At 38.6% G+C, this 72,089-nt stretch overlaps 3 protein-coding genes across 5 annotated transcripts; 1 reads left to right on the plus strand and 2 right to left on the minus strand.

Annotated features, from left to right (window-relative positions):
- Positions 1 to 3,357: 3,357 nt before the first annotated feature.
- On the minus strand, positions 3,358 to 18,481 carry LOC124165634 (angiogenic factor with G patch and FHA domains 1). Its single transcript, XM_046543104.1, has 9 exons — positions 17,960 to 18,481; positions 17,568 to 17,846; positions 17,289 to 17,456; positions 17,047 to 17,212; positions 16,805 to 16,965; positions 9,935 to 10,214; positions 7,687 to 7,885; positions 6,935 to 7,034; positions 3,358 to 5,226 (listed from the first exon to the last, which is right to left on the minus strand). The coding sequence occupies exons 1-9, from the start codon at positions 18,230 to 18,232 to the stop codon at positions 5,065 to 5,067; spliced, it is 1,788 nt and encodes a 595-aa protein (XP_046399060.1). The 5' UTR covers positions 18,233 to 18,481; the 3' UTR covers positions 3,358 to 5,064.
- Positions 18,482 to 19,848: 1,367 nt separating this feature from the next.
- On the plus strand, positions 19,849 to 35,621 carry LOC124165802 (Bardet-Biedl syndrome 5 protein homolog). Of its 2 annotated transcripts, none has more exons than XM_046543325.1 (8): positions 19,849 to 20,087; positions 20,170 to 20,318; positions 20,396 to 20,445; positions 20,520 to 20,647; positions 32,685 to 32,820; positions 32,911 to 33,012; positions 34,728 to 34,919; positions 35,137 to 35,621. In XM_046543325.1, exons 1-8 carry the CDS (start codon positions 20,035 to 20,037, stop codon positions 35,377 to 35,379), a joined length of 1,053 nt encoding a protein of 350 aa, XP_046399281.1. In that variant the 5' UTR covers positions 19,849 to 20,034; the 3' UTR covers positions 35,380 to 35,621. The 2 variants fall into 2 exon arrangements, with proteins under 2 accessions (XP_046399281.1, XP_046399282.1); XM_046543326.1 differs by having other exon boundaries at positions 34,728 to 34,913.
- A 2,210-nt stretch (positions 35,622 to 37,831) lies between these two features.
- On the minus strand, positions 37,832 to 53,945 carry LOC124165702. 2 transcript variants are annotated; one of them, XM_046543188.1, is made up of 5 exons: positions 52,964 to 53,945; positions 48,172 to 50,104; positions 45,354 to 45,475; positions 38,574 to 38,767; positions 37,832 to 38,489 (listed from the first exon to the last, which is right to left on the minus strand). In XM_046543188.1, exons 1-5 carry the CDS (start codon positions 53,915 to 53,917, stop codon positions 38,315 to 38,317), a joined length of 3,378 nt encoding a protein of 1,125 aa, XP_046399144.1. In that variant the 5' UTR covers positions 53,918 to 53,945; the 3' UTR covers positions 37,832 to 38,314. The 2 variants fall into 2 exon arrangements, with proteins under 2 accessions (XP_046399144.1, XP_046399145.1); XM_046543189.1 differs by lacking the exon at positions 38,574 to 38,767 and having other exon boundaries at positions 38,392 to 38,489.
- Positions 53,946 to 72,089: the final 18,144 nt, after the last annotated feature.

The raw sequence follows: 72,089 nt of genomic DNA on the forward strand, positions 1-72,089 counted from the left end.
AGAGCTGTCACAGTTTCCTCAAAATTCTGATTTCATTCACCTTTTCCATGCTCAAATCTTACCTACAACTTGAACAATCGCTTGCCCCACCCCTAGTTTTGATCCTGGGTACAGTGGCGCAGCAAGGTGGAGCAGAGCTCAGAGAAATTTTTAAGTTTAATCCATTTTACTTCATTGGATTGATATTACTAATAGAATAGTGTAAGGATTAATAAAATATCCTCAGAAAGCCGTAAAAGCTCACCATTTTCAACCATTTATCTTAAAATTCCGCAAGTTATTAATCTCTCACCTACCGCTTATCCTGGTAGGTATTCCATACCCCCACACACCCCGGTATTAATTGCACTTAAACCCCCCCAGCCTTAATTCCTAGCTTCGCCCCTGCCTGGGTATGCTCTTGAACTGGAACGTCAAGAATTGGACTAATATAATATAGTGTGTATGTAACTTCGGAAAGTTTTCGGGGGGCCTGAAAGCCCCTCGGATACGTGCGGCCTTTAACGCTTATTTCTTCCTCTCCTCCTGCTAATCCTCTCCTTGTGCTCTGGCCTCTTATTCCCTCCTTCCTCTTGTTGTCTTGCCCACGGGCGGTCGTCCTTCGATTTCTTTTGTTCCGTGGGCCGGCCGGCCGCCACCTCGCCCAAAGTTCCGTTTTTGGATTCATTTTCGTCATTTTTTTCTCCATCCCTTTCTTTTTTCTTCTCGGCTCATTTTTTTTTAATTGGGATGCGTTCGGCTTTGAACCCGGGCTCAATTCTTTTTTTTTTTCCTTCTCCCCCACACTACTTCTCTCCCCCCCTGACGAAGCTCCACCTCCGAATCTCTCCCGTAATAAAGCGTTCGTTAACAAGTGGTCTTTTTCGGAACCTTCCCTTCCTCCCCGCAAGAACGCTTCTCTCTCCCTCTCGCCGAGTCTTTTCAATTTCTCTTTTTTTTGTTTTCTTTCATACCAGTTGATGGAACGGGATTCGGAGATTGTCGATTTATGACCTCTGGTGGCGGGCGAGCAAGGTCGGAGTTTTCGAGAGTGGATATCAATGGACGCCAATGCGGTCGGGAGAGAGGAATATGGTTATCCGCAGGTGATCGACCCTTCCTTTCTCTCTCCACCTCTTACCCCTTCTCTCGGTGGGTATTTTTGGATCCGTGCGATTTTTGGGGGGGTTGATTCTGTCCTCTACGGTTGTAATTCTATTCGGCCATTATGGGAGAGGAGTACGCTGGCGTTTACGGCGTTCGAAAGCTGTCCGATTAATTTCGAGATTTATGCAAACGGTCTTTAAATCGGTTCCATAAATTTCGGCGCGAATCCGCTCAGGGAAGCGTAGGTATATTTTTACGCTTAAAGAATGCTATTAACATCTTTTTAAGGACGCATAAAACAGACTTTATCAACATGGCGATGCGATTAAAGTTGATGGGAAAACCTTTTTTTTTACTGTGCATCAGTCGTGTTTATGCAAGGAAAAATTAACTTGCAAGTTAAACAAAGAAGGAATTTTCTCGTTGGGAAAGCAAATTTTTTGGCGTATCGTCCTCATTGACGGGCAATTCCGCATACGAATACGCGCGCAATACGATTGAGGCGCCTTTTTTATTTCGAGGGAAGAAATAATTATGGTTAATTTATGAAATATAGCAAGTAAATTTGGTTTTACTTACATTTATTTATTTAGAAATTTATTACTGACAATTTTTCGGATTTATAAGATTATTTAATTTTTCCAAAAAAATCTAATTATACAAAGAATAATATCCGTAACCTTGTTATTGTTTGCATTAGAAGGGCCAAAAATTAAAATCTCAATCGCCTTTTTTATATTTTGAGGGGTTCCGGACCCCCTGGACCTCCCCCATCACCATGTCACTGGGTTCAGGGCAATGGAACCTTGCTCTGGGGAAAATGTGAACCTTTTTATCTCTAAAAATCACATTTCGTGCTATAATGGAACTTAAAAGTATTGATGGGTCGTTGGGAAGCTGTTTTGCTAAAACGTGTGGGTGGAGTAGAATAAATTCGTTTTATAGTTTAATATTTTTCTGCCCAAATTAAATAGTTTGGGATTTCTTTCTGAGGGGGGGGGGGGCACAAGGATACCTGGCAATACAAAACGAACCCAATAACAATGGGACCGTATTAAAAATCTTGCATATTTTTTAGGGCCCCCCCCCCAGATCCGCCTATGCCCCCCTCCCTTCCCCAGCTATGCCACTGATCCCACCCATGTATTTTAAGTTGCAATAAAAAGGAGATATAAGACCACAATTTACTTGTTCTTCTATCTTTTCTTTTTCTTGGAGCCTCAACTTTCTTGCTGGAATTGTAGTAGGGACATAACCACAAAATAAGCTTTTACTTTCATTGCTTTGAAGTTTCAGTTTTTAGGGTCACATTGGTTTTGTACATTTTCTTCAAGAAGGTCTTTTTGCTGCTCATGCATGTTTTTTCTCGAGCAACAATTTCACTAGCCAAAATATTCAGAAGTTATCAGAATGTAAATGGTGATACATTATATATATTCCCAAGTAGCTCTCTTGCAAATTTATCACCATTATCTTGAATAAAATATGGATATGAACACTTGAAACAGCAGCTTTTGGTTCAAAACAAATATGAGTGGTTTAATTCAACTTGGAAAGGTTATTAGTCAGAATACATACCGTCAAATACCTCTAGAAATTAGCCAGTTAAAGGAAAATAATAATATCTATTGTTGGCCATGTGAATTATTCTAAGTTCTCTTAAATCGACTTCATGGTTGATTCATTGTTTGAGCTTTTATCAATGGTGTAGTAAGATATGCCTCCAGCAAGGTAGAAGAAACAGAGAGTATTCGAAAGATGTTAAAATTACCCAAAAATTCAATTAATGATAATTAAAAATCCACATAGACTAGTTATCAAACCATGGACATCTAGATTTCCTGTGAGATGTAGGCACATACCTCAGTGCTACCCAGGGTCCTTAGTTCTCATGGTAAATTTTCAAGAATTTGAAATCAATATAGGCAATGCAAGTGAATAAGACAATTGAGTACTTACATGGCAGTATTGAAGCTATGGATATAACACTTATATTGTTAATAATGGCTTTAGTGCTTGTATGAGATTTTACACTGTAGATCTCTCAATTACCATGCATTACACATTAGGTCAAATTCAAGTTTCATTTATTGTAGGATATAGAAAAGCCAAAAACCCCTGTTTTGTGTGAATTCAATGAATAAAGCTGAATAGAAGATGTTGATTTCCGGTGATAAGATGCATGGTATAGGTTACGTAATGAAAACTCATTTTTATGACAAATAAAGATTATTTTAATAAGGTACACTTCACTCTTTTTGATTAAATTAAAAATACTTTCCACAATAACTTCTATGCTTTAAAGAGACATACATTAAAACACATAATTGCACAAAAACTCATGATTGCAACAAGTACAACTTTACATTCATTCTATATAAATATAGTACATACATACATACAGGCTTCAGTTCAAGAATGATAACATACTGCAATGTGCTCAAAATATGTCATAGGAACATAATCAATACGCCTTCAACTCTCACAGAGGGTCTTCAGCCTTCATAAGCAACAACTTCATACTGAACACGTACTTGTAGCCTTGTGGATCCCACATTTTATTGCAGAACTGCATAGCTTGGAAGTCTTGCACGTAGGATTCATGAGCATCCATATATTTCTACCTATTTATTTACACTGGTAGGGGAGGAGATTTTGGGGTTAAATGTAGGAATTTGCATGCATGAAATGGTTTAGAATTACTGTATTTACCCGTATAAGCTGCAAACCTTTTTTCCAGAGATGCAATTGAAATAAAATGGGTGTGTGCATCTAACACGAATCCTCCAAATTGTAAAGTAAGCCGCATACAATTTTCCCTCAAATTCTTATCGTTTATTTCTCCAGATTTTAGCACTGAAATCAGGAAACCTTTGTAGGAATCACATTTCTAACATTATTTAACCTCATTAATCATGGAAATGCAAATTTATCGATTTAGCAATGAATCAGGAGTTCCGATGTAAGACTGCACCCAAAAAGCATTATGAAGTTTTTTTTCCTCACGAGCCGGCGTGCGTGGGATACATGTGGGCACAGCTTACACGAGTAAATACAGTATGAATCACTGAAACTGGGAGGTTAGAGAAATACTTTTTTTAGTAAATATGGGTCATACTTGATAGATTTTGATCCAGTATGGAAGCCCCTTTCTTATTCAACAGGTGATTATTAATAATGAAACTGCAGAGCTACAATTTTACGTACGTAATAATCTACAATTTTTATCGGCACAGAAATAGTTAACCTTAACCTTTTGCTCAATCACGCATCATTTACCCACCAGCATATTGAAATTCATTCTCACAAAAACTTTGAGCTCACCTAAATTGTATATTTTATTGTAATTGTATGTACACAGTTGGCAATGATCTTTTAAGTAAAATGTAAGCATATGATTGTCTACGTGCATAGCTGTGTATTTTCTCACCTAAGACAGATTCCTCCCACCTGTTGGCAATTTCACACGGAGCACATCATCAAAGTAAAACCTGCATGATATATTGCTAAAAACGAAAGATGTAGAAGAAGATTTCACATTCATGATTGTAACCTCAATAACAATGAACATATATTTACATCAGTTAAAAATTATTTTTTAAACTAAAAACATAACAAAAATAATTTTTTCAACAATCAGCGTTAGAACAGACATCTCAAAATTTTGTCCGAACTCAACTTTTGCATTAGCTCCAAATAGGCTCAAGTCATAGGTTTCAAACTCATCAAGGAAAATATTCTCTTTGGTAAGTTGAGGGAAACATTCTTTCTTTATATATTACCCACCTTTAAACACTTTCCACAACATCGTTAAGACTGACAAGATGGCTGAATGCGAGGTAATGATAAAAAAATTTGGACAATTATGATATAATTTCATGATGACATTACCAAGCTTTTTTTGTATGATCAATCCATATAACATGGTTGAGCATTACTATGCAGCTGTAAAGAACATTTCCTTATTTGTGCATACATTCACTTCTGAGGAAGGTTGTCGTATCTTTCTTTCGTCTTTTGAAGAGCTTCAAGCCTTTTGCGCTTAGCTGGATCTGCTGCCACAGTTCCGTCAGATGGGAGGTTGAACTCAGCAGACCCTGAGCCGAGGCCTGCCAATGGTCTCCTAGCAATCACTGGCACCTTTAGTACAAAATCGATGAAAAAGTATTAATATACACATGAAATTAATGTTTTAGAACCACCATGCAGAAATTTGCTATGCTTGATTGGCTCAAATTAAAAAAAGCCTATGCCAAGTGAAAAAATAAATACACATGTAGTAAGGTAAAATAAAACTTGCTTCATACCAGCAATAGATGAATTTTACCAAATTATGATTGGAACTTAGATAATCCAAATGTCATGGATGGCAGACGTCTTCACCTGCCACTGCTACTACATTATAGAATTAAAATAATACAACTAGAATCTGTTCACTTTATCTTTGTGGCTGAGCAGATGTGGCTAAAGCAAGTGGGGGAGAGCAAAGAGAAAGTTTCTTGACATGTGACTTTCCCTTTACCAATCAGCAGACAGCAAGTGTGGCCAACCACTTTGGAGATTCAGTTCCTCTCAGACCTGCACAGTGTTCACATCATAAATGAGCTAGCAGTGTTGCCAAACCTCAAGCATTCTCTTAGTAAATGACATTGTCCTGGGATTCTGTTAAGGGATTATCCTCAATACCCTTGAAACAAGTAGGCACATACAGTGGCACAGCAAGGGGGGCTTTGGAGGGGATATAACCCCCCCAGAGCTTAAAGAAATTTTTAAGTGTAATCCGTTTTACATAATTGGATCGATATTACTAAAAGAGTAGGGTATGTAAGGATTATTCAATATCCCTCAGAGAGCCGTAAAACTCACCATTTTGAACCATTTTTCTTAAAATTCCATAATTTATTAATCTCACACCTACCGCTTATCCTGGTAGGTAGTCCTTACCCCCACACACCCCGGTCTTAGTAGCACCCAAACCTCCCCCAGCCTTAATTCCTAGCTGCGCCCCTGGGAATATATATTGTCTCAGCACCCGGCCCTGAAATACCTGTGGCCACCCAGGATTCACACATTTTCAGAGACAAAACAAGTGTGACTATGTACATTTGGCAACGTTAAGTTCGCTAATACTCTCTCTCTTTCTTGGTACTCCCCCTCTCCCATCAGCGAAGCCCTCCGAGTGTGTCCAGTCTCTCACAAAAGACACCCTTCAAAAACTTGCAGTAGCCACAACCACATACATAAAGGGAACACATATTACAGTAGATTCCGTTTAATGGGTCCACCGGTTACTTGGGGCAGCCGCTTAATTGGGGCAGATCTTGAAGAACAGAACCCAATGGAGGAATATCCCAGAGTATTCTCCGCTTAATTGAGACAGCATGCTGCTTTATTGGAGTCTGTGACATAGACTCAATACTCGCGACGAAATTAATTTTTTTTGTTTTCAGAATACTATTTTTTTATATTTTCCTCCTTTGATTTACACTTATTTTTCATAAATAGGACTTATTAAAAGATTCATTCAGCGTCAACCAAGGCTGCAAAATATATTTTTCACTATACATACTGTAATAATTCTTAAAAATGATAATAAATTAACTTAAATCGCTGATTTATTAATCAAATTAATAGTTTGATAAACTTATGTTGCATTGTAAACATTCTTTAGTCTTCTTCCCATCATTTCAACGTTTGTTTATACCCATATACAGGATAGTTCGCCCAATTGAGGCAGCCACTTAATTGGGGCAAAGTGCACAAGTCCTGATGTGTCCCAATCAACCGGAATCTTCTGTAATAGAACTCAAGTCACTCTTAAATTCAGGTCAGCATTTCATTTACTTACCGGCTCGGTAAGTCCTGTACCCTCCTTTCCCAACGATTGTCCTTTGCTCCATCCCATACGAGATAACAGCTCATAGCCCTTATTATCAGGACGGATAGCTCTGAAGGAAAAAAAACAATGAAACATGTATAAATTCTACGCTCATTGTACATGTGTAAAAACCCAATACATACATTATTTCATATCAAGTATAAATTATTAACATGAAATATACAGCGAGTCATCCACATATGAACAAGATGTGTTCCGAGACCTTATTGATAGTTGAAAAACCTGAGTAAGGCAACGAAAAGTGTAGTTATCCTGCCGAACACAACACTGAATAGTAATTTTGTTTTAACTCATGATGGTGCGACACCACTAAAGCTGAAAAAACTTTGCTGCCCTTGGGAAGGGAAAATGCACAAAACATTGAACAGTTCCCAACTTCACAATGGTTTCATTTATACTTCCCATTCCCAAAAAGCAAGTTTCTTTATGCCGCACCGAGTTCCGTTGGCTTTCAAACTTCAAGGGCACCAAATTTGAAAGTTCAGACATGATTCAATTTTTTTTAATGTTCCTACCTCTGAAAGGTCGTGAGTTGAATGTTCATAAGTAGAAGACTCATTGTACCATTCAGGTGGGAGACATTTGACATGATATGCAAGCAGAAAATTTATAGTTGAGCTCATTCATTACATTACATGCTCTATTGGATTTCCTTGCATAGGTGATGGGTTGACACAAAGCAACCGATCAGCACTACTTACTCTTCCATTGAAGCAGTTTCAGTTTTGGCATGGTGGTCCTGCGACCCAACTGTTAGCCTCCGAGATTGGGCACGGTCCTCATAACCAGAAACTGAGATCGCAGACATGTTGGGTTCATTGCTCTCCAATCCAAATTTCTTCTTTAAACGTTTAAGAACTTTTTTATGCTGTTCCTTAGTATTATACAAGCTTATTTCATCTGAAATTTAAATAACATATTATTCCTTATATGAGATATGAGGCAGAAATTTAAGAATTACTTTGTACAAATATACAGCTGAATGGGCATTTAAATAAATTTGGAATAAAATTTAATAAAAACACTGTATATGTATTTCAAAACTATACATATTTTAATTTTGACTAGGAAACTGGTAATGAAATTACCTATTAACATTCCAATCCTACTAGCCATACATACAATAGACATAGGCAGTTATGATTAGAATATTTCTTCTTATAAGGTGTGGAGCAGTAAAGCAGAGCATTACATTGATCCATCGAGAGTAAATTTCTCATTTTTCAGTTTTGTATTCCTTTGAGGCAATATTATATCAAATTGACAGCTTCATATGTAAGTTGGTGGAAATTTCAAACATTCATGATATAATTATTAAACTTTTTAATATCCATTTGACTTTTATCTGGAACTAGTACCTGTTTCACCACATGGTGGCATATGTATTCATGTGCATTACCCCAGTTCAAAGCACAAAGGGGTATGCTACGCTATGCTGAAATATCACTTATTAGTTTATTACAGAACTAAAGTTCCCAGTTTGGCAGCTACTGAGTCTACTGAGAGTATCGCTTTTAATTTAGTTTTATGGCTGGTAAAAGACGTGGTAATACCATGGCATAGATTCAATTGAATAGGAGTGGGAGTGTGGGAAGGGTCAAGGATGGTTTTGGGGACTCCGTGTTTGTTGGAGGGTGATGGGGTGTAATCCCAAATGGAAGTCTGCAATTCATTATTTGTGAAGTGAAAAGATATGGTAAATCGCGTAAGTACATATTTTGGAGTGGTCAATAATGGAATTAATTTTAGATCTCTTCCAACATTTTTATATTATTTATACTTTTATTATTACTAATGAACCATGGAGCACCGATGATTCTTCTAATAATTACATTTCCTGATGCTTGGGGAATACAAATAAATGGAGGGGGGTTAATGGAGTGAGACGGGGAGGGTGGGAAGATGGCTGTTACTTTTAGTGATACATTTCTGCAAAATTTAGTGATTGACCAAGTGCAAAATATGACCCTCTATACCCTCATCAAAAAGATGATAGCGTAGAATAAGAAGCATTACCTACACAATTATTTCATGTTTAAAGCTGAGAAAATGTTAGTTATATATTAATTGAAAGCTTATGAACAACACCCAAATGCCGCAGGATCAAACTGGCACAAGGGATTCTGGAAGAATCAAGACCATGAGAATAAACTAAAATGGTAACCTTCCACACAAATTTATTTACTAAAGTACCGACCCGGTTTGGACACGTAGTGTCATCATCAAGGTACCAATTTGGCTTTCCAAGTTCTTTATATAACATCCAGCAAGAGGAAGGTGGAGTGGAAAGGATAGCAAGGGAGGGGGGACTTCACTGCCTTTACTTAGTCCCTAGTCCCCCCCTCCTTCAAAGACCTTCCCTATTACGCATCTTTTTAGTCAAACTGTCTCACCCCTCCCTTGCTATCCTTTCCACCCCACCTTTCCCTTGCTGGACGGTATATAAAAAACTTGGAAAGCCAAATTGGTACCTTGATAATGACACAATGTGCCGAAACCGGGTCGGTACTTTAGTATATAAAATTGTGTGGAAGGTTACCATTTTAGTTAATTCTCGTGAATATAAAACATTTCCACCAGATATCACCGGACACTGTGAATTAGGATGAAGACCATCAATGAAGGCTGGTGCTCTGGGCACTGTGCGTTCAGTGCCTGATGGCTGACGACTTCAAAGAGCCTACCAAGTCTGGGTGAAGTGCTGAAAATTGTGTTGGGTTGCAAAGAGGTTTATAAAATTCTTAAGAATTTTTTTTACTGAAATAAATCAAAATTAAATTAAATCAGCGAAACAATAACTGATATAAAAAGTGCTCACCTAACCTTTTGGGACAGACCCTGAGTATCATCTCAGATTTTTTACACCAAACTTTTCACATATACAAAAACATGCATGAATAGATCATTTTTTTTTTATTCATTCAATGAAGGAAAAGAATTGAATCTCACCATTGTTGTTTGGTGAATTTGAGAGATTGGCTTCTCGTTGAACCAATCCCGGTTCACAATGGCCACATGTTTCCGAGCCTCTATGAATGTGGCAGAGGAGCTTAGTGGAGCCTACTTGCACTATACTCCCATGTACCACCTCTTGAGGCTCACTCTCCTGCTTAGCAACAGAAAGCCTCTCACCATTCAAGTACGTTCCATTTCTGCTGCCGAAGTCGCTGATAAAATACTTTCCCTCACCTCCATCTTCAGGCACTTCATATGTGAATTTACCATGGTGCTATAAAAAGAAAGAGGGCATATTTTGTAATATACTTATATATATTACATAATTCATACTCATGACACCTTAAGCGCAAACATACAAATAAATTCACAGGTAAGGAAAGAAAGGGATCGGAACATATAATAGAAAAAAGGACGAGGACAAGGGTGCTCTGGTAGATGGATAAAGCCAGAAATCAGAGGGTAAAAATTCAGCCTGACTGGGACTCGAACCTAGAACCTCCCAGTTGCCGGCCGGGTGCTCTACCAATTATGCAATCAGGACCCTTAGATTTACCATGATTTCAGTGGGGGTTTATACACAGAAAACTCCCCATGTATATATATATATAAAAGAGATATCTGTTTGTCTGTCCGCTGTGCGATTCCATAGAGCTGCATGGATTGAGACCAAAGTTAGTACATAGGTGCACCTCATGCTCACAAACCCTGCAATGCTACTTTTGGTTGCATCCGACACGTCCTTTTCTCATTACCATTCGTTACATAACATTATAGACCTTGTACTACTCAAAGGGGGAACTTAACTCCAAGGATTCTAAACCCGCCAATTAACCCTCCCAGTGCATAACTCTTTGTTCTTCCTCTTAATATCGGCCTCCCTCGTCGTTCAGGCGGCTTTTGTGTGATGATATGGATTTTTATTTGCATCCGGATTCATCCCGTGCAACCCATTTTCTCCTCTCCTCATTGCTAAGTGGTGCGATTGATTCCATCGGACCCCGGCTTCGAATCGCAGCATAGAACCACGCCCCTGCTTCCTAAGCTCTCAACCATCCCCGTGTGCGCTTCAACTGCTCTCTTATCTCTATTGGCGATGTTACCTCATTTATCCTCCATAACTCATCACTTCTCCACTCTTCTCCGTCCCTCTCCCGTAAGTGTAGCAGCCTAGGGATTTTGATTAATATTACTTTTGTATAACCATTCCATTCAATCAATATAATAACTCTTATCAATCTCTATGTATAAAAGAGGATGTATATTTCTCTGTCCACCATGCATTTTCATATGGCTGCAGGGATTGTGATCAAAGTTAGTGCATAGATGAAGCTCGTGCTCCCAAACCTTGTAATGCTACTTCTGGTTTTGTCTGATGCATCCTTGGCATCGTTTTCTCATTACCATTTGTTTCATCACGTCGTAAAACTTCTGTGGTTAGACGTCCTCCGTCTCTTGACACGCCCAAAGGGACAACATAACTCAAAGATTCTACACGTAACTATTTATCTTCTCTGTACATAACTTTTTGCTGAGGTACTCATTCTCACAATGTTTTTGGTCTACGCACAAATGGAAGCACATAATGATCAATGTTGTGGAGCAGGATATAAGCTGATCCAGTACTTGGTATATGGAGATCGTTTTATCCATATTTTACTGTTCAGCGTCTTCCGCTCACCGTTTTACTTCAATTTTGAGTCAACCGTGGGATACCTTAGATGGGGTTCCAAGTTTCCCACTTCTCTGGATACAATACTTCCTGAGCAACGCCGAGTCGCCTGCTAGCAACCAATGAAATTCAAAGCGAGTGGTGTTCGATTTTTTTGGTTGGGTATTTTAGGAAGCCAGCAACAGCTGCGACAAATTTTCCATGTAAAATAATGGCAACTAAAGTCCTGCATATCTGCAACAAAAGTTCACTCACAACTGACTGCTTGTCAGTTCGATTAGCTGCATTCACCCTCTAGGCACTGTCCTTTTCAAAAAGTGAATAAAGCTGTCAAATATGGTTGAGAAAAAGGCACTAAATCACTACTAAAGCAATGAATAGATTAGAAGGATCAGATGGAATTTCTAATGCAAAAAGAGAAAAACCAGAAACATGGAAGACAGGAGTAGCTGAGAAATTGTGACCCACTCGGTAGGAGTGTATGATATCATCTACCTATCTGCAAATGGGGTTATAGCTGTCAACTTTTCATGAATTAATGCAACATGCACGTGATTGACCAGAAAATGGAAAAATATAGGTCACCTTATTTTTTAAACTCTATCACAATTGAAAATCTTCAAATATCAGTGAATGAGTAAGCTTTGGGAAGTGTGGAAAATTGTCAGTTGCTTAAACCACGATATGAGCATCCAAAATATTAAAATAAATCATATGAAACAGCTACAAGAGCTTAAGTGAATGCAACTCAACATCATCATTACTGGTCAACAATCCTAAGATTGATTTGACTCAGCACACCACTCAATTCTCCTATTAGCTTATCTTTTCATACCCACGTATTTCTTCTCTTTCACATCCTTCTTCACCTGTTCCATTCATTTTGTGCTGAGTCTTCCGTTTCCATTCTTGCCATCTGCTTGTCCATCGACAATTGTCTTCATCAGACCATCATGTCTCAAGATGTGGCCGATAAGGTTGTTCTGTCATCTTATCAAGGTTTTCATGAGGCTTTTATTCTCTCCTACTCTTTTTAGGTCCTCCTCATTCATGGGCGTACCCAGCGAGGGGCAGGGGGGGGGGGCAGCTGCCCCCCCAGAAGCAAATATACATGGTTTCCATGAGATCTCTCTTCTCCCCTACTCTTATTAGGACTTCCTCATTACTAACTCGGTCGATCTATTTGATACTCATCATTCTTCCGTAGCACCACATTTCGAAGGTCTCTACCTATGGTTTCTCTGCTGCTGTCATTGTCTATGCCTCACTTTCTTAGAGAAGCATACTCCAAAAGAAAGTTCTGATGTTTTGATTCCTTACTTCTTTCTATCTTTAAATTTCCTGCTGTAACTAGATCTTTCTAGTACTTTGCTCACCTTATTGTGTTGATGTTGCAAAATCTCTTGTCAACCACTCCCAATTATGTAGAACCATGAGTAGGACTAAGCAAACAAAAATTTTCTTCCTTTGTATCTGTGGTGCCATAAGTGCAGCTAATTTAATATGCATTAATTGCACAACGTTTCCTTCTCTCCAACGAATTTTTGATTTATTTAAACCAAGTGTTATAAATTCACGGCCTCAAGCCATTTCAAGCAGCCAGCTAAACGATTTGCAACTCCATATTTTACCAAAGAAAAATTGTTTATGATGAGTATGCATTGCTTAAATTTAGTGCATTTCAATTTTATTTGCCTAAAACAGGCAGAAAATACTGGTATCCGCATCTTGTGTAGCCATGCTGACTTTAGCATACTGCCTTTGGATACAAAAATGTGCTAACACCTACTTCTATGCAACAGTTGAACACCAGTTGAACATTGATCACCACATGGCAGCCAAATTCTGCAAACAGCACATCATTGATGGAGCTAAAACAGAGCTGCAAATGATTTTCTCTGCTCCGTGATAGAATGGTGAAGAATCAAATGCAAACTTGCCAGCTAGTAACCCTTGGAGACACCTATTTGTGACCCAAAAAATTCCTCAGAGTTAAAATCTGAATCATGTGGACTTGAGCCAAGACCATTCTAGTACAGAGGATGGCAAAATTACAATCATGTAAGATTTCACTTTTTCCCGGCGTATGATGGCGGTGAATTCTTCTCGGGTTTCCATCCGGGTGAGCTCCATCTCCATCGCTGCCGATGTTTCGATAGAATCCTTTTCTATCGTCATCAGGGCCGATGATGCCAGTAGGAAAGTGCCAGGTTTATATATCCTCGGTCGTTATGTTGGGTCGTTCTGATTGGCGGAGAAAGAGTGCGCTTTTCCCGCCACTTTCAAAATCGGGTTCCATGCCTTACTTAAGTTGAAACCCTCGTCTCTGTTGAAGTTTTTCTTGGAGTCGTATTTCACCTTTTCGTAGAGTCGTATTTCAATTGCCTCACCAAGGAGGCAATTGAAATACGACTCTCCAAGAAAAACTTCAACAGAGACGAGGGTTTCAACTTAAGTAAGGCATGGAACCCGATTTTGAAAGTGGCGGGAAAAGCGCACTCTTTCTCCGCCAATCAGAACGACCCAACATAACGACCGAGGATATATAAACCTGGCACTTTCCTACTGGCATCATCGGCCCTGATGACGATAGAAAAGGATTCTATCGAAACATCGGCAGCGATGGAGATGGAGCTCACCCGGATGGAAACCCGAGAAGAATTCACCGCCAAAATTACAATCAAATTGATTCTGAAGAAATCCAAGTGAAAAAGCAAGTATCTAACACAAAAATTATGATTGATATAGGTTAGCATGATTGATGAAGTCATGAGAGCAAATTGGAACTGAGATATTGACACACGCACACATTTCCAAGTCACATAATTGTTACTTGAACATATTAATTTCACAATGAAATAAGTAACTTGGAAGAAGTACACAAAGTTTACTCTCATGATTAGAGCACAGGAAAAATTTCTTTTGACGTTTGTAAACGTGGGACTTTAGCACTTTTAAATATTATCTTTGCCAATTTCATCAAATAAAATTATTTTTAACAACTTTTGTGAGAGACTTTAAGGGACTTTTTCAGTTTTCTGGGAATTATTCTGATAAAATTACTTCAGGGACTTTTTAATTGATCGTCAAGCCTAAGTTAATACTTGATGTGGTAATCACTCAAGTCAAAATAAAACGTATCTGCAGAACAAAGTGCTCTATGCAAAGTGGTCCTAGACATGATTGTGAGAGCGAAATCCCAAGGAAATGGTCAAAACCCCTCATTTGGCCTCTATTTCCGAACCATTAAGAAATATTCTCCTTTTTCCACAACTAGTTTGGAGGGAATTGGAAGAAGTAGGTAAGAGGAAAATTTTAGTACATTTAGCTTGCACAAGGTCTCTCTGATGAATCACATTAATGCAGTCTCTCTACATTAGTGTGGTTCTTCAGAAAGCTGAGGGTCACAAGAACAAATTTGCGAAAGCAATGAAAATAGGTGAAAATGATGGTTGTGGAGCGAATTACATGACCACAAAGGCATGAATGTTTGATTTAATTATGGAGAGGTAGAAAATTTTCAAATTGCAGCAATTCTTTTACTTCTGTTTCTGTACCAGTATGTGAGAGGGTAGACACATATGAGGCCGTCTGCAAGTCACAGGTGCAGGCATTAGTAGTAGTAACCATAGGTATCAGAACCTGGGGAGCATGTTGGCCTTGTGGGTAAAGGACCTGGATACAAACACAGATACTAAGCCATTGGTTTCAGATTCATATCCCAGGTGAACCCTTGACTGACAAAAATCCTTGCAGTGTGAAGACACCTAAGGAAAGGAACTTTAAACTAAGTCAGGGTTCATACCAACTTTGTGCTTTTAATTTTTCTGACTTAATATCAATAGCAAAGTAGTCATGTTTAGGATTTTTTTTAAACAGCTAGAAATACTGTGAAATAAATTCAAGTAGTTGGAATAGCAGTAAAAATTAATTCATGAAGTGCCATGTCAGTGTTAACCTATGTGGCCCTGACAGGACAGAAAAGAAATGCCCACCGTGTGCAGCAGCACTCGTTCAACCACGACTTTCATCTTTTTGCATTGTCTCAGGTTTTCCCAGGCCATAATCTCATACATCAATTCAAACCAACTTTTGGGCCAAAATACTGGTTGAGTAGGTAGGATTCATATTTGTATTGAAACAACATAATCACCCATTTAAAGGTGAACTCAATTATGGTAATAACACATTCTATAAAATTTCCCTTACCTGATTGCAACTTTATAATAGTCTCCTCAAGAAGTGATACCTGAAAATGTTACTCCTTACCTTTATATGCTAAAACAGGTCAAGGTTATTAAAAATTCGGAAAGTATTTCTGTGACATAAATATCCCCTTGAGTGAACAATTCTGTAGCCATAGTTAAGTACAAAAGTGAGTAAAATGATATTTGAAGTGCCATTATGCATTGCTCACCAACCACGTACTAGGTTTACCGAGTCCTCGACCATTGACTAGCTGATTACATGTGTTTCCTTGTATCTAATAAAGACAAAATGTTGAAGAAAATATTTCCTTTGTCCTCAGAAAAAAATGTTTGCCTCTCCCTCATTAATCGATTACTTGACCAAGGATGAAATTTAGGCTGCAGATGGATTTCTGAATATTACAGAAATGCTCAGGATAACCAATCATCTGAAGTTAGTGAAAAAGTTAGTCATTGAAATGTCAAAGTTCCAAATCCTGGACTGATCGAGGCCCTAGAAAGACTTCACCTACACTGGCATGCTGCCATTTCCCTATGGATTTTAAACTGATATTAGTTGCTCCTACATGAGTGCCTACCTCTTTGACGATACTTGCACAATATTAAAAGTCACCATAATTTCAATTTCTGAAGTCCGCCTGAGTATGAGTAAACTGACTTGCTGTAGGTTTTTCGGCAACTACTTTACAATTTTGGGGCCATATATTACATATATATCACATAATGGCAAAAGTGAAAGAAATATTAATTTAATCTTTATTAATGACCTCGAGAAACACTCTCATTAGTAGTTCCTCAATTCCAAATTTTTTCGGCCTTAAAATAAAATTCATTCATTTTAAATTCAGAAATAAGACATAAAGGTGTAATTGTATTTCACATTACCTTCACCGTATCATCATGAAATCAACTTGTTCAATTTCATTCCTAAAATAGGAAAAACTAAGATAGAGGATAACTCAGACAGCTAATATATCACCTTACCTTACTGATATTGATGTCTGGTATACTAACTGCATGGTCACCTTCTCTTCCCAATGTTCCGCCAGTGCAAGTGACAATAAACAATGTCCCCACTTTGAGGCCTTTTACTTCCGTCTCTTTAACAATTATTCTCATGCAGGGGGGCCATTCCTTAGAAGAAACTGAAACACATAAAATATATTATTATTAAAAGGTAACTTTAATAAACCAACAAGGTTTTGGGCCATCAATTTCTTCCTTACGACTGTCTTCTTCACTCTCAACTTGATCTCCCTCTGAAGTCATGGGAGAATCCTCATCAGCTTCACTTGACTCTGAACATTCACCATCCTCATTAGAATCAGTTTCATTCTGACTCGGTTCTGATGGCTCTTTTGTCTCTGCTTTCTTTTTGGACTTCTTTTTCTTCTGAAAAGGCAATACAAACTAATGAAGAAGTAACTATCATATATATTAGGACAAAGAAGTATTTATTGTAACTTACATTTCCATCCCCAAGTTTGACTCTTTTCTTCTCTTCTGTGTAGCTATCAGCAACTTGTGAAAAACTGACAGGGTCAATTTCAGCTTGAGAATGAAACTGGAAGGTGTGATTACTTTCATCGTAATAGTAATAAATGCCTTTGTTACCGTCATAATACAAACCAAGCTCCTGAAAAGAAAGAAAATTTACAGCTCAATTTCCCTCTAAAACTAGCCATCTATTTCCCCCTCTGTTTACTTCATAGAGTGTTGATAAAAGCAACTTTATTATAATACATACGGCATTGTAATAATATCCAGTGCTATAGTCATAATACATCCCAGAAGTTTCTTCATAAACAAAACCAGTTTGTTGCATAGCATGCTCAGCAGCTTCTTTAACTTGCTCAGCTATAGTTTTTTCGCTCGGTCCTTGAGTTGCACTTCCCTCGGAAGCACTCCACGATGGAGCGGCTGATTTGCTTGGACAAGTACAGTCAGCAGAACAGAATACAACATTATCAGTTTGAGTGGCTTTCTCCTTTTTCTCGTCAATGATTTCCGATGAACCATCATTAATCTGCAATAGTGATGATTGATAGACAGTTTCAGATCTAAATATAAGCAATATTCATGCATAGACGATCGTTTCACGATCAATAGATGCCACACAATTTTTTCAAAAGCACGTACCTTCGTGTTTCGACTATTTTCCACGAGTTGCTCCTTAAATTTTAGGAGCTTATTATGTTGAATCAGGATAAACCTATGTAATAACTCAATGTATTGCTTTACTTCTGGAATATCTTCAATAACAGATAGGAACTTAGGATTGATGTCGTTCACTGACGAACCTATGTCACCGTCATTATCGGCCAAATTTCCATCACCTTCGTCTCCATTTTGCTCTAATAACTGCCTTATAACAGCAAAATCCTTTAGATTCGTATCTGAGTCTTGATCCATCGTTATTTAAAGACAACACAAGGAAAATTCTCGGGCACTCCAGCTTCGTAAACTTCAAAAAGTAGCCAAAAGAATGTTAGAACAAATGAACGGCAAGCCCTGTATATTTTAATTCTTAAATAAGAAACGAGCATTGTTCAAACTAAAGTGCGTCAACTAAAAAATTTCAAATAATTAAATAAGACCGACAAAAATTAAGTTTCAAATAGATACTGCCTGGATTTTTTTCACGTGCGTACATGTTTACAAATTTTCCGAGCGCGAATGTCCTCTATCGGCAGCTACCTGTACTAACTTATGTCCTCAAAGATGTGAAAGAATTCGAAATTTGAAAAATAGGTGTTTATAATGACGCTATTATCCACCAAAACCTTTCCTAAATAATGCCCTTCCATATAAGTAAATGACAATATAAGTATAATCATTAATGAAACACTTAAATCTGCCCTAGCCAAACTAACTCCCGATAAAAATGCGGTAGGTGAAAGGAGAAGAATTTTTCGGTGCGGTTTACTGGCTAAAAATCTTGAGTTTAGCTATCAGTATTGCCTATATTGATGCAATTTTTAATATTAAGCGATTCTGTGTTAATTTTTATTGTATATTAAACGAATACAATTTATGGAATGTGCCTTAAATTATTACATTCTTTTATTGAATCTTTTGTACTCAAGTTACCAGAAATATATCAGCTATTTCGACGTTGTTTACTCTGGTTTACCCTTTTGTGCAGCAATAAATCCGAAATTTGAGCTCACTTTATTTTTTCTCGTCGTCTATCATAGCTTTTGTCATAATTTTTAATGTAGCACAGATTCGATATATTTTCAGCTCTAATGTATATCAATGCATAAAAGTGACCGCTATTTTACAGAGCACGAATGAAACGTTTACGGCGAGTGCTTTAAATATAAATCGATTATATGCCAACACCAAGAAACTCTCTTGACTCGGCTGGTCGCTAATAATGACGTTCCCCGGGCAGCCGGGTACTAGCTTCATATAAGACCCTTTAAGGCAGAGGGAGACGCCTTCTCCCACTACGGGGAATGTCTTAAAGACTTGGCGCATCGATTTTATGAGAACCAGTCCCCGTGATTAAGTTGATGAGCAAAGCAATTTAGACCCTTAAAATGTCACGTAAAATTATTTTCTGAGCGTTTCACAATTGAAATATGCAATTGTATACTTCAGCTTAATGCTTAAGAAAATTTTCAGATTCTAATCTGTCATCAATCACTATGAGATGGTTCTCTTTAATATTGGCAACCATTCCGGTAGAGTTAGTGTAGATCGTAAAGATGGTTATAGGTTTAAAATCGTCGTGCAGGTCCATAAGTATTATCGTTTCTGGATTCCGTTTTTTAAGAATGAAGGCTAGCTGTATATGCCGATAAAATATCTTACGACAAAATTTTAATAACTTCCAAAGAAATTTCTATTCATATGTATGGTAATCGAACACATCGCAGGAAGTAATACGTAGTTTAAAACTATTAACATTTTTTCATTACGTTGACATTGGCGCTTAACGATGTAAACGCCATCTCCTAGCCTGAAAAAGTACCAAAAAATTTCTACTCAAAAAGTTGACAAAGACAGTTGACTTTCGAAAAATTCTTAATGGCGAATTCGCCCGATTTCTGCATCCGCGGCATTTTATGTTTTTTCAGAAGCTTGTCGTACATACGTAATCTATAATTGTCTTCTAGTGACTGAGAATAATTTCCAGTGCCTGCAATATCAGCTAAATTTTAAGCAATAGGCGTCCTCTTCGCTCGGTTTGTGCTGTGCATAAGGAAATGGCTGACTCGTTGTGGGAGGATAGAGATGTTCGATTTGATATCCCCAGCCGGCAAGGACTAATGATAATAATTTATTGAACAAATATGGTTTGATTTTTTATGCATAATGTTTATAATATTCATTTTTAACAGCCACCTTACAATGAGGCTGGGGGAAAAGACTTTGGATGTGATCAATTCAGTAGAAGATACTAAAGGAAATATGGGTGATAATGGGCGCCTAGTCGTTACTAACTTAAGGTTGATCTGGCATTCGTTAACTTCTGCGAAAATAAGTATATGTGAGTTCATCTTTTTTCCAAATCTCGTATAATTGTGTGCTCGATGAGCCTATAATTAAACCATAATTCTATTTTAGCAATAGGATGGAATTGCATTCTCCAAATGATCCAAAAATCTTATAATACGGTAAGTATATGGAAATAGTATGTGTTACAGGGGTAATTAGAATTGATCTGAGTTAATAGGGAAGTTTTCCGCAGAGGCAACACGGAGAGTCAGACGTGGTACAGTTGTTGGCTAAAACTACTGATATGAAATTTGAGTTTATATTCACAAACTTGATGCCAAAGACATTAAAAGATCTCTCATCAGTCGTTTCTGTTCATAAGTGAGTATGTTTTTCTAATTGTGTACATAATAATTTTCATTAGGTGTTCCTTTCAAATCAAGGTAAAACTCAATTGAATTTTCCAGTGATGATGAAATGAAACTCTTGAAGAACCTATTGTTTCATTACAGAGGTCATTCTTTGCACAAGTTAATGGTAAAGGTCTTTGATGCTGTCTGGTGTGCATGGAGTTTCTTATGAATCTCTTCGGCATCTCCCCCCTCTCGATTTGCTCTTAAAAATCTTCAACTCACGTTGAGATCTAGTCTCTTTCATTCTATGCATAAATCATATTTTCGTCGTCCCCCTCCTTATATTTTTCTGTGTGGCAATATATTTATTATACCCTCTTTAAATACTGCACCCTCCGTTCGTCCAATCTGTGGGGAACGTTAAGTCAAGTTTAAATTTCTGCGTGAATCTACAATGGATTTCACTCAAAATTTCCTTAAAAAGTACCTGTCTTGTTCATTATTTCTATTGGCTTGGAAATGTATTGAGGGTCCTAATTCCAAAATAATCTGTGTCGGATTGAATTATTTCTAATCTCAATGGGTGTTTTCAGCTTCTCTTAGCTCAGTAATCGGTTCGTAATGACACCGAGATCACTTGGTGAGAGGATACAGAATGCAATGGTACTCAGCATGGCTGTCACTCGTATTCCTCCCTCATGCTCCATGGTGGTCAGTAGTGAGTATGATGTTTCTATGCTCACTAAACTGGTGACCAAGGGCAGATCCCGGAATATTTTGGGAGGGGTTATACAAAGGTCTGATAGACAGTCTTCTCGTATTTGAGATTAAAAACAATGTACGACAATTAATGTACAAAATATTATCTTTATTAAAGTATGAAATTAATTGATTGAAGTACACAAATTGATAAATCAAAACGAATGTAATAATGGCTGGATTAAAAATTTTCTCTATTTCTCGTATGGAGGGGCGTCTGCTGCCCTGAACCGCATATGCCGGTGACTACTCAGTGCTGTGTGCTCAGTCCCATGACTTCAGAGTGCTCACTTTCTCATTTTTCCAAACTGAGCACTCAGTGTGGCTGAATGCTCCAAAATTGAAACAATGAAAGGCTCTGAAAAAAATTGCTGCTCCCATTGTTTATTTATTTATTTACATATTTCCATTACCCCCCAAAACAGCACAATGAGGCCTTTACATCAGGAGTTTTTAAACAATCAACAGCAGACGCTCACACACACCCATGTCCTGGAAGAGGCAACCTATCCAGACGGGACTCGAACCTGCAACCTTCAGTGTGGTAGGCGAGGAACAATCGCCACCGCGGCCGACATCCGTGTAAATCGAGTTTAACCCATAAATGTTTGTTTTTTTGCAGTTTTGAAAGAATTTACTCACTTTCCACTGCATTTTTTGTAATTCAAAGATAAATCTTTCTGCCCCTGATCAGAAATACTCTCCACAAATTTTATCTTAGGCCTCACCATGGCTAAGTATCAACTGTCTGCCTATTTTTCATCTGAGGACCTTCGCTTGCACATCCTTGATGGATCTTAGTTTTGTCTGTGCTTTGCCAATAATTTCTTCGTGTGTGTTCTCTGCATTAGGCCTAAAGTTATCATTAATCTCTCAGTTTGAAATTTATCTAAAACCTTCATGCCACTTCATCGGTATATGGGGTTATGGTAGTACATAGTCCGATGTTTTACACAATTGTACTGCTATGCATCTGCTGATATTTAATTCTAGACCCCACTCCTGACTCCATTTATGAATATTGTTCAGTCCAATGCGAGGATTTTCTAGCTGAAATTTCACTATTAGATCTCCTAACTTGTGATAGATACCAGTGTCCACAAGTAATCATATTTTACCCAAAATTTAATAACTGAGCTACGTAAATATGTACAAGGTGTCATTTATACCTTTTCCTGAAATCTCTTTTTACCCTCTTTCCTCCAGGCCAGGAATAATTATTGGAAGAATTTTTATGCGTAACTTGTATTTAAAACATTGAACGATCATTTATATACTCCTAGTAATTTCTGCATCAATGTTTAGTATCAGCAATGTCTTCTGCATTGTTTTAAGTCAAAATTTCTGTGGAAGAAAATTATAGAAACTAATATTAAACTTCATTGTGAGATAAATCCTTTTTCCTAAGTCCAGAACATTGTGTGTGCCCCTCTTAAGGCTATTGCTAAACTCATGTGTATTTATAATCCCTAAATTCTGCAAAAATCAATTGAGTTATACCATAATTTTACTGGAAGCAACTATGAGTTTTAAAAATATTTGCATTTGGAAAGCTCACCTCACCAAATTTTCACTATCACAGAAGCCACTTTGCTCATATTATTACTCACTTTTGCATTAATTCTTCTGCACTCAGTTGGTCTTTTAATTTCTTAACTCTCGTGCAGGTAAATAATAGCTAGATTTCTTGCTTTGAGTTTCCTAGAGTATACACTCACTCTATGCACTTTTTGAATGTTACAGGTAGGAGGCAATGTCTCAATTTTTTCTGATCTAAGGAGGAAAACTAATGTGAATGTGTGACATAGTCCATTTATCTTTTTTACATTCTATGAATTAGCAGATGCTTTCAAATTCTGAAGTTTTTCAACTAATTACAGTAAATAGGTAATAGGGTAGTTTCCTTCATCAAAGAAAACGAAAGGCATTGATTGCGATTTGTTACCCACCATAAGTGTATTCATAATATACAAATTATTTGGTTTTAGAAATCCCAGTTTAGACGAATGGCAAGGGTCAATTTTATACTCATTTGAAAAGGGCCAGATTGGCACCCATGTGATGCCACTCCACGTGACGTCACAGGGACCTAGTTTTCTATATGAGTAGATAGGAGTTCTACATCGTCTGAGATTACCAATGCATGCATGGGGCACAGAGCTTAGGGAAACATCTCTTAATAATCACCTTTTAAAACTGGCTAAGGTCGGAAAGTTTTCTTCGTTTGATAAGGTATTAATAATCCTTATTTAAGCCAAGCACTACCAGCTAGCATGGTACTCTGCTACCTGCTAGCATCCTGCGTCATATCAGCACTCAGAGCCTCGCCCCAAGGTCACCTCACTTGCGGCAGCGGGAACCAGAACGACGTCACGCAGAGTTTTCCCGGCATTCATACTAACCCGTCGCGTTTTCGCGCGCTTGAAAATATTCACTTTTCATTTGATCGCAAAAAATTGATATCGTCATTTAAAAATCTAAAAGCATGAAATATGTACTCCAGGAGTAATAATCTTTCGATTGAGGCAGTAAAAAAATAATAGGAAACCACCCTATTGTACAATCTCACTCTCTTGCCCCCGGGCGTTCGACCAATGGGCTCAACCTGTTCACTGTAATCCATCAACGTTCTTTACCTTGCTTAAGATTTCAAACTTCATGAACATTCTCCTTTGAGGAGGCCTGCTTGGCAGAAGAAACACCAGGCGTCGGAGATCATTCTTGGACACTTACAACCCTTCTTCCCTTCCGTAACTCCTGTGTGTTCGACAGTCACTGTCGTAAGCGATATCTTCACAAACCTGTGAGTGTTTGTGTCCCTCGTGGAAATTTGCTCCTTAGAACAATCGTGCGAAAGATCCACAAAGAAAAAATCATCCGCCTTGACCGGGATTTGAACCCGAATCCCCCGATTTCCGGTCGAGTGCTTTAGCCAGTTAAGCTACCGAGGCGTCATTCTTCCCTGTGGATATTTGTGGACACTACCGGACTAGGTGTCACTGGACTGCTGGGCATATGATGCCACAAGCAGTCCAAATCGTGCGCACAGCGCCACAGCCAGAGAGCAGGCCCGGACATAGAAAACAAAGAGGTGTTCGTTCTTGACTAGTTTTTAAAGTATACCGGGACTAGCGCAGTGATAACTTTTACTGTAAAAGTTATCACTGAAGCTATTCCCGGTATACTTTATAAACTCCTTAGAACAAATCCGCGAGGTGTGTGAGTGTGCATTTCCCAGGTTTATATTTTTTGTCTATTTCTTTAGTGTGAGTGGGTCACTGGTGTAAGCGTAAGCTTTTAAACCTGACAATGAGTGTGATTGAGACCTATGCAGAATTTTGTTTCTTTGTGCAAATCTGCTAGGTGAGTGAGTGAGCTTTCGCGCTTGTTTGTTTCATTATGTTTCAGTTTAATTTTTGTGTATCACCCCACTGTCATCCTTACTTCCCACACACACGCACACACCCCCACCTTTTTTGCCCAGCAAAGAGGACAGGGAATTTATTCTCTATCAACTAATCACATTATGAATTCAATAAAGTAAAAGAAGTTGAAATAATACTTACAATGGGTTGATATTTTTGCCAATATTACAGAAATTTTCCAATTTCACTGAGAAAATTGTCTTGCTGCTCTGTTTTCAAAGGTTTACGATAGTATGTATGTAATTTAAATATATATTTCCGATAACTTACTGGTTAGGCTTGCCATATCTCTGTGGAAATGAAGAAATTTGAGTTCAAAGCTAGGACTCCTGAGATCCCAGTTCTTTGAAATACCTTGTTATTGCCGAATCTTGATATACTGTAATACTCTTCCCCATCAAAGAGAGTTCTTGGCATTTATTTAACTGAGTTATGAATTTCGGAGACGATCTGAAACTGTGAGGGAATTTGACCATGCCTTATGCTATTACCATAGGTCTCTATGGGTGTGTTCAAACGAGTCGAATCGTGCCGTTGAGGGCACGGTGCCTATTTCAATCCGGCCTGGCAATGCACCGTCTATGGCGTGAAATACAGACAATGCTACATTGAGGACGCTTTCAGACGGTATGACTTTTTGCCAGCCGCCATTCACTTATTCAGGCGGCTTTTAGAGTTTCAGATGAGACGTCTCTTTGCAATGCCGTGTGCCATGCCGGGAACGGTGGCTGGCAGAATATTTTGTCGTCTGAAAGTGGTCTTACGATTGAATTATGTACATATACAGTAATTCTTCGACATACGAGTAAGATGCATTCCCAGGGCTTGTTTGTAAGTTGATAAACCTATGCAAGGCATTGAAAAGTTTTGTTATCCTGTGGAATGCAACGCCGCATTACAATTTTGCGTTTACTCACGGCCTCTCACTTTATCCATGGTGTCGCTGTACCGGCGTGTTGAGCAGTTTATTGTTGAGGTCATATTAACTGTAACAGTGAAGCATACGAATAAGTTGTCTATTGAAGTAGCAGTTTAAGCTACTTCTCAGGATACAGAATATATTTTGAACTGACTCACAAGTTACAACAAATTAACGGATGATGTTGTTAGAAGTTGGGGGAGTTTCACTGTTGATTCTGGTGCTATGCAGTATGTGAACTGTGCTCCAAGCATATTTTGCCTGGCGCTTCAAAATCGACATCAACCACTACTGTTTTCAGTGAATGTCCGTTCATTACTGCAGGCAATATTTTTGCCACAAAAAGAATAGATTAGACCCAGGTAGGGTAAAATGTTGAATTTTTTAAATTAAAGCCTGGAGGAAGAACCAGTGGCTGGCTGATGTAATGTGACATATTGGTCAATCATGCATGCTTTTACAACATGTTGTTTTACTTGGTAAATAAAATTATGGAGGAACCGGACTGGTACCGAGAACCATAAACAATTAATAACAGACTCATCCTTAGGATATAACATTTAAAATGTGATAGTTATGGCAGATCAAAGTCGACTTCCAACCATGCTTTCAGGATCATCAAAAATCACTCTTAAGTATGTTGCTGGCAGTTATTTGAATTTGCTTCTAAACACGGTAAAAGTACTGGAACCAAAAAAATTTCAAAGCCAACCTAACAACATCATTTGATTTAGTTACAATCTTCTATTTGAAAGATTGTTAAATTAGTGCACCAGAGATAGTAAGAAATGGCATCACCTCCAGTAGCATACATTCTTAAAAATAAAGATTTAGTAGAGATTCCGAAAAGACGATTTCCCATGAATACAGCAGACTGGAACATGCTCTGCTGATGTCATGGTAACATCAGTAATCTATCTGCTGCAATTTTTATAGTTCCAAAGATTCCCCTGTTAGAGTTCAATTGGGGTGAGGAAAATATTACCAAATTTTGGTATCATATCTGACTTTGAAACGAGACTGGCCTGTCTTCCCAGGTGGATTGCAGCCATCTCCTAGTGGTGTGTACAGAATAGGTGGTAAACTATAGGACAGAGTATGGCTACGGAGGACTAAGGCAAGTGCCTATTGGGGCTTTAGCTTAATGTCTTTTTTGCTGAAAACATTGTAGAAGGTAGTTGATAGGCATATCAGAGATGGCCCTCTTCAGGGTCATCCTTTCCATTTCTATGAACATAAATGCTAGAAGGGCAGATCTGTCAAAATTACACTCCACAACCTTGCCTGTAGGCTGGAGAATGTGTTGAAACATGGATTGGGAGCTTTCCTGATATCAAGGGGCCATTCAGCAATACATCTTTTGACCAAACCTGCCTGGTGGGAGAGAGGCGTTGTGGCTAACCTGAGGGGGAGGCTTGTGACTGTGATGTAAGGATGTCTACAAGAACATGGTGGTTTACTATCTTACCTCACTAAAACTGGTTTATTTATGCAAGAATGCACTGATGATGTTGTAATCTTGCTTTCTGGTGAATTCCTATGTATGGTATGTGGACTCATGCAGAAAACCTTAGGCAGAACTCTTTAATGTGCGGTGTGCTGAAAAAGGACTAAGTTAACCCATAGGACACCAATCTTGCCCTTTTCACCAAGAAGAGGAAAGAGGGATTTATTTCTACCTTCCTCACTGGAAAGAGGTCACAGCCATCATGGTCAACTATCTTGGAATCATTCTAGACTCCAAACTTAAATGGGGAGAGCATACTGACAGTCAACTCAAGAAAGCATGTGCCTATCCATTAGGGCGGATCGGAAAAATCGATTTTTTTCAAATCCATCTGGCCCAATGAAAAAAAGTTGTGGGACCGATCAAAAATAAGGCCTGAAAAATTTGAGACCTCTAGGTGAACCCCTGACCCTCGCTCAAATGCAATTTAGGGGGGAGGGTCGAAATTCGTAAAATATAGTGTTTAATGGTCATTTCCTATAGATTTTACCGAGTTACTTCCCTTAAGGACCAAAATTTCGTGCATTTTGACATATCCGACACCGTTTAGCCACAAAATGCCTAATTTGAGTCCGCGTCCGCGAAGAAAATATTCCAACGCCCACGCAGCGTCGCGGAAACTAGAGCCATAGGCCTATCCCTTCCCCTCCCCGTTCGCTTCTCCCCCTCCCACGCCTCCAATACAGCAAAATTCATCCCGCGTATGCTGCTGGGAGGTCGTTTATCTTTTATAATATAAATCGGAAGATGATAGAAGGTAATAAAGGAAGCGTAGTGAGACGACTTGTCCCTTATTAGGCGCCTCGTCGGCGTTAAACAAATCGATGTTACCAACTTTTAGAAAAGTGATGAAATATTTTTAGATCCGAGAACGCAGGAAAGGAGTCTACGGTCTATGAAAAGTCCTCTCGAGTGGCTAGAAAGGTGTGCAAACTTTGGATATACAGACAGTGGGGAGACCTAGTTTCCTATAATTCTGTATTGTATGGTGGAAAAAGATATGTAAACACTGTCAGGAGTAAGCTCAACCACCTACATAGAATGGCCTCTATGGGCATTACAGGAGCAATAAAGACAACTCCAACCTTAGCGATGGGACTAGGGTAGTTTCCTTCATCAAAGAAAACGAAAGGCATGGATTGCGATTCGTTACCCACCATTAGTGTATTCATAATAAACAAATTATTTGGCTTTATAAATCACAGTTTAGACGAATGTTAATTCAATTTTATCCTCATTTGAAAAAGGCCAGATTGGAGCCCATGCGATGCCACTCCACGTGATGTAACAGGGACCTAGATGTTATCCGAGTAGATAGGAGTTTACATCATCTGAGATTACCAATGCATGCATGGGGCACAGAACTCAGGGAAACATGTCTTCATAATCACTTATAAAAACTGCCCAAGGTCAGAAAATTTTCTTTTGTTTGATAAGGTAATAATAATCAATATTTAAGCCAAGCGCTATCTGCTAGCAGGGTACTCTGCTACCTGCTAGCATCCTACGTCGTATCAGCGCTCAAAGCCTTGCCCCAAGGTCACCTCACTTGCGGCAGCGTGAACCAAAACGACGTCACACGGAGTTTTCCCAGCATTCATACTTAGCCGTTGCATTTTCGTGCGCTTGAAAATTTTCACTTTTCATTTAATCCCGAAAAATAGATATCGTCATTTAAAAATCTAAAAGCGTGAAATACTTCTATAGAAATATATAATAATATATATAATAAATACATAGTAATAATCTTTCGATTTAGGCAATAAAAAAATAACAGGAAACCACCCTATTCTCTTGCAGTGGCACAGCAAGGGGAAGTTTTGTGGGTTAAAACCCTCCCCAGAGCTCAGAGAAATTTTTAAGTTTAATCCATTTTACTTAATTGGATTGATATTACTAATAGAATAGTGTAAGGATTAATAAAATATCCCTCAGAAAGCCGTAAAACTCACCATTTTGAACCGTTAATCTTAAAATTCCGCAATCTATTAATCTCGCACCTACTGCTTATCCTGGTGGGTATTCCATACCCCCACACGCCCCCATATTAGTTGCACCTAAACCCCACCCAGCCTTATTTCTTAGCTGTGCCCCTGCTCTCTTGTGCTCTGCTCTATGTTGAAGGGGAATGTAAATAAAATAAAATTTTCCCTGGTTCTAATGCACTCCTTCACTAACATTGACCCCTCAAGCGTGCACGACGCAGCATATGTGTCCTCGCTATTCCATTCCTATACGGTGCTTTAATCATAGGTATTTAAATCGCCCAGGGTGCTTTAATTCGGAGGCACTGAAGCTTTTCTGCAGGCATTAATTAAAATATTTTTAGCGTCATAATCGATCACCGCAAAAATTTCAAATAATTATATTATCTAAAAAATTGTTTGAACTTGATTATTATTAATACGTACTTACCATTTTCAGCGCCGTTGACTTTTTCCTGGGATCGGGTTGGTGTGTTGGCTAGAGTGTTGGCTTCTCACTCGGTGGGCTCGGGTTCAAGACCCAGCAGTGGCAGAGAATTTTCAGAGACTTCCCGATCCCTGCTCGAGTGTCGTGTGGAGGACATTTCAAGCGCAACACTCCGTCCGTCGGATGGGACGTTAAGCCGTGGTCCCCTTGGCACCTTTCGTTAAGAGCAGGCTAATGCCGATGCCGGGTTTCTCTCCACCCTTCCTTTCTTACCATTCCCTCATGGTGCAAATGACCTCAGCTGTCGGTCGCCTTCTCCAAATACCATACCATACCATAGACTTTTGCCTGCTCCCTGTATGCCGTGTTTAGTAGTTCAACAGTCTGTGGTGTTTCTCAAAACAGGGTCCTACACTGGTTCCTGGGCAGTTTTACATCTATATCTTGTCTCATATATCTTTATGTTTTTCTCGCTCACTACACACTTTCTTCTTTCAACCCTATATGTTTCAATTTGTGGGTTTTGTTGAAAAAAAAAATGCTGTCTGGTCGATCGAGCACATTCTGTATTGGTATCCGAGAGCCGTCCTTTGTGCTGTTCTAAATTCTGTCCTGCTATAATTTTGTTCACTAAGATTCAAATATTCACTAATGGGCAAAATGTTGTAGTGGTAAGGATCTCTTTTTACAACTTCTTTCCTCTTTCCATCTACAAAACAGAGAAAGTTGGTGAGCAATGAAAACCTTTCCTTTCCCATTAAATTAAGAAAAAATTGAGTTTCAAATACATGTTTTCCGATAAAATAGATTCTGAAGCTTAGTTTCTTATTTATTCCCATCGATATGAGCAAACCTAGAAATAGTGTTATTTCCAGCAGAGTTGTGGGGACCCACTTTTGAAAGCGCAATTTTTTTGCTTTGGAATTTTCTTTGTAAATTTTCAAGAAACTATGCCACATAGCGGTTTGTCTCAGTCACTAAAATTGTAATTATTTCATCATCAAAAAATAACTCCAATTCCAAGGATCCTTTTTAGACGAATAGGCGATATTTTTTTTCAACTAAATCACACACAAAGGTTAAGGGCGCGTCTTCACAGCCGATCTCTTCCCAATTATTTTCTTAAAAATTCACAGAAAAATGAGATGGTTTAACTCTTTGAACATGGAGTCAAGGGAGTATCCAATTGAAACTTCCAAAATAGTATCAGAACATTCTGCACTCTTATATTCCAGAGCGTCAAGCATAGGCTCATCGGACCACTCACGAGAGCTAGAAGGTATGGTCAACTAAGGAGGGGTTCAGATACGGAAGGGGCCCAAGGCCAAAAAAAATAAAACCACCTAAGCAAACGTAGGTGTGAAAAAACTCCAGCCCTCAGCTTCCAACGTCATAAATGAGATACCAGATGCTGGCAGTTCTTCTAGGTTCCGAAAACTATTGAGTGACAATGCCTGGACGGTCCAAGCCTTCACTATCATTGCCACGATGAAAGAGAAAGGAAAAGATGAGACAGAAGAGCAGATGATAATGAACCCCAGAGGAAGGCATTCAGCATCCCCACATAGAACACACAATCGCTGAGAAAGCACATAAATCAGAGCGTAAGTGGAAGACTATCTTCCATGAGCGTCCACCAGACGCCGCTCCTAGAGGAAGCATCCTGGCATCAGCTGGAAAAAATATTCTGAAAAAATGTTAGCCTTAGAGCCACCTCTGGACTATCTGGTAATACATACATATTAGGAAACACTGCAAACTTTTCACTTTTTTAATGAAATTTTGAAATCTTAGCTGAAAAGTACTGCCTGAAGATCAACACAATGAAGTGAACCCATAAAATGGTCAAGTTGAAGTTTATTTGGGTCATTGAGACCACCAAAAACCAATTTTTAGCTCCTGCTGCAGAGCAATTAAAAAATAAATGTTATTCCAATCCATCCAATTGTGCAAGGAAATTTGGCTGTTCATATGTACTACATGAATTATGAATCAATATAGGTAGTTTGGGTCATAAATATTTTCATCCAGCTCCTTGATTAGCTAATGTAGGTGTAATGCTGTGATACAAAAACAAATCAATTTTATAATTCATTAGTTATGATCAGAGTCTATATTTGCTGTTAGTGTTGATGGCACATTTAATCTTAAGTGAATACAATGTTTTGAGTTTGCAAAGCACACCATCTCAAAAATGCAGTTGACGAATTGGTTGGGTGTGCAAATAACCGAAATGCAATCCAACACAGAACACATTTAAAATCACCCAGTAATTACATGTAAAAAACTTGAAAGGCATTGGACAAATCATGTAGTCTCCGTCAGGACTTGCTCCTTGTTGCTCGCATTGTATTGGCTGCCAGGGAAGAGAGAGAGAGAGAACCACAGTAGGCAAAGGAGGGGAAGTTATCCTTTCTTGGATGGGCTGGGAAGGTTGTATCGACTGTGGTATTAAGAAAAGTTTTTGAAAGCAGGAAAAAAATAGGCTGCTACCTCAAAAACCACTGTTAATTAAGGGTAAAAGCACTATCTCAAACATAGGATGTGATCATCGAACTTGGAATCTTTTGATACAGGTATTTAGAATCTCACAATCTGTTTGAGGAGAGAGAAAGTTTGTGGGGGCCATTGGCTGTGGCCATTTTTAGCTCAGGTTTTGTAATCAGGACAGTGGAATTTTGTAGAAATGTCTATGTTCCATCTATCTGGTGGTTTTTTCATAATTTTTCCTTATGCTGCATTTCCTTAACGTCCTACAAGTCACTGTGTTTTCGTAAAACAGTAAATGGGTTTGACAGCTCTGAGGCATTACTTTTAAGTTCTGTGAATGAAGAATAATATGACTTTCACATGGTGCACATTACTCAGTAGCTTATATGCTTTGCTTCATACTTACTTCTTTCACTTTTTTTTGCTGAAAATCATGGTTGGTTGTCTTTATTGGTTGTAAATTCATCATCTATCCAAATTTAATTACTACCATTATTGATTTTAGTGCATGTTGGACTTTAATTGGTTAAAATTTAAATATTTCCTATTATAGGTCGTATGTGTCATCACGGATGTATAGAGAACTTAAACTCAGGGGAGCTCTTTTAAATGGTCGGCAGCTTAAAGTTCTTCCCCTTGAGAAAGTTATATCAAATGTCAATGGAGTTTGGAACCTCTCTAACAATCAAGTAGGCTATTCAAAATTTTTATTTTTACATTCTTTTCTCACATTATTAATCTTTTTAGATGTTGGTGCAAATAATGAAATTTTCTTTTAGGGAACACTGGGAACATTTATCATTACTAATGTTCGCTTGGTTTGGGTCTCGGACACAAAGGATCAGTTTAACATATCAATTCCATATTTACAGATAATAAGGGTAAGACTTTTTGCTAAAATTATGTGATATTCATTTAAATAGCAGTTCAAAGTACCATAGAATCACAAAGCATGTTAGAACTATTTCGAATGCTATCTTTACTGAATGAGCAGTTGTAGAATTTACCAGCACAAAATTATTTTATAAGACCAGGTGCTATCACACTAACCATTATCAAAACCTCCCGTACATTATTACTCTGCTATAATTGTAGTAGAAACAATAGGTACCATTGCTCAAACCAGGGCATAGTTGTATCATCATATGTAGTTATTACTATCAGTTGAAATAGTAAATAAATTAGCGACTCTTGCTCGTATTGCTATTCTACCTTCTAATGGCTAACCATGGCTAACCCTTGTTGACAAAAGATCTAAAATTAACTACCCTGGTAGTTGTTCTGAGATGATTCACTTTGAAAATATCCAAGTCTTAGGCCGTTTTCCAATCCACGTAGTATGCTCTCATTCCCTCGTTCCCTTTCTCCCTTGCACCCTGAACCCTTACAAATGCTCTACTGGCGCCATACAGTGTGACTGGAAATAATGCGAACTATTGTCAGCAACGAAATGTGAAGTGCAGGGTCGGGTTAGGACATCTTGTGGTTGATTTAAGAATTAATTTCACCCTACTACTCGGTTTATTTACGTTTTTAATTTAGACTGCATAGTATTTTGACTTTTCTGGACCGATTGGACGCTCTCTCTTCACACAATAAACAAAAAATTACTTACAACTCCAGTTCAAGAGTTCCGAGTTTTCCATTGCCGCCATTTTGACGTCCACTTCCTACGAGGGGAAGGTAGTGAGGGAGCATCCACGCTCCCTTGCTCACTTACCCTTCGTTCCCTTGCGCCCTCGCCGATTGGATCCACCCTTGCTGTCGTCACATCCGTAAGTTGACGATCGAAAAGTGCACGGAGGGTGAATAATTGCGAATTGGAAAACGGCCTTAATTGCCTCCCTGGGCAAAGTTAGAAATCTCCCCCAAACAAGGGCAAGAGCCAACAAACTCCCTCAAAGCTCTACGCATGATCAACTCTCGGGTTTTTTGCTGTGGGTGTTTTGTATGTCATGTATGGTTCCAATGTAAGGCTTGGAGTAGCTATGCTCATGGGCAGCCAGGACAGATTAATGAAGTGCCCTACCTAAGTGTTCATCCTCTGAAGACCCTCCCCCTGGTATTAGATCTTTCAAATATGCCATAAAATTTCTTTTGCATCATATCCTCTTGTCTTTCAAGCATTTCATGAACTTAATTTTTATTTTCATTAAATGAATTTTTTTTTGTTCGGGACTTAAGTGTGTTTTGGGGCTATAGGGTATGCAGTCCAGCACAGCTATGATAATGTCTACACCATTTATCGTTTTAGTAAAGACTACTATATTAGCTCATTGATAGCTGAAATTCCTTGCAACAGACTTACGATTAGTTTTTATTTAGGATGATGGCTATTGAGGTGTGTGTTACGATTCATGGAATGAAAGTTATATTTCTGTCTTATAAAATCTATAATACTCCTCAAGGTTGGAGTGTATTAGTAGCTGATGTGGTCTCGCACAAATACTTTAAGGCTTGGCGTAATTATTTGCAACTTAATGAGAAATATCTTTGTCATGTATATCGCTTCCTACTAATTCATTCGCTTGAAGTTTTTTGTATAATTTCTCCCTGGGTTTGCAATGTTCTTTTTTTATTTTTTAACATCTGACAGCTAAAAGCACGTGAATCAAAGTTTGGCAGAGCACTTGTGATTGAATGCTCTGAGAGCAGTGGTGGATATGTTCTTGGATTCCGAATCGACCCAAGGGAGCGACTGGAGCAAGTTCTGGAAGAGCTAACCTCGTTGTTTGTTTCATATTCTCGTCGGCCCAATTACGGAGTGGAATATGTAAAGGAGGCAAGTGTAAGTTACTATATCTATGGGAGAAGGTAGCTTAAGATTCTTTTAAAGTTGGATCTGGTAAGTGGAGTTGCAATGGAATTTTCCCTTTGATTAAATGGGAGTTAAGCTTTATTTTCACTCATTATTGATTTATGTAATCTGGTGGGTTTGTTGTTCATATTCCGTTATTGTTTCGTTGGTCCTTCTGTCACATAAATATTCATATGCTTTCTTCCAGGATGGAAAACAAAAGGAAATGTCCAAAGATGATTATTTGAAAACTGATTTTGGTGGTGAAGACCTAGAAAGTGTTGAGGAGATACAAAAATTTTCAAATGCATACTCTGCTTATTTGGCTGATGGTCATGCCATTGGAAAGAGCCGCGAGCCAATTTATTCTAAAGAGCTTGGATTGGCAATTGAGAAACCACCAGATGGATTCACATTGAAAAGTTTATGGGAGATCATCCCAAGCAAATAGCTCAAATTAATTTCTAGCATGTATGTGATTATGTTTGAATTTAATTATTTTGTTATCTTTGCTGGCTTAAAGAGGCCTAGTCTTGAAAATCCCTAACTTCATACACATGTCACATAGGGAATTTTAATTTTAAATTCTGATGTATTCCATTAGGTATGGTTTGTTATGAATTTGTCCTCAAATATTACCATATATGCAAAATTTTATTTGTTTTCCTAATAAAGTGGGATATTTACATGAAAGATGTCTCTTGATTGACTTGTGGACTCCAAAATAGCCTTTTAGTTTAGCTTAATTCTCCTACCTTTTAATACTTGGCTTCATGTTGAGCCTCCTCCTAAGTGTGGAGTATTGAGTTTTTCAGAAAGCTGAGTTTATAGTTTGTACATTCATTTTCTCTGTTTAGTTGAAGGAGATTAGAATTTTTTTGTGAAAATCAATACATGTGTACACTGAAATCTGTAGCTGTGTTCAGCCATGGTGAGATAACACCTCTGATTAGTGAGAAGTGTGACATCATTAAACTGAGGTATGTTGCTTCAAAGAACTGATCGCCCAGCAATTGAGAGCATAGCTTAATATTTGTTGAGCTCTCACCAAGTGATAATGATGTCGCAATCAAGTAATCACTGGGCAAAGTGTGGCCAAGTGCACCCAGTCATTATATTCCGCTTGCTTTTTCATGTGTGATGGAAATAAAGATTAGCAAGTAAGTATTATAAGCAGCAGTTATATCCTAGCTACATAATTCTCTCTCAGCTTGAGATTTTTTCTGATTTTTTTGCATAGCAACTTGTGTTTATGTGTAAGAATTGTTAATTTATCAATGCCCAGCAGTACCAGATGTTATTAGCTGGTAATGTATGATTTGACTTTAACTGTATTATTTTTATTAATAGTTTTCAGGGTTTGTGTTATTATAAATCAATTATTGCATATCAAAGTGTATGATACTGAAAATTTTGCTTTTTTTGAGTTATGCCATACCAGTGGTGTGCAATGAGGTTAAGCTAGATCAGCTGAACATGCCCAGCGCTCACCAAGGCTTCCAGGCTCTTTTAACGTTTTGTAATGAGGAAGATGTACATATTTAACTTACTCTCTGTTCCCCTTCCCACACAATCCTTGCGTAAAATTCAGCGCTATCTACTTATTGTCTTGAATATATCTTGGGAGAACTGTGAGGTCGTTCAAACGGATATATTTTCACAAATTCTTAACCAGACTTATATTGAACGGCCCTCTGAAAGGAGGAAATATTTCCTCTTTTTATTACTGCTTAAGGTAAAGAGTTTGATATGAGACTTTTGCCATCGCCTAAAAAAATTCCCTCGAGAGCATCTTTGACTATCAGGTTCATCGAGTTTGTCCATAGCCATGAATTTTTGCTGTACTGTCTATATTTATCCATCCATTCCCTATTCAATAAAAATTGAAGCATATTACCCATTTTAAGGAGATAACCTCCACGGGAGAGTGTAAAAATCTCACAAGAAATGGAAACTCTTGGACATTAGTTGAATATACATCTCATTTGCATTGAACAGGATTCCCAATTTCTGGTCAAGTGCTTTAGCCAGTTAAGCTACCAAGGTGCCATTCCCCCTCTCTGGATAATTGTTGACTATACCAGATAAGATGGTCTGGACTGCTGAGCATATTATGCAATTAGTAGTTCAATTTGTGCACACTGCACTACAGCCACAGAGCAAACACCTCAACGGTTCAAAGTTGACAAATTTTAGTATACTGGGACTAGCCATGGAGATAACTTTACGGAGTCACCCACTCTGCAAAAATTGTTGAAAATTCCACATAAAATGTCATTCACCTTGACCGGTATGCAAACCCGGTTCCAGGATCAACCATCAGGATCCCGGTCAAGGCGAATGATATTTTCACTGTGGAATTTTTGCACATTGCAGGTGACTCTGAAAAGTAATCACTGTGGCTAGTCCCGTTATACTTAAAATATGCATCTATTAATGGCATCATGAAGGTGCTATAACCTTGAAAGTCCTTTAGTAATTGCAGGATTACAAACACAGCTTTTAATAATTTTTACTCCCTTTGATCAATAGGAATGCTACAATCCCCATACCCCTCCCTCTATATACTGCTTTTGATAATACAAAGCATTTTCACTCTTTACCTACCACTCACGAAATTACTTAGGCAATGCAATCAAAGGCATACCCAGGATGAAAGCTAGGGGCAAGCCATGGTTATTCAAGTTGTAGGTAAGATTTAAGCACAGAAAAGGTGATTGAAATCAACATTTTAAGGAAACTGTAAAAGCTCTTTATTAATTTTTTAAATTATTTGCTTGGAAAAATATTGTTTTCCTTTAAGACATTTGCAATTTTTGCTTCAATAGGGGGGGGCAGCTACCCCCTCGCTGGGTACGCCAATGAATGCAAATATTATTTAATCCAAAGGATAAGACTCGTCGCAATGTGAAAAAGAATTTTTATTTGGTTTTATAAGATTACATATATGATCCTCCCAGCTCAGTCTTCATCTTTCTTAACAAAAACTGGAAAACAGTTCAAATGCTCCAAAAAATAAAAGTCTGAAATACTTATGTAACTACTAATAATCATACATAAACATTTTCAAGCTTCAACCATTATAACAATCTATACTAACAATGCATTTATAATCCATAATAGTCATGCATAAAATTGCACTAGTGAATATTTTATATTTATTTGTGCACCTGGCACATTGGATTTATTGAGCTTATTTAGTAATCTAACAGCATAAAAAGAATATTTGATAAATCTGTGAAATCTATTCCATGATTAAAAATTTTGGTTACTAATTTCAACAGTAATAAATCTTCAGAACATTAGTTAAAATTTGAATGAGGTAAGAACATGATAACTTATTCGAACAGTGTGCATTTGGGAATTCGCCTGTGATGGACTTCTTCTCACTCTTCTATTTTGCCCATTTCAACTCTTTCTAGTTCTCTCAGTTTTTCAGCTGCATTCAAGCCTGATCCATGTATTTCGAGTTTAGTCCCCCTGTGCATCATCCTGTACATTGGTACATTTTCCCTCGTTCCAAGCATCATTTCCATGGTGTTGATTTCATTGCGTAGTGCACTGAAGAACAAATAATTACACAGGTTATCAATCACATTATGCATCATAATTATGCATTCATTATTGAAATTATGCTAGACTTACTCCCTATCATTATGGTCAAGCTGTTTTTCCTCTATTGCCCTCCGGACTTTAGGCCAGAACATTGAAATACTTTTATTGGTATCTCCTTTATCTGCAATGGGAATGGTGCTGTTGTTTTCCAGAAAAGCTGGAACAAATCCAGGGTGTGCCGATTTTAGCCGAAGGGTAGAAGCACGATTAGCACGTACTGTTACCTAGCAAGGGCAGCAAAAAGGATAAAGATGAATTCAATGGTATTTTATCTTTAAAAAAAGTTTAGGAAAACAGCTATTCCATGTCAGTGCTCTGTTATCATTAGCTAATTGTCAATTGATCACGTAGCAATTCTCTGATTCATGCGTTCCATAACAGGTTGATTGAAAGGTTAAATTCAGCTTGCTGTGCTTTCTAAGCAGTGCTCACATAACTGATGGGTAGGTAGGTGGAGTAGATAATTGGAATCGGGTTAGGATGCATTAAGAGCCACTGCAAACTGTGGAATTTGAAAGGATTAAATTCTCCAACTTAAAAAAAATTATCTTTAAATAGTTTATATTATAGGAAATAAACTGATTAAATATTTTTAATGCACCCACGTTAATTATTTTGTTTTGGAGTACGTTTTTTTTACTGAAAGTAATTGAAATGTTGGGTGACCATCATGAGTTGATATTTTTTTGGCTAAACTGCTATTGTTGCCTAGACAGTCTGAAAGCAGGAATCTTACAAAAATTGGTATGCATGTACATACTTGTATTTAAGAGTAAGCATCATGGGAACAGCCCAAAGGAACTATGGGGTGGCAGCTATGTGTGGTATTAAAGAGTGGGTTATGTTACACATGTATGCTAATGCTCAGTGGTGTAACTAGGAATAAGCCTTGGGAGGGATGGGATGGGTGATGACCCCTCCCCCCAGGCAAAATCTGGTGAAATAGAAAAAATGACATTCCTGGAAATACATTTTAAATCATTTTGGCACTGAAAATTGAACTTTAAGCAGATGCAATTATTATATGTCAAAACTATACCATTGTTTTAAATATTTTTTTTTAATTCTCTGAGGCTTTGGTGGGGATATATCCCCTCATCCCCCCATAGCCACTGATAATGCTTATTCCATTCCTACCTCTGTTTGTGTCTTTAATTGCATAATAGGTTGAAAGATACGATTGCCTTGATATTGATGGATAAAACTTTTTCAGGATTCCATTATTAATACGTATTATGAAATCAAGGGGGAGATCTAGGGAATTGACTACTCACCATCATGACATGACTTAGTTTAGAATGTACATGACAAAGTTTAGAATTCAAGATTTTTTATGTGTTTCTCTAACTCGCGAGTTTTTGTTCCGCCTGTTATAACCTATGACATTTTGAGTGTGTGCAATTGCCCCAGAGGAATCTTACCAACCGTTTTTGGTTTAGCGGCAAACCAACTAGTTGTGCCGGAAAGTACAGTGGAACCTCGTTAAAGCGAGTACGGGCTATAGCGACACCCCCGCTATTACGAGAGATAGCCGATGCACCGTCAATTGACCCTATAATAAGCGTGTTAAAAAATTCGTTTTTACGAGACCCTTTCGGTGTTGGCTCTCGCCATAGCGAGGGTTTCACCGCCGAAAGACTTTCATGAAGACTCCTTGACCTCTGTAATTGCTAGCGATCTGTTAGAAATGAAGTTAATGGAGTGCTCAGTCTCAAATTTATGTGGTAAACTGTCGTTCAATAAATATAATGATGACGAAACAATGCTTTGCATGATTTTTATTCAGTGCGGCGCTTATAAATTGTTTGAATAGTTAGTCGTTATTTGAGTAAGGAAATTTAGTGATGCAAAAAAACATTGCCTTTCATCTGGATTTATGCTTACGTTTATCGGATAGATGTTTATCTGTCGCCGTACCACTCCTGTTCCTGTATATCTGTTCGCAACAGGCATATTGGCTATTATTTGCTCCACCTCCGGTAAAGCGACAATTCGCTATAGCGAGTGTTTATTAGTGCACCGTGGGGTGTCGTTATATCGAGGTTTCACTGTAGTTAACTCCCCCTTCAAACTATGACCACAATCAGCTCCCAGGCATATTATACATAGGGGGAACATTGCTAAGCTTTTTATGTTGGTCAAGGTTGTTTTCTTTACAAATTACTTCTATTTTGTTCCTTTGCGATTATGATTTTAGTTTTGATCAAGTACCAAAGTACTATTGGATTGTTGTGGTTAGTTATCATCCTAATTAGATTGTATACTGGTGCAAAGGCTTCCGCAGTGCGATGGTAATGAAGGCTGCATTTTTCCTGGTTTCACCGCATTGTTGTTGTGATATAGACTACAGTTTCTCCTGCATTCCAGCAAGCATCCTCAGGTCGAAGTGCTTGATGCCCTGTCTTGGCTGCTTTTATGTAGGCTACCCGGTGGTGTGTGTTGTCGCTGATTGTTGCCTTGCGGCTAATAACATTCGGGTATGGGGCAAAGAGTCTCTTCGACGTGCTGTGGAGTTGTTAGCTATCCTCAGCGGCAACACACACAACCAGGCTGCCTATATAACAGTTACCAAGACACAGGATCAAACACTTTGATATGAAGATGCCAGCTGGAATACAGGAGAAACTATTGTCTCCATCACAATGACGACACGGTGAAACCAGGAAAAATGCAGCCTTCATACTATTTCAGTCATAAAGATTCATGTTACCAAACTCAATGCTCAAGTCAGCACTATTATTTTTCTCTTCACTTTACAGCTATTGAGTAAAGAGCATATATGTGTATTTTGATCAATCAGGATTTGTATCATTTTATGGTTGCTTAAGAAGTATTGCTAGACTCACATGTAGCTAGAAAGAGGTTATTTCAACATTTTATACGTTAGTCTTGGATTCGAATACATTTTGTGCCCACAAACATAATGATCAATGTTACCTGAATGCTTGTGATGCATGTGTTAGTATTTTTATGGTACATGTATTTTATGCTGACCTCAGTGGTGAAGGAAGTAATTCCTCACCAGCCAAAGCCGTGGTCACTGGTTTGAGTCCCGCCTGGGTATCCAGGACATGGGTGGTTTTCGAATTGTTTCGTCTACATTATAAAAATGCTAGTAAGTGGGGGAGCTTGTTGGCATTGGAGAAATTGGCATTATTTTGCATTTTAAATTTAAACTATAATCCTTTTCCCTTTGCTCTTACACTTCTGGTGTTCAGTGTGTTCTTACATTCCTAATGTTCAGGGGCTGATCCAGAGAGGGGTTAAAGCTCCCCCCCCTCTCCCCGGGGTATCCAATTTACACTTGATAAATTGTGATTTTGCTCAGCTGTCAAATATATACAGGACAGAAGAGCTCCGAGTGGGAGGAGACATAGTACATGTTTGTTTTAATAAGTTACTGGTACTGTTACAAGCCTCGAAATTCCCAAATTTTTCGTAAACTTCCGGACCCCTACCACTGCACTGCTGGGAGGTTAATCTCTAACATAAGCCCCTGCCTCTAGTCCCGCTGCCCCTAGTCACTATCCTGGATCTGCCACTGCTAGTGTTAATATACAAAAAAGGTATTAGTTGAGAAGTAAATGGTTTGGGAGGACATGGGTTACACACCTATGTAAGTACAGCATTATCTCATAGAGAAATCTGAATTTTATTTATGTATGTAGTGATGGTATGCAAGATCCCTATATGGGTGATAGAATTTGCCATTTGATTATTTTTGTAAGGTTACTTTCATAGGTGGATCTAGGGGGGAGGGGGCACGTGCCCCCCCCCCCCCCAGACCCTTATAAAATATGCAAGTTTTAATATGGTCCCATTATCATCGCGTTCGTTTTGTATTACGAGGTATCCTTGTGCCCCCCCCAGAACAAAATCCTGGATATGGCCTTGCTTGTGCCTCCTCCAGAAAGAAATCCTGTATCCACCCCTGGTTGCTTTTTCAATTTATTTTAAAATCTTTGAAGAACAATTGGTACGGGGGAAAGTATTTTGCCCCCCTACCCTAAATATGTGAAAGCACAAGCTAGTGGCTTAGTCAGGAGTGAGCTCTACCCTCACCTATCATTACCAGGTTTCAGTTTGAATCAAGGTGTAAGTGGGAGCTAAGAATTTATTTTGAATGTACAATAAAGCATAGTTCATTCCTGAAATTTCAAGACGATTCAAAGCTTGGAAAAGAATTTGGAGGTAATTGAAATATGAATTGTTCATCAGTATTGATTATATCTCAAAAATCTCTATGAGATCTGTTTTTAAACATATTCATTACATATTGAGAAAATTATTCTGATGAATCCTACAGAATACAGGATACATCCACCGAAAGTCTGGTAACTTCACTATGATGTATTGTTTTCTGCTCAGGTTTTTAAACTACATAGGACACTAATGAATGTGAGGGGAATCAGTATGTATGCTTGATAGTGAAAAAAAATTAATAAGAGATATTCTGATTGTTTCATAGCAAACTAACTAATTGAGTATTTTTCAGTTAAATTTCATTACAGAATCTGTCATACCATGAGTGCATTGTACATATTTCCAACATGAAGTACTTCATATTACTAGTTCTGCAATGGCCAATAGATGTCATCAAGTTGATTTGAAGAACTGGAGATATTTTTTTTTTTTGTTTTGGAGAAAATTTTGTGTTTTGAATATTTTTCTAAGTGAGGGTTGGATTCTTTCTGAATAATCAAGGAAAATGGAGTGGGAACATAAAGTGGGTGTGTTAATTTTGTGTAGTAAATGTACTATAATTGAAACATACATTCCAATTTATTTCAATACTATGAAATCAATTCTCTCCTTTCACCTTGTCTATTATTTATTATTATTATTATTAGTTACTTTTATAATTTGTTTATAACAAGAGCGTACCCAGGATCAAAACCTGGGGTGGGGGGGGTCAAGCCATGGTCGTTCAAGCTGTAACATTTTACATTTTAGCATGGAAAAGGTGAATGAAACCATCATTTTAAGAAAATTATAACAGCACTTTATTAGTTTTAAAAATTATTTGCTCAAAAAACATTTTGGTCACTTGTCTTAAACTAATATTAAAGAAAAATTGTTGAAAATTTTCGAGTCAATCCAGTCTGATTTTCCTTGAAGACTTTATTGAATTTTGCTTTTAGGGGGGGGGGGCAGCTGCCCCCTTCTGCCCCTCGCTGGGTACGCCCATGGTTTATAATATTTTCCTTTGAGTACTATGTATTGCGATTCAGGGATGCTGTCCTAATAGATTTTAACCCTTTCACACCGGATGTCGAGTGGAGCTGACAGCCATTTTCATATGTAGAAGACCTGACGTTGGGATAGCTGTCGCAGATTTTTCATCGCAAAGGACGTCGGCTCTGGCCAACGCTAGGGAAGGAAAGTGGTGTCTGAGGTATCAATTGTCTGATGCATTCAGGCCTGGCCTGTGACCCAGCTTAGTGAGTCCTTAGGGCCACTCCTCGGCAATTAAGCCCGACCCTCCAACTCATTTATGATCATCCTCACTGCAGGAATCCATTGCAAGGTGTTTACATTGCCAATAGCTTTTTCAATGATATATTTTGTGCATACTACAATTTTTTTTATACTTTGAAATGAATTCTTCATTTTTTTTCTGTGCGTTAGCAATTTTTACGAAATTTTAGCATTAAATATAGCGAACTTCTGGAGGACTTATAGCCTTAATACCTCGCATTTACTAATTTTATTGTTATTAATGCTAGAAACCTGTTTAAAATTCCACAATGCTTAAAAAAATGTTAGTAATTCTTTCAGAAGAGTAAATTATTGAAAAGCAAATCAATTGTTGGTTGAAAAAACACTGGTAACGCAATAAGTTGATCGTGGATTTGTGCTATGATAGGGTTACAGGGTGTAGTCCAGTGGCTGGGGTAAGGGACGTGCGCCCCGTTGAGCTGGGCCCCAAATCTGAGGGAGGAAAATAGCCTGGCAACTCACCCCCAAAACAGAGCTCCGTACAGAGAGGTTTAAAATATTGTAATGCTACTCGTAGCACGAAAACGTTTTCCAATTGTAGACGCCGGCAGGAGAGGCTTAATAATATAGGTTCTTATTTCATCTGCTATAAATGCTCCTCCATTCCATATGCAGAAATGTATGAAGTACTTGATAAAAAAACTCCTTGGTTGTAGGTATGCCTAGACCATAGAAAGGGTCAGGGCCGTAGCAAGTGGGGAGTGGGGATGTGTTCTGTGAGTATAGAGCAAGGGTAGTGCTGCCTCTCCTTTGATCCCCATGGAGTGTAGTAGGGAAATGGTACATAAAGGGTAACTACTTCTCATGGTATGTAGGTACACTCTACTTCCTTTACACTATACTTACTCTTTTAGGGGAGCCTACTGGTTTACTCAAAATAGAATATCTAAGCAATTTCTTGGTATCTATCAGCTTTAGGATACTTCTAAGCATGAATCCAAAGCCATTTTATGTGGCCCTGGTGAAACAGACTAGTCTGAAGCATGCTGAGAAACTTAGAACATGAAATGTAAGGTTATAAATTAGAGAATATACTTTCATAGTACTAATTTTGTTGGTACCTGTTTAGTAAATCTTTATTTTTCAGCGGGTCAAAGTTTTGACAGGTGATAGATAAAAGAACCACTCAAAATTGTACTGTTTTACTGTCTTTATCAAATTCTTTCCACCATTTACATATTTAACTATTAGAATTTTACATATCTATGTACAATAATCTTTTTAAGAGATGGAAATTGAGGTAACTTTTAACAACATGTTATTGCTTCCACACAAATTGTTAATGCATGCATTTCAATCATCTTACCGTACCTTATTGGGTCTAGTTTTTGTACCCGCATCCTGACTTGGTGGCTGGTATGAAATTTCAGGGAGACATTTCAATGGCTTCAGTCTTGAATTTCGTTGGCCAATGCCATCTTCCAGTGCTCCTCCTCATAAACAAAAGTATACTTATGATTTCAAATGTTTTCTTATTTGTAATTCAGCTATTTATTTCTGTTGTCAAATGCTCGAGTGAAACTTTTTCTGTAAAATGTACCGATATTTCTCATTCCTATATTTTAAAATTTTATTGGAACTATGTAATGTGCACTTGAATGCCAATTCACCAAAATTGGTCATAGAAGTACCTACAATATCCTCCTTTTTGTGATAGATGTATTAATCAGATGGGTATTGTGGAATATTCCTGGTTTAAATGGTTACATCCTTCCAAATATATTTCAAAGTGTTGTGAAATTATTTCTTTTTCATAACTAGTTAATGTAAAAGATTTCCTGAATTGGATTTTTCAATATCAAAACTGGTATTCTCACTCTACCTGCAAATTAATATTAAGGATACTGATTGTGGTGTTTCTTGGAATATCATTTCCTTGGTTTTTCTTGTCCAGTGAATATTATTATCAGATTATTATGGGAAGCTCTCAGAAAATTATGAATACAAATAATAACTCCTACAAAATAGGAAATGTGAAATTAGAATCACAATGCCTGAATCAGAGATGTAAACAAAGAAAGTGCCATTTCTTCGCTTCATGCTCTTGGGGAAAATTATGGTAATTTCTGATAAATATTAATGGCCATCCTTGGCAGAGTTTACTTACGCATAAGTGGCTAATTTTTTTAAGAATTTTATTTCTAATATTAGAGATTTTCAGATTAAATTTAACCTAACTTTTTTTTTTTAACTTAAATAGCTTCTCAAACCTGAACTTTTTTTACAAACCTTTCATGCATTTTACAGCAAGAATTTCACTAGAGCATTCAGCCATAAAAATACACACAGTTCAGAATATCATACCCTTTATTGAAAATTTATCTATAATATCAAATGTTGAGCAAATGCCTGTGTTAACTCATGCCTACTGGACTAGATCTACTTATTTTCTCTTATGTAGATTATTATAAATTTTTGGAGAATTATAACAACTTTAAATAGTCAAATATGAAAAGAAACACCATCATTAATGGAGTAAAAAAGATATACATATATCACAAACAAAGAGCAATGAAAAAATTTTTGCGTCAACGTCATTGGAATCCCATATTTCTGTGCATAAATAGAAAAAGCATTGTGCATGAAAATTTTTGAGTCAGTTGATGTCATAAGAGGTTAATTTAAAAAAATACTGTGAAATAGTTGAATGGTGTGAGTTGCTGTCAGCTTAAACAACCTGTATCAGTGATATTCATTGTAAGTAGCTGTAGTCAGCTGATGTTATTTTAGGTTAAAACTCTTGGCCTCAGCCTGACTTATGATGATTTGAAAACTTTTCATGCATAATACCTTAGTCCTCATAAAAGTATTTCCTCTTAAAAGGTAATAAAAACTCATACAAATGCATGCATTTGCACGTATGTGGTATAATTATTGTGTACTCTCATCATTTCATCTCATTAAAATTTGATTTTATGAAGATTAAATTATTTCAAAATGATGTACTAACCATTTCACTGCATCTACTGAATGGGTGTCACCATGGGTTGCATGTTCCTCAATGCATCTAAAGAGTGTGTCTGATCATTTTTTGAATGAATTAGGTACCTTCGTCCCATTACACACAAGAATTGTAAGTAAGTGAGAGGGTTAATTGTACAGTAATGAAATGAAATATCCATACATAGTTGGTGGCAGAATTGGAACCTATGCAGATATTTTAATATGACTACCTATAGTCATCTGACTCCAAGGCCTGAATTTTAAATAAGTAATTTTCAAAAATCTCCCATCAAATTTTCTCTCTGCTGTGTCAACATTGTGTTTTCCATTAACATAGCTATTTGTAGTATAAGAAAAAAACAAATTGTACCACATACCTATCAATATAAAGAAAAGAAATGATTTCCCTTCAATGCATGGCTCAGATAATGACTCTTTTATCATTGTTATTTTACTTTACACATACATACATTCACTATCTTATTGGAATTTTATGAAATAGGAAAGTCAGGGTAAAATGTTCTACCACATAAATTATTATTGCCACCAGGGAGTTGCTTGTACAAGAACTCTGTCACATGATTTAAAAAAATATGTGTATCTGTATATAAATAGATATTTTCTTCCACTAATTTCCCAAAAAAAAGATAGCATGTTTTGAAGCCAAGTAAGAGCCAAGTCAGGGAATGGATTTAGTATTGATATATGTGGTCTCACTTTATGCCCTACAATACCTGGGGCATGGGACTTTAGAATCCAACCCTTTCTTACTCCCTTCACAGTGAGCTTACACTTGAAATAATGAAAAATGAAAAAGCAGGAGCAATATCCACAATTTTTAAATTTAATAGTACTACCGGTTTCACTTTACAGCATCATCAGTACGTACCTGATGATGCTGTAAAGTGAAACCAGTAGTACTATTTGATTTAAAATTGTGGAAATTGCTCCTGCTTTTTCATTTTTCATTAACCTGCTTTTTCATTTGTACCTGATGATGCTGTAAAGCGAAACCGGTAGTACTGTTAAATTTAAAAATTGTGGAAATTGCTCCTGCTTTTTCATTTTTCATTATGTCACGTTTCCACTCCATCTCGCCTGAAACCTCAGAGCTTACACTTGTTGGATGTTAGAGACATAAAGCTCAATCAGAATTGCAAATATGGATTTAGTATCTGCCATATACCTGCATTTGTACTTTCATTCCTCAGGGTCAACAACCACGTTTCGTGCTGTTCCTGAAGTGGTATGGAAGAGGGAAGTAACGAAGGCTGTCGCTGGCCCGTGGGCCCTCCGGCATGGCCCTGTCTGTCCCTCCCCATGCCGTTGTTCTCCTCCCCCAAACCAGAGTCCGACTGGTGCTGACGTCCCCTGTTCCCAGAGCACCGACTCCTCCCGTTTGCAGTCGGGAATGTGAGTCTCATCTCCACGTCAGGCTGGGGGCAACTCCCGGCAATAGTCACTGACCACCCCTGTGAACTTTCACCCGTTTGAGTCCCGGTGCTCGCCTCTGCCCCCCACTCGACGTCACGTCCCCTCCTCCGCCGGTGGTGGCGGTGACGTCCCCGGTCATTTGGGTGTGAGGTCGAAGGGCTAGTGGGAGAGGAGGAGTGGGGTGCCTGGGAAGAGTCCGATGGTATCCTGCTGGGGTTTGGGAAGAATGAGAGTTGAGTTGGGCGAGACACCGCTGACGAGGGGCTGTTGATGGGCACGAGAGAATTGTGTGTGTTTTGCACTCGAGTCGGATTAAGGGGTCTTGGAAGACGTGATCTAGGATGGGTTGAGCTCATGAGATTGGCAGTCTCTTGAGTCGGACTGTTTTGGGGGCTGACTATTTGGGGGAGTTTAGTGGGGAAACCACTTCCATTAGGGTCGGGAGCTGATAGGTCCAGAGGGTTCACTTTAGCATGTCGTGAGTGGTTTGATGTCCTTATTACTGTTTTCTGGGGTTTCAATTCCTTCTCTTTTCTTGACTCCCTCACCGTCGCTTTTTCCTCCTTCCTCAAGCTCCGCGATTCATCTTCCTCACAACTTGACTTTAAGTCTGCGTGCATCAGGTAGAAATTGAGCCAGCCACAAGATAACGATACCAAATCATCCTCATTGTTGTTCTCAATGCCCAGAGCCACCTTCCCTTTGTGGGACACCTGATCAGTGAGCAGGGTCGAGGATTCATTAGTTTTTTGTCTCTTCAAACTCCCTCTTTTGCTGCTGGATTTGGTGCTCGATTTTGAACTCCTACTGTCTTCATCACTTCCAGATTTCAATGCTGGTTGTGGAGCCGCCCCTTCCAACTGAGCGTCACCATTCTGCTCCACTTTGATTATAATATTTGAATCACCTGGCTGAGACACGAGGTCTACTCTCTTGCCTTGCAAATCGACACTGTAGTGCATGTTATTATTGCTGTCATTCAAAGGGACCGCCATCACTTGCTCCTCGTTCTCTTTGTTCACCAATTTTTCATCTGTGTCGTCACCTGCATGTTGATTTTTGATCCCATTCTCTTTCCCCTCATTTTCCGTATCCATTGAACCTTTGCTCTCTTCCTTTATTGTCTGGAGTTCGGATATCTCAGTCTCGTGGGGTTTTGACGGCTTAGGAACTCGCGATGCACCAGACCTTGATCTATTCCTCCCTCCGAGTTTCTTTGCGTTCTCGCTGATCAGCCTCGGCCTTAACCTGGCGGCGTCCGTCTCTGGTCCAGCCTCCACACTGACCACGTCCACTTCCACCTCCTCTTCATCGGAGTTTGAGGAGGCGGAGAGAGACGAGGGTGGCGTGGAGGAGGTGGAGGACCCCAGGTGGAGACTCCTGTCTTCCGGTATGCACTTGAACTTCTGCTGGAAGTTGCCACCACGAGTCCTCATTGGTGTACCTCCCTTAGGCGAAGGGGTGGGACCAGAGGTTCCGTGTGGTTTGGCCGCTCTTCCTCCCGGTTGAGGGATGTTAGTGCGGTTGGTGTGACCCAAGGGAACCCTTCTCAGGGGTTGAGAAGGCTTAGATTGGGTTTCTGAAGGGGCTTTCGAAAGATTTCTCAATCGGGGAGGCCTGGGAATGGTCTTCTTCGCTGTCGCCATCTCCTCAGCTTTTTTCCTCTGGTTTCTTTGTCGTTCCATCTGTAATATGAAAAGAATATGTTACACGTGTGCATATTTGGAACTTTAGCCACATACACTAGATTTTGGTTTAAGAGACCAGGGGCACAGCTAGGAATTAAGGCTGGGGGGGGTTAAGGTGTAACTAATACTGAGGTGTTTTGGGGTATGGAATACCCACCAGGATAAGCAGTAGGTGTGAGATTGCGGAATTTTAAGATAAATGGTTCAAAATGGCTTTACGGCTTTCTGAGGGATATTTTATTAATCTTTACACTATTCTATTAGTACATAATATCAATCCAATTAAGTAAAATGGATTAAACTTAAAAATTTCTCTAAGCTCTGGGGGGGTTTTATCCCCCAAAACCCCCCCCTCGCTGTGCCACTGAAAGAGAGCACCAATTATTTGGGACAGCTGCTTAATAGCTGGAGGTATAGAGGACGCATTAACTCAATGGTTTTTAATTGTGGGTAAACTAGGGGTTTGCATCAGCTTTCGAATTTTAAAAAAGAAGTCATAGGAACTAGCTTTGAAACTTGGCCATGACCATTTTAAGGCATACTAATATTTATGGGTATATTTACACTCATTACGCGCTATCGCTTGTAACTTTTGTCACGTGCGATGCCATATGGCATCTCCCCACTTTTGACAATGCCTAAAATTTGATGAGACGCCATATGGCGGCTCAGGCAATTGGATCTGCGTTCCAACTTTTTAGTGTACACTCAATACCTATGGTTGAAAATAATGTTAAAACAAATTTTAATTGTTAATTATGCTTTTAATAATATTTGCTATCGTACATGGACATGATTTATGCAATGATTTAAATTTGGGAGGCATAGGTATGGCTGGTCCGGACAGATCATACATTTGGTAGAAACACGTTTGGCTTTACCGAGGGCAACTTTGCGGCTCATCGTCTGCGTGAATTCTTTGTAACATCCGTGACAGCAAACACGGGCTTTTCTAAAATGAAGAAACAGCGCTAAAAATAGTGCGAAAAATACTAATTCTCAATTTTATGTAATGATAATTTTATCCTCTAAATTACCTGACTTTGAAGACTTTAATCAGTGTTATTTGTATTCACCAGGTAGTGCGTCAATTTTTTTTAGACCCTATCAACGGAATCCCAAGGAATATGCAGCCATTCTTCTATAATTTATCGTCTTAACTGCTGGAGGGCTGTGGGCACCTGGATTCCGTGTTTCATTCCACAGTATAAAAGCATTAACAATGCAAGTCCCAAAAAGAGCATCATCGGCCACCTTGTGGTACCAGCTTACTGTTTTTCGATGGGTGCAGTGATACGACGAAAGGGTGTCGGCAATGTCAATTCCTCCCTTTATTTTATTGTACTCAATCACCATCTTTGGCTTAGTTACTATTTCCCCTCTTCGATTTATTTCCCCGTTGGGATTATCTCTGATCTAATGGTGGTGGAGATCATCAATACGTCGCGCTTATCTCTCCATTTCTTTACCGTTGCTCCACCAGTTTTCCATAGCACTGAAATGCCTTTCTTTAATTTAGCAATCGTTATTTCTCTTAACAGCCCTTTCCTATTTTTCCTAATGGTTCCCACAAAATGAGTCTTATCTCCCAAGCTTTCTTTCCATAAGCGTGGGATGAATCATCTCACTAGAAGTATCCAAACATTACAGCAGGAGTTATTAGAAAGTGAATAAAAAATCGAATGGGGAATCATACATGTATTCGAAGAAGAAAGATTACCTGACTGAGGATTCATACGACTCCTCAGACACCCTGAATTACGGGTGTCTCCTTCAGAAAATCCTTCAAGGTCGTTAGTGTAAGCCGAATTGTCAGAATGAATCATACGCTCGATTTCTTCATCGTTAAAACGTTTCTTTACCCCAATAATGCATGACGGAGTACACATGATGTATTAACTAAACTGGTTATCAATTCCGTATCGAAGGCAGGGACACAGCGAATAATTTTGGTATACTGATGCGCTCCTCACTCGGTTAGGTATGAGCGACAACTGACGGAAGGGAAAAAAGCTCTGGAAATGTAATTTGAAACATTGTGTGGTGATATAATACCTCAACCTTCCACTTGAAACATAGAAGGATATAGGCATTGAAATGTGCCACTCCCAAAAAAAACACGAGAAACCGAAGGTGAAAAAAAAAATTATATTCGAGCTGAAATGTGCTACCAATACCCTCCCTTAACAGAAGATAACATTGTCTCATCAGTGCATTAGGAAATGTAGCTTAAATTTCAAGTTCTATACATCGCTTGATGATTCAACGAAAACACTACTTTGATGCCCATTGGCATCTCACTAGTTGCGTCCAGCATCAATGCGAGATGCCATATGGCGGCTCACTAACTCGGATTTGAAGTTATGTGAGACGCCCTATGGCGGCGCGTGGCAGGGAACGTGTTAAGATAGATTAATCAGTACAAGTTTAGCATCTCACAATTTTACTCAATTCACACTTTTTCAATTGCTGATTCTAATGACGTATCCTTTAATAGATAGTGGCTGGAAAAAATCAGACTATTTTCTATTGTAATATGCAATTATAATTCTTTCTTAACGAATACTGTCTTAGAATTTTTCTTGGATTAAACCACAAGTAAGCTTTTTGCCTAAAATATTATTTCAAGGTATGTCTTACTAAACGTACTCTAAGTCCCTTACGCTTTCAGAATAGTAGGCATGTTCTTTTTTGAAACGTTTTTGAGGATGAAAACTTCGTTTCACCCAGGAAAAATGCACCTTCATTTTTAACATATGACCCTGATATTACAACAGTACTTGTGAGCTGGAGTTAAAGCTCATAAAATCTGTATCATCTTGACTTCCAGATGGTACATCCATGAGTGAAACACACCTTTTGCACCAACCGCCTATGTCTCTGGGCTAACCGATCACGCAGGCGCTTTGGCATTGCGGATACAGTCTCTGGGCCAACGGACATGGACGCCTTCTTCACCCTCTCTGGAGGCTGCTTTAGCTTCTCGGATGAACACGGTGAAGGCGAGGAACCAGAGAATGATATCGAAGTGGCTGGGGAGGAGGAGCCAATTGCCACAAAGAATGCCTCCCCACCAACGAGGGGAGTCTGAGGTTTAGGAGTCCTGGCTGGGCTCTCCTCTGGAGGTGGTCCCCCCGTGGCTGACAGTGCCGACTTGGCTGCCCTAGCCTGGTTCCTCCTGGCTAACACCACGGCCTCATCCTCGAGGCTGTCCACTAAGCTGCAGTCCTCAGACTCTGCCCCCTTGGACACTACTGGGATTGCTGCAATGGGAATTGGGGAAGGCTGCGGAGGCAGAGGCTGTGTCGTAACCAATGGTAACAAGCCATCTCCCCCCAAGTTCACCGACATCGAGTCCGTCCTGGGTATGGCCGAGTACCGTGGTATCAGCGACATGACATGCCTGGGAGGTGATTCTGGTGGAGGTGGAGTTGGCCTCGATATCTCCAGCCGCTCTGACCCTGGTTCGCCAAAGTACGTCAGCCTGCCACCAATCTGCGAACCCCTGTTCTGGTAGGTAACCTTCCTTGGGCTCTCTTCTGCCCTCCATGGTTTAGTCCTGGACAACTCCTCAGCTACTAGGGGTCGGGTTGGCAGGGGATTGCCTTTGTGGGGGAAAGGTATGGGAGGAGTGGTTTGGGGAGCCCACTGTTCCTCGGTGGCCAGCCGGAATTTTCGGATGACCACCTCGGGGACAGAGTATCTTCTCCTGGGGAGTTGGTGGGGGAGGAAAGACTGGTGTCCCCCAGTGGTTCCAGTCCTAGCCTCGCCTTCCTCGGCTGCTTTGCCACTCCTGCAGCTAGAGCCCATGTCACCCTCCTCTTCCGTTGAAACCCCCGCTTCCTCTTCGTCTTCCTCCTCCTCCCCTCCCTCTCCACCTCCTTCCTCCTCCCCCTCTTCCTCCTCCTGCCGTCCTCCACCTTCCGCTCCCTCCTCTCTGCATCCGCAACTTGTCCTCGGGTGACGAAGATCTTGATCCCTCCGCGGCTCCCTTGAAAGAGCAAAAATGGTTTCCATGAGTAAATGGTTTTGGCAGTCTCTCTCCATCATTCTCTCTCCAATTACAGTGCACATAGCTCAGTGTTCTCTCTCCTTCGTCAACTTTTCAACATGTCCATTAAAGACTTGGACTCTTTCTATATATGGCCATAGTATAGTTCGTAGGATGATCGGCTGTTCTTAGGAAACTGTTAGTAAAAATAGGTGTCCGGAATCGATAAACCGACCCACAGATCTTCGAATTCCTGGGTCATTTACTCTGTCCAGGGCCTTAGGACCTTGTTAGCTATTTGTTATCTCTTTTTTGTGATTAAAAATCCATTTCGAACGTAGCTTCTTTGCTCAGTACAAAATTTGGGTATCCCATGTGAAGATACTGCCGGAGTTCTAAAGTGTCGTGGGACAACACACTGATCTTCCAGTGTTTGGGCGAATGCTTGAATAATGGCACAACGCAGTTTCAATGCACACTTGACTCTGTGGTCTCTCTCAAGTATCTCAATGCTGTCGCGCATCCATTTTAATCTTGGCTGAATTCTTTTTGGAACGGGTTCGGCAATTTAGGCTGACGAATTATCGCAGAAAATTGCTGCTGGAAGAAGTTGCCCTTGACTGAAGCACAAGCCTACCCATTTTAGAGCCTACGTGCACATTTTCACAAGACCCATGGCTTCAAGGTCCAGCCACAACATTTTGGTAAGGTCGCTGAGATGTGCTTGACGTTCATAGTTTCACAGAATACGAGATGAAACTCGTCAGGGAAAGTCTTGTTTCCCTGAACCCACTTTTCACAAGAATTCATCCTGCTCTCTGCCACTGCGAGAACGAGACTGTCGGGGAACCAACTGCCACAGCCTTCTGGTAGCATTTCCGTTATCCGAATCATGGCGAGACTGGCCCGCCTCGTTCTCTCGGAATATTGGAAGTAATCTCAAATAATAATCGTCCACTCGGGAAATTTTATCTCTCTCCCTTCCATTCCTTCATTAAATGGATCGATGCCGCTGACGTATCGAGTCTCCAAATTGCATCGACAGAATTTCTTCCGTGGTTTGGGACACGTCTTGATTTATGCAAGCACCCTAAATTTTTTTTCCTCCTCCTCCTTCCCCTTCTTCGACTGGCCAGGCACAAGGTTGACACGCTTTGCTGAAAAAAGGAGTGATCGATATTGTCTATCTGTAAGATGCCGGTGAATGGCCTGTCGCCCTATGGAGTGCCCCGAGCTAATTTTATATTCCGATCTCTTCGAGGGATTACTCTTTTTGTGTGGATTATTTGCAATTACTTATATGCTCTTACTTGCTTTCGCTTGCAAGGGGGAACTCACAATCCGCCCCACATACTCTCCAGGAAAAGGTCTGCGACCTTTTCCGGTCACTCTGCCATTTATAATTTTTGTCCTCCATTTTTCCTTTAGAGTCGTTTTTTCGTGCTATCTAACCCATTTAAATTGGATCCAAGGAATCCTGCTAAACAGTTCTTGACTTCCAGGCTTTCTGACTGATACGTGGTGTGGACTAATGTCTGCCACAATGTCTTTGGTGCCACTGACACGCTTCCCCGCGATGTTCAAATTACTCATCACCATCGATCTTTTAGCGCTCAAATGCTCCCAAAGAGTAGAGGCAGTTGGTAACACTGTAGTTGATAGAATGTTTAATTTCTCGAAAAATTTTCTTGGGTGTCAGACAATTTCAGGGGGGTCGATCTCATAACTTTTTGTCGTAGTTCGTCTCGTTCACCCCAAAAATTTGTCAGTCAGTCATTGGTCGGAAATGGGCTTTGTATTATTTAGATAATACTGTGGGTCATTATTTTAGATAAAACATTCCTGAATTTCAGTGATTTATACCTTTACGAATAATGTATTATGATTAAATACTGGTAAATATAAATGGGCTGCTCGGTTCTCTTATCAGATGTTCGAGAAAGATCGTATTGACTCCGTTTTCTAATAGTATGCATTTTAATGTAAATAAACTGTCGATTTCTTATTGATGATAGAGTGGACCAAGTGAACTCAATTATTCGTATTTGTCATTTATTAAGCAATTTTATATTCCTCGATAAAGCAAATCGCAGCAATAATTCTTTATTCTTTTTGGTAACTTCCGTTACCTTGAAAACGAAGCATCATAATCACGTGATATGAAGATGAAAATATAATTTATGGGTTATGTGCTATAAATTTAAAGTCACAGTTTCAGATGAACCCTCGGTTATATTTTTTGGAAGCTTTCATCATGAGACTTTTTCTATTCTTAATATTTAACCTCTGAATTTCTCGCCTTAAGGCCGCTTAACACTTGGCGCGGAATTGCGCAGGTTAAAACTGCATTTCTTTCTCAACATGGCATAGAATTGCGCGAATGCACGAAAGAAATTAGAACAGGGTCTATATTGCCATTTCACGTCCATACATTTTCGTATGCGTTCTTGCAATTGACCGCTTTACATGGCGCAATTTTGACTGTGCCTTCGTACGCATGTCAGAATGCAAAATTCCGTGCCCCGTGAAAAACGGCCTTCATGAAACTGACGACGGCGATTTAGTTTTTATTCTTTTGCAATGGTTAAATTCATACGCGGATTTTGAGGGGGGCACGTGCCCCCGTCCCCCCAGACGCTTAATAAAAAGACAAAAATTTTAATACAGTTACCATTACGTTCGTTTTGCTTTGTGTATTACGGAGCCTTAATCATTTAATTTCTTATAAATAACTTTTATGTTAAAATAATGAGAATATTTCGTACAGTAATTTATTGTTTTTATCTCAAATATGTGAGGACCGTTTTCCTGTCAGACATCCCCAGAAAAAAACCTGGATCCGGCCTTGGTTAAAGTCATAGCGTTTCTTTCGGTAAACAAACTCATCTTTTAAAAAAATCCAATGATTATTTGCTTAGGGACGTTATCACGATGCAGACATACCCACAGTATCGGCAGGAGTACGGTATGCGGTCACTCCTCTTAAGTTAAGCTAGAAGCAGAGAGTTGGTTTCCAAACTCTCTCGAAAACCATTATCCTTCCAAAAGAAAATTTTGTGCACACCAGTGGCGCAGCGAGGGGGGCTTTTTGGGGATAAAACCCCCCCAAAACTCAGAGAAATATTTAAGTTTTATCCATTTTACTTAATCGGATTAGGATTACTTATAGAGTAGAGTTAGGATTAATCAAATATCCCTCAGAAAGCAGTAAAACTCGCCATTTTGAACCATTAATCTTAAAATTTTTCTGGAGGAGGACCCCCGCAAATCCCGCTTACCCTGGAGGTTATGCAATACCCCCACATCCCTAAGTACGCTTAAAACCCCTCCCCTAGCCTTAATTCTTAGCTGCGGCCCTGATGCACACAGCGAACCCTTACTGCTTGTTCAACGAGAGATTCGGTGGGATAAAACAGCGAATTTCTTGGGTGTAATTGGTTTACCTTGTGTTACAACGGTGTTAAATATCATTTTAAAATTGATTGTTTGAGGCGTAACTTGGTGAAAGCGATTCATAATTAAATTAAAAAAGAAGAACTTTGTGCTTTCACATTAATATAATTATTAATTCACATTAATATATTAATAATTAATTTCATCATTTTAAAAAGCTAAAAATTGACCGGGTGGAGTCAAAACTTCACCAACGCGGGGATAAAAAATAATTAGGAAATAGAATTCGTTTTTCGATCGAGTTATGTGCTGATTTAACGATCAGTATCGACCTTATTTGTATCAGAGTTGCATTCAGAACTGCCTGATCTATACAGGGTACTTTCCAATCACCTTACGCAGAATAGCTCACATCGCAACATATTGAAACACACTTGCGAATACTGAAACAGACGATTGGAACGCATCTGCGCTGGTGTGTTTAAAAATGGTCGACCGATTGGCGGCAAAAGTTGAATGTTCTAATTCCCTGTCGCTTATGAACTGACCCTCGCCACATGAATAATGAAGAAGGATGATAATTGTTCGTCTATTTCATGCTGTATTTAGTAAAAGGACTAGTGAGTAATAATGGAAAGAAAATAATGGAATTATCTCTACTTATTAATTACCTCTCCGTACCGCAACTGAGCCAGCAGTTATGCTTTATTTCATATTTCTGGATTGAGATACATTACACAACTTACATTCATATCACGCAGATAAAGCCGTAAAAAATTTTAACACCTTACATTAAATTTGCCGATTATACGGCACTGAATAAAAATTAATGGAATGCAATTAATAACACATGAATGTTAAAGGAAATTTTGTATATGATACGCCCAGCTATCCATGTAAGCTAATGAAATAAATCTGCTTCGAATTTAAGCAATATAACATTTTAGTTTATCTTACATTTTCCATTCCTAACTTTTTTGATGAGGATAATTACTCGAGAAAATCTAGTAGCCTCCTCTTGCTATCGTTCGTTGTTGTAATATCAGTCATTACGTTTGGCGATTAAAATATTATATTTCCCAAATTACAAGGTTAATTAACTTATTTAACCCTTAACCATTGACGTGAGATATTTGATACACTACCAGTGACGTGCGGTCTGGGAAACCGCAATAAAACAAAAATTCGTAAAACGTTTGCAAAGTCATTTTTATTACTTAGTTTACTGTTTCTTTGACTTATCAACTATTTAAAAATTTACTTAACATTATGCATTCCATACGAACGAACGTTTTCAGTAAAAATTGTTACTTGAAACAGGATTTAAAAAATGATATAAAAAACACTTGAGTTGTTATTATTATCGAACTTTTTTAATTAAGCACTTAATTATACACGTTATGCAACTAAAAGTGCTTCCTTACAAATTATTAATTATTATTATTCTTAAAAAATCACTAGGAATTGTTTTAACAACTTTTTGAATCATTTCCACCAGCATTACGTTTATTGAATTCCCAATTTTGCGACGTGAGGTCTCACAGACCGCTACCAATATTCAGTTGCAAATTTTCAGAAATAAATAAAAACAACGTTAAATTTTAAAAGTGCTATGACCTTATTATACAAAGTTGTGACGCTCCCGAGGATTATAGATATTTTGAAATAGCAATTTTGAAAATATTCATAATTTTAGAAACGCAGCGGTCTCTCAGACCGCACGTCACCGATTAAGGGTTAAGACATATAGATTAAAACATTGTTTATTATTCTCAAATGATCATCATATTTATTTTTGAGATGGTGGAATTCATTTCCCGTCAGCAATATATTTTTCCGCCATCACAAGTTTTGTCTGCTAGCGCAGACGAACAACGGTGCAGGATATGTTCCCATCTGTTTAACGCAGATGACGTCACAGCTGCGATTGGAACACGCTCTGAGCTAAACAGTTTTTTAAAAAGCAGCGCAGATACGCTATTGGAAAGCACCCATAAACATGCAGATATCACTGCCATTTTTTTCTTGCCTCTCCTATCGTCGTCTGTGCCGGTTTAAGTCATAAAACTTTAGTAATTATTTAAACTAATGTACTCAAAGTAGGGATGGACGGATCCAGGATTTTTTTCGGATCTGGATTCGGATCGGATCCTTGATTTTCGGTGCCGGATCTTGCGGATCGGATATTTTCGAATCCAAATGCATTTTCAAATTCCTGACGCTGAGATTCCCCCGATGATTGTTTAAATCTCTTGGGAAGAGTCACACTATGTGCCAGTCGTATTTTGCCTTTTTTTATTTTCCACGGCTGAAATTCTACTGCGTAAACTCTGCGAGAGCTTTCAAACAAAACGGTCCATGAGTAGGACAAGAATCGCATGCGATGGCGCATTCGAAGAGAGAATCGGAACTCTTTCCACCCTTATGGGGCGTTGCATTCACTGAAGCTATTATTCAAAATTTCGGATCCAGATCTGATGTCTTCCGCGACTTTGGATCCGATGTATCTGATGAAGGGCAATATCCGCGGATATTTGGATCCGAGGTATCCGATCCGACCATCCCTAACTTTAAGGATTATTATTAGAACTTTATTTGCATAACCAACCAGGCGTGCAGCTAGCAATTAATACTGGGGGGGGGGGGTTATGGAATGCGAGAGGTGCGGGTGCCCTGCCCGAGAAAATTTTTATGAGAAACGGTTCAAAATATACGGCTTTCTGAGGGATATTTTATTAATCCTTACACTTTTCTGTGAGTAATATTTATCCATTGAAGTAAAATGGATTAAATCTCAAAATTTCTCTGAGTTTTGGGGGATTTTATCTCCCAAAACCCTCCTCGCTGCGCCACTGTAGCCAACTGCCTGCTCATAAGTGATGCTTTCTGCGCTAGACAGCCGCGTTAATTATAAAGCGTTCAGCCGCGGTATTAATCCTACCCATGCTACGGGTCATCGTATGATATTGACATGAAAATACGCAAATTCTTTTCTTCCCTCTAAAAATCGACGCAGCAGATAAATTTATCGCTAATACGGGTCGGGTGGAAGGCGTTGGCATGGCTACTGCAATCATTAACCACAAATGAGTACGCTAGACAACCAAGCCGACGCTTCGGTGGAGCTTACTGCCTCAATTTTCTCCTCCTACATTCTGCGCAGAAGTTGAATTTCATAAGTCAATTTTTATCGCTGATTGGATGATAACCCGGGCCCCCTGGTTTTTTTTTACATCCCAACGCGTAAATACAAACCGAAATCAGATAACTGTCTTTCAAGTATCAGCGGGATAATACCCGTTACAACGTTTGGGTTTAGGTTTGGGGGGGAGGGTTTAGGCGCAACTAATACTCTGAGGTCTGGGTGGTATGGAATACCCGCCATGGTAAGCGGGAGATGCGGGGGTCTTCCCTCAGAATATTTTTAATATAAATGGTACAAAAAGTGGTGAGTTTTACGGCTGTATGAATAGTTCGATGGCTTGTTTGTGAGTCATCCGTCCCCATTATATTAAGTGCAATATTTGTCATATTAATATATTTTTATAAAAAAAATTCCCTAATCTCTGGGGGGGGAGGTTATCCCCCAAAACCCCCCCTCGCTGCGCCACTACAGGGTGCATACTTGTCCATAATTATGGGCATAAACCATGAAATTTACTTCGCAAAAAATAGCCTTTTTGGCAGTATTCATAACCCCATAATTAATAACCAATCTTTTTGCCAAAGTGTTCATAACACCATAATTAATTTTAAATAACAAAAAGAATAATTTTCATCAACGCAGAGAAAACATATAAATGACTGAAAAGGTTAAATACTGTCAGGTCCGTCTGAGGTCGAAGGTTCCTCCCGTGGCCCACATATTATGCTTGCCTTTAATTTATACGCGGGTTTTGTGAAGTGGGGGAGTGGGGGTTGAGCAGGAGGCGTAAGAGAACTGGGTGGGGGACCCCCAGAGGTCGGGGAATTTGGTCGCTCGCCTTGTTCCGTTGTCGTGCACCCGCTAATATCTCGGTGAATGGGTTACTTCGAAATATGCGAAGGGGAGTGAGGGAGGGATATAACATTGCTGTTTTGCCTGGGAGGAGAAGCTTGGAAATTCAAATGGCGGCTGAGGTTTTTCCCCCATACCCACCCGCGGTAGAACACCTTTGCGTGCTTATCTCGGATGCTAATTCATCGCCGGCACCGCTGCCGACGCCAGCGCCGCGGGGTGGACGTCTTGTGAGTCCTCTCTTAAGGGACCCTTCCGCAATCGTGCCTCCACCCCTTGCTCTCCGCTTTTGTCCTTCCTACTCTCACCCTACACTGAGGGAAACCACACGCAGTCGAAATGATTATTCCGTGTGGTGGCTCAAAACACACGTCAGCCACTTATCACGCCAGCCTTGCAAGGGCGATGAACCTAGACCAACTGCTCCCGCTGAAAACCCTGCCTCCTGGCGGGGAAATTCCAGCTCTTGGAATGAATTTCGAGGAAAATGGACATTAAAGAAAATTAAATGTGTTTTTTTTTTCGATATGGTCAGTCCCCCTGTTTAATTTTTTTTACGTTTAATAATCGGTTTCTGCATGCACACTTCGTATTTTTAAACCGATGCATCGTTTTCTTTGACGCGAATAATGGGGCAGTGGAGCTGAAGAACAAGTGTGTGGCGACGCGCGAAAAATGCCTCATGCTATTGGTCTTTCGTTTATGCATGTAAGTAGGGCAGATACCGGGGTAGCGTTTCAGAGTATGAAAGACTTTGACGCGAATGTTTGGAAATGTTTGATCTCCCTTTGTAAATGCCATTGTGCTGTGTCTTCAACTTCCACGACATTAACCGCCATGATGAATGTATGTCACGATGACGTGCCCTAATTGCAGTAATTTTGTATTTTCTTTTTTAAATCTTTTATTTGTACACGACGTAAGAACTCTAATAATATGATTATGCCACTAATTGATGCATATTTTACTTTTTGGTCTTGTACGTCCAGCAACTTATTATTTCCGATAGAATTATATCTATGTGTACATTTTAGATTGGGCATATGTATGCATCATCATTACCGTCACGATATGGAGGGAGTGATTGAGTCTTTCTTCTAGAGTTGTAAAAGGGAGAATAATTATCTTCTTTTGAGCAACTCCTTCAGGATTGTTTTTCGTCACCAATCGAGTTCGTAATCAGCAGTTTCACTCCAATATAATTACTCGGCGATTCGACATTTATATCACAATCAGGTTGAGTAAAGGCTACTTTTTCTTCGCTTTTCCCTGATTGTCATTCTCACCAGAATGTTTATTGCTATTCACCATTGTTTTACCTACTGAAAACAAATTTTCGCTACAGACTCTAAGGTTTCCCTAAACCGCATGAATTACAAGTTTGAATCTTTGCAGTATTTCTATTGCCACATGTATCTAATTTCTTTGGTTATCTTGATATTTTGAAACGCATTTTGTATTTTAATTTCAGTTCGTTACCGCCGCGATACGGCTTAACGTGGGATGTTTTTTTTTCTAATTCTTGTACCATTGATTATATTTCTTGTAAGATTCTAATAATTTCTAGTCTACACTGCGAAATATTTCCTAAAATTTGGATTTTTAAAACTTAATCTTTATTGATTTTAATCACGGACAGAAATTATAGTAATAATCAAAACTGGCTGATTGAGTGCCAAATTGTGAGGTCACTGCTTTCTTCTTGCACACGGAAGTTTTACCTTGAAGGCGTCTGACATTACTTTATTGTCACCAGGTAACATCATGAGGCCAACTAGATTGTTTACGCAATGGCCTACCTTATGAAGTCACTCGATCCATGGTACTTAGATTCCGTAATTTGCTATTCAACTCAAGTTTCCGCATTGCAGTGGTCTTGCATGAATTCTTAAGAGAAAGGCCCGCTACGGTGCCTGGCTACAGCATTTTTTCCTTGGCTAGTGTTTAAGAACTTCTTGTTATGTCTTATGAATTTAAGCATGTAATCTGTAAATAAATTCCTAATTCAATGTAAGATAGACGATTCTTTTGTGCAAGAGATTATTAAGGAATGTTATTTTCCAATACAGTTGTTCCAGAATTTCTACTCTTGATAATTAAATCAACACTTGTGTTAAGTTCAACACTCGATAAAGATATGGATATAAATTGAAGGACACAAATGTAGGTTAAGTTTTGTTTTTAATTCTATTGGAACATTGTTGTTCTGGACTGAACACATTTAAAGCCTGTAGGTTTATATGAGAAATGGTTATTCACAATACGAAAACGCATGTCTTTCCCATTAATAATTTAAAATTATATGAAAATTCATCCAAGTTTTAAAAAATCTTATTTTGTTGTGAGTGCATTTCATAATTGAAGTGAGTTATCTCCGGAACAGTACGATGTCTTCCACTGGGTCATTTATTCAGGAACCACATTATATAAAATCCGGATCCGATGTCTGTATTGATTAAAAATGAATTGTAGATGTTTTAGCCGAGATTGCAGTCGAATCGCCGATTGTTGCAAGTCTATTGCACTAATTAGCATGGTAAATTCTGTAGGTAATTTTCACTTTATACATTTGCTGTGTAATTTCAGTGAAAATAGGAATGAATCCAACTTTTTAGAAAACAATATGCCGGCTTCGAATTTACGAAGCCATTTTTAGGGGTCTATGAGACCTCGGGCAGTGTATTTCCAAACACTCCTCATTTTAAAATGTAGAAAGAAAATTTCTAGTCATAGTATATTGTTTTCTTTAAAATAATAGAATAGCAATTATATTACTGTCATTTTTTTGGGGAAAGATCTGTTTTCCCTTCTTTGGATGATTTCACAATGAGAAAGTGGATACACTATGAAAGCGTGAGAATTCAGACATGCGGGCCCAGTAAATCAGGGGAAATGTTCGACAAAAATTTAAGAATTGATTAATGGGTTTGATGAATTTATTTTTTCTTTATAATTGCGTCTGGTGGTTAATATTATTTTCGTTATTAAGTATCGTTTCAATTATTTCCGGGTTTCTCGACCTTTTTTCCCTTAGTCTCCCATGCCATCGTTTGCCTTATCCAACACCTTCCCCTCCGTCTGCCTTGAACGCGCCTCGACAACCCAGAACTGCCTCCGTTTTCTCAGATTTTATCTCAATCCCAGAAAAGGTCAACAGCTTCTCCAATATTCCTCAAATAACATTGACCTCTCCTGTATCTACTACAGCCATGTTTTATGTCGAAATTACATTCACTTGTGCATTCAACTCACAATTAGATTTTAGGCCTGCAAAGACTGCTTAAATAAATAGTGATTGGAAATATAATTGCTGCAGTATGTTCGTCATGGGGTTAATGAATTGTATTTACCCTCTTTTGTCCATGTTTGTCCTTCAGAGGAGTTAAAACAACTGTTAAAACTCTATTGTACGAGTAAATTAATGGCTAATAGCATAATTGAAGTGATACATATTGGATAGGTTATTTCCGAACACAATTTCTACATTTCCATTTGATTTAACACTAAAATATTAGATTGTTTTGATAAAGTAATGGATATTATGAATGAAATAAGTGCACCAAAACAATTATGAATATTGATTGATTGGTGGAAACACGCTCATATTGAAGCTTTATGTGTGTAATATTCGATACCATTGGATAATACCCTTTACGAATGTGGCCATAAAAACGAATCTATTATCATTTAAATTTTATTTCTTAAAACACACATATTTTAGACATAAAATAGTGAGTAATGCACAACAAACATGCAAATGGATGTATTTTGGTCTTTTAGCAAGTCAAATAATTTTATTTTTGTGATGATTTGGTGAAAATTTCCCTTCGAAGGTTTCTATGGTTTCCTTGATATGAATTTTCAGGCCCATAATCAGTGATTGTTTCTGGCCCGCATGATATATTCTTCTAGTGAATTAAAAAAAATCCACTATATACTATCCACCAAATTTAATATAAGCCTGTGAAATTGGAATTCCAGGGTAATTCAGCCATTCCGTCGTTAGAACAAGACTATTTTCAATTTGTACCACTTGTAGTATGACACTCGACACGCCAAGTATCATATTTTCGGGCAGTCTCAATGCATATTTTGCTATGTGGTAGACCCCTTGAGACCTATTACCTTGCGTTTCACATACGAGTTTAAGAAAGCCTATCTTTTAGGATGCTACACAACTAAACGTACAACCCCTTATCAAAATCGAAAGTAAATTTCCATGGATAAAATTCATCGAAAGCATAATAGAACCATTTCGAGTTAAAATATCAGTTCATCGTTAAAATCAGGGCAACGGTGGACTGACGTAATGTAGGTAATATACATATATAAATGCAATCCCAGAAGTCGAAAAAATATGCTCTCCCTCTTTTAGACGTTAGATGTTAATGTTTTTGAGACCTTAAGTTTATTAAAGTAAATGAATGTACTTGATTCCGCTCAAATGATTGAGAGACGCATTTTTTATTCCTATACGTATATTACTAGAAATAATTCTTTGCAATGTTGATCATTTGTTTCTGATTTAAGTAAGAGCAAATCAATCGTTTGAAAATATGTGTGTCAATCTCTGAAAATACTCTTTTAAATGTGAAATTAAAATTTTATAATTCATTATCAATCTAATACCAGAAACAACTGTAAAGCCTTCACAGAATTCTGTGACACTTTGTGCCTTAGGCGAGGATAAATCATATTCTGTAACGATTGATTCTCTCAAGCTAATGGCGTGACTAGTTGGCGTTTTCCTTTTTGGGAACTAATTACCCGCGGGAGAGATTCGATGTGTTTTGTGCACAAATACATTTGTGTACGTGGGTCCTCATTTACCTTCCATTATCTCGTGGTTCGTGCACTTCAGTTTCCATGTGGACTTTAGAAATTATCATTTGAAACAAATTATTGGGAATAAAATAATCTCTGAACGTCCATGTTGACCTATATAACATTCCGATTCTAATTCATGCATTTACTTTCACCAAGAAGCATATTACATAGTGAATCACTAGGCACAAAACCAAAATAACCGAAGGATTGATGAAGTCTCCGCGCGATAGGTATCTTAAGTAGCTGTTTTGATATCTCATACACTTTATTTTTTATCAGTCTCCGCGGATATATTTAAATCATAAATATCGATTGAATTATTTATGCTAGCTTGTGTTCTGAATCGACCAGTTTATCATTTCATCGTCTTTTGACGAACTCGATAGATTTCTATGATCATATCATTTCTGATGAGCTGCTGACACTTTGACCTTCACGAATCGAACTTTTATGATATCTCTTATATTCACCTCCCCACAAAATGAAGGAAAAGCATTTTTGACTTTCTGTGTAAATATTTAAGGCATTATTCGTACGTTATAGCCAGGAGCACGAGGCCGATCAGACTGCAGTAGTTACGAATGAATATTCACATTAATTCAGTCCTGTAAATGAGAATTTATAATCTGCTGAAACTCGGCAATTAACACGACATATGGTTCGGTTGCTATGCGTTACCAAAAACTCCTACTTGTGAATTTTAGGAGAGTATCTCCTAAAGCGAATGAAAATAGGAATAAGAAAACATCGCGAGCGAGGAATGTGAGACTCAAGATAAAGGTAGGTGAGGAAGAACTTGAGCAGGTAGAGCAATTCTAGTATTTAGGCAGCACATTATAGGTAAACGGTAAGGACATTGGGAAGAGAATTGCGTTAAGAAAGGAGGTGTTCATGAACAGGAAGGAGGTTATGAGAGGATCGTTATGTAAGAGTTTCAAGAAAAATTTAGTAAAGAATATGATCTGGAATGTAGCGCTTCATGGTGCGGAAAAGTGGACACTTAGAAAGGAGGACGAGAAGCGACTGGAGGCGTCCGAGATATAGGTGAGGAGAGGCAGCTTCTGGATGAGATACGGTGGAGACAGAATATATGGATGGAGAGATTACCTAACGGGGAGGGAATGTTGAAATCGGTGTTAGAGGGTAAAATATTGGGTAAAATAGGGAGAAGAAGGAAGAGAATATTTATTGATTTTATTTCATCACCAAAAACGGCACAAAGGCCTTTAAATTGGCTGTTCCTTAAATAAATAATACCTAAAAGATAACAAAAATAGCACAATAAATAAAAACTAACAGAAAACAAAATTTTTAAACAGAAGGGGCACTATTGATTAGACAATGGTGAATTAATCAGATGGGATTTTAAGGTGGCTTTTTAACTAGTGGCAGAGGAAAATAGGTCCAGGGAAGGGATTTTTGAAGCTATGGAGTTAAACAAGGAGGTGATTCGATAGAAGAGAGAGCGTTGAGAGATGGAGAGACGGAATCGGAATGTGAAGAAGAAAGTTATTTCGTAAGGGTCGAGGAGGAATATGAAAACGGAAAAGAGGGAGAATTTCGTTTGTCCGTAGAGAACCGCTAAAGAATAGGATTTTAGACGGAATGAAAGGGAGTAGACCTTATGGTGATTTGAAGACGGAGGTCCATGAGGGAAGGGGGGACAGCGGGAATGCCTCGTGACCGCTCCATGCAAGCCTACCTAATCGGTAGAGTACTTTAATAAATGTCTCATTGTCAGTAGCCGTGTTTTCAGTTGGCTTAGCAACCATAATCGGGGAGGGGAATGTGTCTAAATCTGTTCGAGGACGGAGGAAGAGTAGACGCCTTCTTCTTTTAACTCCATCATCTGTACTGGCTGCGAAATAGTGCGTAATATTCCCATATATAGTAATCTGTGTCTTCTTTGTGGTCCATTCGGTCTACTTACAATTCATAAACATCAAATATAACAAAAAATAAATGGTGGCAATTGTACATCTATATGCCTGCTGGCTTAGAAAATCGTTAAAAGTAATGGAATGTTCTTTATGGAAAATTTATCCCAAAGCCAGGATATTTTCGCAAAACTTCTGAAACATTCTCAAAATCAATCTGGTGGACACTAATAATTTTAAATGAAGTTACTATGCATACTGCTTGGAGCTATGATGGTATATTACCTACTAGGCACGCTTCTGGACTCTGAAATTATGTTTTTCACGGTAATTAATTATTATCTTCCTATCTACATTTTGAAATAATAGTTTTTCTACATATCAAACATATTCTACTCTTGATAAATTACATGGTTACAGAGATAAATATTTGAGTCGTATATAATTAGGGATAATCATATTTGAATTATCCCTTGCTTGATAAGTACTTGAGGAAGTAGTGAAATCCCGGAAGAAGTTAATTTCATCCAGGAAAAACTGAGTCAAGTCACGAATTCGATGCATAAATTCTATATTATCATCAACGTAAGAAATAAAATTTGAAACAACACTTTGTGAATGGTATACTACGTTTACCAATTCCAGCTGACGGGCATGTTTGGTAACCGGTAATAATGACAACAATAATTATTAACAATTTTAACTGAACTATTTATTATTACGCAATGGCTCAATCGGACAAAGTCGTGGATGGCTATCATAGGGAATTGCCTGCCCCTTTTCGATTCATGGCATTTTCATGCATATATCTAGTGATATCTTTGGCAAATTTCAATTTGCTCATAACTATATGGATATTTGTAAAAACTCTTCTGGGGATACCGCGCGGGTAAGATTATATGAGAGCGCCGACGTTTCGGGTACCGACTCGCTACCCATTCTCACGGCTACTGAGAGAGCTGAGAGTTATGCTTGCCAGAGCTAAGTCTATGCTGGTCCACGGTCCTCCGCGACAACAATCGGGACTCGACCAATCCGGCCCCTCCTAATGCTGAGCTTCAACGGTCACTTCAAATTTTCTGTCAGTAGCCGTGAGAATGGGTAGCGAGTCGGTACCCGAAACGTCGGCGTTCTCATATAATCTTACCCGCGCGGTATCATAAAATAATTTGTAGCCGTGAGAATGGGTGGCGAGTCGGTACCCGAAACGTTGGCGCTCTCATATAATCTTACCCGTGCAGTATCCCGAGAAGAGTTTTTACATGTTGTTCGCCGGGAAAGTGTTAAATCTTATATATGGATATTCTTACCTTTCCTTTGCCTAAGGAAACTAAGATATCAACATCAGCCCGAGCCTTTGACAATCCATGGCTCTCGTTTAGCACGATTGCTCGAAAAGGTGTCTATTATTTTCAGAGCCAAGGTATGTTCCTTCCACTATAGGAACTCAACACGCTCGCTGGAGGGGCTCTGCCCCCTCAGTCCCCCGGAAAAGGTCTGCGACCTTTTCAGGTCACCCTGCCAGTTCTTATAATTATTCTCTGTTGTTTCTCCTCGAGATTCGTTTTATTTCGGCGATATCAATGGGTTAACCCTTTATAACCCAGAACTGATTCTGGGAGAAATCAAATTTCAAGATTTTTAATTTTGAAAACTAAAATTTTTTACACTCAATGGTAATTATCGTGGCAGCTAACTATTTCATCATTAAAATTTACACTACAAAATAATGGGGAGTTTAGATATTTCCTGAATAGAGCTGAAAGTTTAAACATTTTTGATGTTGCTTAGAAGCAACATTGGGTTATACAGGGTTAATGGCGCCATTAACAAGCTTCTCCACGATTTTCAAATTCCTCATTACCATTGATTTTTTTACCCCCAAATTTGACTCAAAAACTAAAGTCATCGAGGCAGTTGGCAACGTCCCAGACGACACAGAATCCTCCGTATCTAATTCGTATGCAGATTATGTATACCGCTCCGTCGCTTTTCGTCAATGGATACTATCTGCATACGAATTAGATACGGAGGATTTTGTGCTGACTGGGGTGGTAATAGATAGAAAAGTTAGTGTACCACAATTTTTCTTGTGGTTTTGGACGGTTTAAGAGCGGATTGAATCTTCGATTTTTCGTCGTATCTCGTCTCGTTTACCCCAAACATTTTATGAGCAAGTGGTCGGAATTCGGTTTTACAGTGCATAAACAACCGCACTGATTTCATAGAACAAGCATTACACTCGCTGCATTTCTCAAAGCGTCATGCCTGGAAGGTTACATCAGGCTCTGACCAGAAGTGTTACGTTAGCATGTTTATCTTTTGTGGTAGGCTTCTCTCAACTCGCATGCGAAATGCCTGGTAGTAGATAACAAGGAGCCCATGACACATCGCAGTTCGTAGAGGGCTGCCAAAAAAAATACGTTGAATAGTTTGACACATTCATGGGAAACTACCTCAAGGGAGATAGCTACCTTTTTTTGTTCTTACTTTTTTTAAATCTGAAGTTCCCACTTGTGACTGGATTTTTCTTTGTATGAGGCAAGCATAGTTTATGAGGCAAGCGTTTACAGTTAGCGTAGTTATAATTACTTATGTTCATTTTTTTGCTCGCATGTTTTTTTTCTATTTTAACAAAATACCTTTTTCTTCTACTTCATACCCTCATTGTTTACCTTTCGATATTATTTGCATCTTGGTTCACTGGGAAGGAAACGTCCTAATTTCATTCATTTATATAAAATGACTATAATTAGATTTTCTTTTTTCTCTTGCCTTGACCTCTTTTAATTAATGATAAAAAATTCCTGGAGTATAGGTACAGGACCTATACTCCTATTTTGATCATTAAAATGACTATATCTCAACCTACAGTGAATGTATATTTTAATACAAGGCTCAGCTCCGCAGATATATACGTGTCTGACAGCCGTAAAAAATCGTATGACGTCAGCTGGATTTCTGTACCCATCATGAAACATTTTGATCAATCAAAGAATTATATATGGCAACATATACTATTTCTTGTGATCGAAGGGTGATTTTGAATTGCAGTATCCCAATGGTCAGCGTAATTCGGCTCAAACGCTTGTGGCATTTACACTTTTTTCTCACTGTCTAACTATCAGGATGCAATTTCCCGATTTTTTAAACTTGGATATTCACGTGAAAAAAGAGGCGTTTGCACTCTATTCCGAAATAATAATTATTTAAAGAAGAGTTAACCACTGCCAATAGAACGAATATTTTAAAAATTGTAGTACATCCTTAATCATAATAATGTGTTTGTGCCTTGGCATATGCAGCTTAGCTCTATCGCTATTCTATCAAATTAAACCTCACGCAGATGGATGGGCTGGAAACCGGAAGTCCCCTTCTTATCTTTACAGGCGTTACGTTACCTTGGAAGTATATTTGATAACTTTGCTTAAATTAGAGGTTAAAATAAATCGAATTTTTCGTAAAAAATCCTATTTATTAAAAGCTAAGGAAATAAATTTCTCTCTATCGCAATTATTGGTAAGAGATTTTGTAACGTGTGAAAGATACAGAATACATCCCTAGCATCCGTCTTTTATTGTTCTGGTGTGACCTCTATGCGACCAGCGGTGCAACGTTAAGAGTATATTTCGAACCCTTAGCATCCTTTTTCACCCATTTATAGCATATTTTACTGTAGGAGCTCTTTTATTACCTCTAAAATACGAGAAAACCCGTTTTTTTACGAATTTCGATATAAACGGTCCAATATTAAATCCAATGTACCACTGTGATTCTATCTCTGTCCAATCAACTTTTCAAATATTTATTCACTGTAGAGTCAGGTCAGTCTCGCGTTCTTACGCTGATGCAACGACAAGGCTTCAGCAAAGAGCATGCAGAAATTACATTAGCTGG

The sequence above is a fragment of the Ischnura elegans genome, chromosome 9 (genome assembly GCF_921293095.1).
Source record: "Ischnura elegans chromosome 9, ioIscEleg1.1, whole genome shotgun sequence".
Taxonomy (NCBI): Eukaryota; Metazoa; Arthropoda; class Insecta; order Odonata; family Coenagrionidae; genus Ischnura; species Ischnura elegans.

Bases quoted from the DNA above. Each gene is read 5' to 3' on its own strand.
- LOC124165634 (XM_046543104.1), bottom strand. From the start codon at position 18,232: ATGGATCAAGACTCAGATACGAATCTAAAGGATTTTGCTGTTATAAGG. The intron at 17,213-17,288 runs GTAAGTTACAAT...TTGCCTTTTCAG, and splicing joins TCAAACTTGGGGATGGAAAT to AAGAAAAAGAAGTCCAAAAA. The intron at 16,966-17,046 runs GTAAGGAAGAAA...TATGTGTTTCAG, and splicing joins TGAGAGTGAAGAAGACAGTC to TTTCTTCTAAGGAATGGCCC.
- LOC124165802 (XM_046543325.1), top strand. From the start codon at position 20,035: ATGGCTGACTCGTTGTGGGAGGATAGAGATGTTCGATTTGATATCCCC. The intron at 20,088-20,169 runs GCAAGGACTAAT...CATTTTTAACAG, and splicing joins CGATTTGATATCCCCAGCCG to CCACCTTACAATGAGGCTGG. The intron at 33,013-34,727 runs GTAAGACTTTTT...AACATCTGACAG, and splicing joins CATATTTACAGATAATAAGG to CTAAAAGCACGTGAATCAAA.
- LOC124165702 (XM_046543188.1), bottom strand. From the start codon at position 53,917: ATGGGCTCTAGCTGCAGGAGTGGCAAAGCAGCCGAGGAAGGCGAGGCT. The intron at 38,768-45,353 runs GTACGGTAAGAT...TGCCCTTGCTAG, and splicing joins CAAAAACTAGACCCAATAAG to GTAACAGTACGTGCTAATCG. The intron at 38,490-38,573 runs GTAAGTCTAGCA...TTTGTTCTTCAG, and splicing joins CTTGACCATAATGATAGGGA to TGCACTACGCAATGAAATCA.